At 46.1% G+C, this 71052-nt stretch overlaps 1 protein-coding gene across 3 annotated transcripts; it reads left to right on the top strand.

Moving 5' to 3' along the window:
• The first annotated feature begins 16655 nt into the window (after window positions 1-16655).
• On the top strand, window positions 16656-69724 carry ENTPD7 (ectonucleoside triphosphate diphosphohydrolase 7). 3 transcript variants are annotated; one of them, XM_062214552.1, is made up of 13 exons: window positions 16656-16772; window positions 17077-17178; window positions 18171-18353; window positions 35446-35651; window positions 35877-36027; window positions 42467-42570; window positions 46374-46430; window positions 46564-46697; window positions 56172-56338; window positions 59209-59533; window positions 63682-63767; window positions 65617-65778; window positions 67422-69724. In XM_062214552.1, exons 2-13 carry the CDS (start codon window positions 17171-17173, stop codon window positions 67651-67653), a joined length of 1815 nt encoding a protein of 604 aa, XP_062070536.1. In that variant the 5' UTR covers window positions 16656-16772; window positions 17077-17170; the 3' UTR covers window positions 67654-69724. The 3 variants fall into 3 exon arrangements, with proteins under 3 accessions (XP_062070536.1, XP_062070538.1, XP_062070537.1); XM_062214553.1 differs by lacking the exon at window positions 16656-16772 and adding an exon at window positions 16828-16930; XM_062214554.1 differs by lacking the exons at window positions 35446-35651; window positions 35877-36027.
• The last annotated feature ends 1328 nt before the right edge of the window (window positions 69725-71052 follow it).

The following is a 71052-nucleotide window of genomic DNA, read 5'->3' as shown; positions in this document are numbered from 1 at the left end:
GGATAAATTGTGTGTGTGTGTGTGTATGAAATGAATATTATTTAGCCACAGAAAGGAATGAAGTACTGACACATGTGAATGAACCTTGAAAACCTCAAGAGAAGGCAGCCAAATTCATACAGTTACATGTGACTCTGCTTATGTGAAATATCTGGTAGAGGTATATCTATAGACCCAGAATGCATATTGGTGGTCCAGAGATAATATGGACTGAGGAGTGGGAATAACTGCTTAATCAGTATGGGGTTTCCTTTTGTAGAGATGAAATGTGTTGCAAGTTGGTAGCAGTAATGGTTGCACAACATTATGAATGTACTCAGTGCCACTAACATGTCCAATTTAAGCTGGTTATATTATGCGAATTTCACCTCAATTAAAAAATGAAAAGATTGACTAGTACCCAGAAATGAGCTGAATATCCTTTCAAATGCCTCTGTAACTCAAAGAACAGCTCTAAGCCAGTCATTTTATCACTCCTGGGTTGCCTTGCATCAGTCTTCAAGAATGATCTGCAAGGTGATCGCGAAGACTTCTTTTTGATTGATGAAAATGTTTAAGAAGTATATTGTGGGCCGTTGCCGCGGCTCACTAGGCTAATCCTCCGCCTTGCGGCGCCGGCACACCAGGTTCTAGTCCCGGACGAGGCGCCGGATTCTGTCCCGGTTGCCCCTCTTCCAGGCCAGCTGTCTGCTGTGGCCCAGGAGTGCAGTGGAGGATGGCCCAAGTGCCTGGGCCCTGCACCGCATGGGAGACCAGGATAAGCACCTGGCTCCTGCCATCGGATCAGCGCGGCGCGCCGGCCACAGTGCACCAGCCGCGGCAGCCATTGGAGGGTGAACCAATGGCAAAGGAAGACCTTTCTCTCTGTCTCTCTCTCTCACTATCCACTCTGCCTGTCCAAAAAAAAAAAAAAAAAAAGTATATTGTGGTGATGGTTGTACAACCCTTGTCTATATCAAAGCCCATTAAACTAGGTGAATTTTATGATATGTGAATTACATTTCAATAAAGCTTTTTTTTTTTTTAAGTGAAGATCTAATTGGAATACATTGACAGTATCTTTTGGAACTTTAACTTTATTATCTTTTAAGAAATAAATTGTTTCTTTGCAAGTCTTTTTAGGGGGGATGGTTACTGCAGTCATACTGTAACCCTTTTTTAAAAGTTTCTCTGAAATGAACTTTTTAAAAAAAATTATTCAAGAGGCAGAGAGATAAAACGAGAGAGACAGAGACAGAGAGACACAGTGAGCTCCCATCCAGTGGTTCACTTCCCAAATGCTCAGAATGGCCAGGGCTGGGCTAAGTCAAATATTGGAACCCAATCCAAGTCTCCCTCATGGGTGGCAGGAGCCCAGTTACTTGAGCCACCACCTGCTGCCTCCCGAAGTCTGCATTAGCAGAAAGCTGGACTCAGGAGCTAGAGCCAGGAATCAAATCCAGGCATTCTGGTATGGGACACAGGACTGGTGTCTTAAGGCTTGACAAAGAAAGCTACCAATTTTGATCTAAGAAATAGATTTCATATCACTTAGGGCTCACAGACAAAAATCTAGGAAAATTATTTCAGCTTCACTGTTCTTGTCACGTAGGGAGTTTCAGTTCATTTCATAACCATTCTTAACATATAGTTAGGGGGAAATTAGATGATTTAGTAAATCCATAGTCATTTAGGCACAAAGCTTCTCACTGCCACTTTTATTCTGTTGATTTATTCATTTCTGTAATAGTCATATTATCTTGATGAAACCTGTTAATTCTACAAATAGTGCCCCAAAATAATTTTTTATACCTATTTGTAAGATTTGTACCTATGGGCCGGTGCCGTGGCTTAACAGGCTAATCCTCCGCCTTGCGGCGCCGGCACACCGGGTTCTAGTCCTGGGTGGGGTGCCGGATTCTATCCCGGTTGCCCCTCTTCCAGGCCAGCTCTCTGCTATGGCCCAGGAAGGCAGTGGAGGATGGCCCAAGTGCTTGGGCCCTGCACCCGCACGGGAGACCAGGAGAAGCACCTGGCTCCTGGCTTCAGATCAGCATGATGCGCCGGCCGCAGCGGCCATTGGAGGGTGAACCAACGGCAGAAAGGAAGACCTTTCTCTCTGTCTCTTTCTCACTATCCACTCTGCCTGTCAAAAAAAAAAAAAAAAGATTTGTACCTACTAGTCACGTAATAGTATCTCCTCTTTTTTCTTTTCACCAAGAAGATAAAACTGCTCTCTTAAAAGTTATGTACCTAGCAAGACAAAATGTCTCCAAAATACAGTATAGGATAAACTTCCCATTTCACTGAGAATTCATTACTCCTCAGATGTTGTTGTGTTCTGTTAAATTATAACATTTAATTTCAAGCTTATGAGTTAAGTATTGAATTTATAACTCAGTAGATAATATTATTATAATACTAATTTCTTCACATCTGTAATCTCTTCTTAGCATTTTAAAATGACCTAAATTATTGAAATTGGACTTTGTTCACAGTCAACAAGAAAAATCATGAAATGAACAGATTCCAATTTTATGGGGTTTGTAACCTAAATTTCATTTGATTTTAGCTCCAAAATCAAAATGCTTTTAAATGAAACAGTAACAAGAACAATTAATCATCACTTGACAAATTTTGATAAAAAAATTATTTTCAAAGATTTATTTACTCATTTGAAAGACAGGCTTACAGAAAAAGAGGGAGAGACAGACAGATAGATCTTCCATCTGCTGGTTCGCTCCCCACATGGCTGTCATGGCTGGGGCTGGAACAAGCAAAAGGCAGGATCCAGGAACTCCATCAGGGTCTCTCAAGTGGGTGGCAGGGGCCTAAGCACTTGGGCCATTTTCCCTTGCCTTTCCAGGCACATTAGCAGGGAGCTGGATTAGAAATCAAGTGGCCAGGACTCAAGTTGGTGCTCATATGGGATGTCAGCATTGCAGGCAGCAGCTTAACCAACTGCACCACAATGCTGTCCCCTGGTAAAATCTTTTGGGTGATATTTCCAGAGATAAAGTGGCTATTCCAATGCATTTGTATTGTTCTAACAGAAGAATTGAGTGAACAGATTTGGCAAAACTCCATCCATTTACTTATTTGTGTCAAAAGTCTCCTTGGTATTCACAGCTATAATTAAAAAAAAAAAAAGTTGAAATAGAACTCTATTTTGCTTTAACAAAAAACAACAGTCACCTAATGGTCCATGATATAATTTATAATGTTTCAAAAATCTCATCCATCTATTAAGAGTGTGGTTCACTAAAATTTTACTTTTTATATAGATAATTATTCGTCAAAGTCTTAATTTGATTTTGATGAATAGTTATCTTAGTTATATTATCTTCATAACCATTATTTTCATGATCTCCCTAACTTGACTGTTCTACCAGCATATGCCTCAGGCATTCTCTTTTTATAGAGCTTACAATGTTGTAGTTTTGCATGTTTTTTAAAGTTACTTCATTAAGATTGATATCACCAATAGCAAGTCCCATCAGGGACAGGAACATCTCTCTCTTTTTTTTTTTTTTGACAGGCAGAGTTAAACAGTGAGAGAGAGACAGAGAGAAAAGTCTTCCTTCCGTTGGCTCACCCCCCGAATGGCTGCTATGGCCGGTGCACTGCACTGATCCAAAGCCAGGAGCCAGGTGTTTCCTCCTGGTCTCCCATGCAGGTGCAGGGCCCAAGCATTTGGGCCATCCTCCACTGCCTTCCTGGGCCACAGCAGAGAGCTGGACTGGAAGAGGAACAACTGGCACCCCAACCAGGACTAGAACCCAGAGTACCGGCACCGCAGGTGGAGGATTAGCCTAGTGAGCCATGGTGCTGGCCTGAGAGGAACATCTTTTTTAAAAAAATGTTTATTTATTTATGTTTATCTACTTGAAATGCAGAGTGATAGAGAGAGAATCTTCCATCTATTGGTTCACTCTTCAAATGCCTGCAACAGGCAAGTTTGGGCCAGGCCAAAACAAAAAGCCTGGAATTCCATAAAGGTCTCCCACCTGGGTGATCAGGATCAAAGCACTCGAGTCATCATCTGTTGTCTCCCAGGATGTATTAGCAAGAAGCTGGGTCAGAGTGGAGGAGCCAGAGCTCAAACCAGGAACTCCAATATAAGCTGAGGGTGTCCAAGCCTAACTTTTTGTACCAGGACATCCATTCGAGAACATCTTTCTTACTTATTTTCCCCCTTGCACTATTTTATCCTCAGAATAGCATAGAACTTGATACATTGTAAATCCTCAGAGGAATTTTTTTGTGTTAATAAATAATGAATGAAACACTCATGGAACCCGAGTCTGAGCTGCTCTCTCCCCTTAGATGGTGGCAATGACTGGTCCAATGAGCTCCATTTTCCATTCCCTCCCCCCAATCCCATCCTAACCTTCCTAGATGTCCTGCAGTAGTAACCAGGAACACCACCCAGAAGAAAGCAGGGAGCAAAACTCATCCTTTTTCTAATGTTGGCCTTAATTCTGGGAAGTTCTCTTGAAATTAATAGGCCCAACAGTAAGTTCAGGAGGTAGTATTAGAACTAGAGCCCTGCCCTACCACTGCTCTGTGAGAGTTTATTAAAAAGTAGAGACACTACAAATCCATTTTTTCCCCTTTTCTTACCCATGGTTCTCAGAGCACCCTTGTGATTTGTAAACCTGTAAATATCTAGACCCTTTCCTAGATCTGACCTAACAAATCATACATCTAGGGGTGAGGAATGGGAATGTACAATCTTCTTTTTAAAAATTTATTTATTTGAAAGGCAGAGTTGTAGAGAGAAAAGGAGGCAGAGAGAATCTTCCATCTACTGGTTCACTTCCCAAATGGCAGCAATGGCTAAAGTCAGGAGGCTGAAACTCCATGCAGGTCTGGCACATGGATGGCAGGTGATCAAGTACTTGGACCATCTTCCACTGCTTTGCCAGGCATATCAGCAGAGGGAGCTGGATCTTGTGGAGCAGCTGGGTCTCAAACTGGTGCCCATATGGGAAGCTGGTGTGGCAGGTAGCAGCTTAACCTGCTGTGTATTTTACACACAAGTCATCCTAAATAGATGATCCACAAACCACAGTTTGAGAAATACTGCTTTGTTGTCACCATACCAGATCTAAACACCTGGTTTGGCTATGACTCAGCAGGGCCAGCAAAGCTCAGTGGTGTTAGCCAATTCACTTAGTTTTTCCAACAGCATGTTCAAGGTCTGAACTAGGTGCTGAGGATACAAGGATGAGCAAATCTACACAACCCCTTGTGGAGTTGAGAGTCTGCTGGGGAAGACAGGCACCAACCAGACTCACAAAAGTAAGATTACAACTAAAGTGGTGGTGGTGGGGTGTTGGGGGCAGCTCTGTGGCATAGCTAATAAAACTGCCACCTGCAGTGCCGGCATCCCATATGGGCATCGGAAGATCCCACTACTCCATTTCCCATCCAGCTCTCTGCTATGGCTTGGGAAAGAGTAGAAGATGGCCCAAGTCCTTGTGTCCTACACCCGGGTGGGACACCTGAAGAAACTCCTGGCTCCTGGCTTTGGATCAGCCCAGTTCCAGCTGTTCCAGTCATTTGGGGAATGAACAACCAGGGAATGGAAGATTCTCTCTCTCTCTCTCTCTCTCTCTCTCTGTAACTCTGCCTTTCAAATAAATAAATATTAAAAGTTAAAAAAAAGCCGGCGCCGCGGCTCACTAGGCTAATCCTCCGCCTTGCGGCACCAGCACACCGGGTTCTAGTCCCGGTCGGGGCACCGATCCTGTCCCGGTTGCCCCTCTTCCAGGCCAGCTCTCTGCTGTGGCCAGGGAGTGCAGTGGAGGATGGCCCAAGTGCTTGGGCCCTGCACCCCATGGGAGACCAGGAGAGGCACCTGGCTCCTGCCATCGGATCAGCGTGGTGCGCCGGCCGCAGCGCGCCTACCGCGGCGGCCATTGGAGGGTGAACCAACGGCAAAAAGGAAGACCTTTCTCTCTGTCTCTCTCTCACTGTCCACTCTGCCTGTCAAAAAAAAAAAAAAAAGTTAAAAAATTTGAATGGGATGTTTTAAAAATATTACAGCTGGGGGCTGGCGCCACGGCTCACTAGGCTAATCCTCCACCTTGCGGCGCCGGTACACCGGGTTCTAGTCCCGGTCGGGGCACAAATCCTGTCCTGGCTGCCCCTCTTCCAGGCCAGCTCTCTGCTGTGGCCAGGGAGTGCAGTGGAGGATGGCCCAAGTGCTTGGGCCCTGCACCCCATGGGAGACCAGGAGAAGCGCCTGGCTCCTGCCATCGGATCAGCGCGGTGCGCCGGCCGCAGTGCACCGACCGCTGCGGCCATTGGAGGGTGAACCAACGGCAAAGGAAGACCTTTCTCTCTGTCTCTCTCTCTCACTGTCCACTCTGCCTGTCAAAAAAAAAAAAAAATTACAGCTGGGATGTGTGTAAGGAAGAAAGGCACATAAATGTAGTACATGATAAACTGACATTCATTGTTAAGGGGATGTAGTCTTGGAATTTATGTCATTCAGAGAAATTGGCATTTGAAATAAGATCTTAGAGATAAAAAGGGTTAATTAGGTTATGTCAGATAGAGGGGAGGTAGAAGGGATAAGAGAGGCAGAATTTTCTGGACAAAAAGAACATTTTCTTGCAAAAGACCTGTGATGAGAGGATAAGATCAGTGTTTAGGGGGCCACGAGAAGTGTAATTTGTGGTGAGTCCTAGGAAGTAGGTAGAACCAAACCATGAGAGGCTTTGAAAATAATGTTTAGGGGATCAGTTCATATCTTAGGAACAATGGGATCCCATTGTGGAATTTTAAGTTGGAGTTGGATAACATAGTCACTTTTTCATTTTGAAAAGGTCATTTTGGTTGATGTGGGAAAAGAATGAGGGCAGCATTTCTAGAAGTTGGTTGGTTATTCTGAAATAAGGATGTTACATAAGGAATGAACTCTAAGGAACACAATTTCCTCAAGGTCAAACAGCTGGTAAGTGGTAAAGCCAGGCTTTAAACACAGATCTGCCTGACTTCAGAGAATAGACTGTTAAATATACTGTCTACTGCCTCTCTAATCAAAATAATAAATCCCCAAAATGAAGTTAGTCGAAATAAGGTTTTTTGTGTTTTTTTTGTTTGTTTGTTTGTTTGTTTGTTTTGTTTCGTTTTTGTTTTTGTTTTTTAAAGAAGAAACAGAAAACTTTATCCCTGACTCATCCCACCCTTGCCACCTTGTGGCCCTGCCTTCTTCTCCAGGCAGCTGAAGTTCCTTTCACTGACCTATTTTTGTAAAATGGTAATAGTAATAAATAAGATATCATTGGATTGAGGATTCGATTTTAAAAGGAATATTAAGTGATTAGTATACTATTAGGCATGTAGTTAGAACTCAACAAATGCCGATTGTTATTATTATTACTTATTTTTCATTTATAAGTATCCATCCACCATCACAGAAATCAACAGTTGTCTAACACCTGATCAAGAAACCCAGATGTCCACCACTAGTCCTAACCTTTTGCTTGTTTACACAATCAACTTGTTGCTAAACTGCAGCACCAAATGTAGGATAGCTCACAAATAAACCTCCTTTTCTCATAATAACATCCTTATTTTGGGCCCACTGTCAAATGTGATTTAATTATTGTTAGAACTTTGCATTGTGAAAAGAAGACTATATCCTTAAGTAGAATGGCTAGAATAACAAAGCTTTCCTTGAATGTAATGGTCTGTTGTCTTGACATACAAAGAAGATAAGCTATCTGCAGGGGACTGAAGTTTGAGTTATTTACTTAAGTAGATATGATGTATCTACTTATCTACTCTGTGGTACTGAGTTCTTTTTTATATTTATTTTATTTTATTTATTTGACAGATAGAGTTAGACAGAGAGAGAGAGAGAGACAGAGAGAAAGGTCTTCCTTCCTTTGGTTCACCCCCCAAATGGCCGCCACGGCCAGAGCTACGCCAATCTGAAGACAGGAGCCAGGTACTTCTTCCTGTCTCCGATTAGGATGCAGGCACCCAAGCAGTTGAGCCATCCTCCACTGCCTTCCCGGGCCACAGCAGAGAGCTGGCCTGGAAGAGGAGCAACTGGGACTATGGGATGCCGGCTCCTCAGGCGGAGGATTAACCAAGTGAGCCATGTTGCCAGCCCCCTGAGTTCTTTATAAATACAGGATGCATTATCAATGGAGGCAGCAAACATTGACAATAATGATAGCATCATCACTAACAGAATCTGTAAGCCTTAGTCCCTGTTGTTGTCTGTGTGTGTGATTTTCCTGGCTGATCTTCAGGTCCTATTCAGAATTTTTTTTTTTTTACTACATTTTATTACAGGCACTTTCCTGACCCTGTTACCTGATTTGCCCTATGCAGTACTCATTTCTACATTACCACCTTTTAATCTGCCAGCTCATTCTCTTTATACCTTTATTTTTCTTTCTTTTGCAGATTACTCATTATAGACTAGTATATGAAAGCTCAGGCAGTCACATCAGCTGTACCAAAAGGCAATCAAATGTTTTAAAGTGAAAAACTATCTTCACAGTGACAAAGGGACAGAAAATCACCTTTGTGTTTTAATTCACTCACCTCAAGAGTTACTTACTGGGCTCTTGTTATCTATGTGCCCACAACTGTACTAAGGGGTTGAGAAGGATGAAGAAGCACAGAGAGTGCATGATTTGGCTCATAAGTTAATGGTACTAAGAGGATGTGAACTTAATTCAATTATGGTGTTTAGGAGCTGGTCCTAGTGGGAAGTCCTTAGGTTATTAGAAGTATACCCTTGGAAGGTGGTTTTCAAAAGAAGGTTCATATAAAACCTGAGTTGGGCCCAGCTGCTCTTTATGCTTCCTGACTCACCATGTGAGCCTCTACAAGTGTTCTGCCCTACTCATCTACCACTCATCAGAAACCAAACAACGGGAACACGCAACTTTGGACTTGAACCTCCAGAACTATGAGCCAAATAAACCTTGTTCCTTCATAAGTAGCTTGTCTCAAGTGTTTTCTTGTAAAAATGAACGCTAATACAAGTTGTGACATGACCTTTTCTCGAGTTAAAGGTTCATGGTGATTAGTATTCAGAACAGATGACTAGGGGCAAGGGTAGAAACATAAACACCTGTCCACAGGCTGCTATGATAGTTGTGACAGTTTGAACCAGAATGGCAGCAATGAGGCTAGTGAGAAATGGTTGGATTCTGGATACATTTTAAAGATCATGCCAACAGGTTTTGCTGATGGATTGGACTTAGGACATAAAAGGAAGAGAAGAATTAAGGATAACTCCAAGAGTTGGGTCTCAGCATCTGGGAGAATAGAGTGTTTTTACCCCATTCTCCAACAGTGTATTCTCAAACATGTTAGTCTTTGCCAGCCTGGTAGTTGAAAATGGTATCGAGTATAGGTTTCCCCCTACATTTTAATTGTGAAAATTGCCAAACATACAAAAATGGGAAGAAAGTACCCATCGCATGTTGATTTAAATAATAAGAGATTTATTAACTCAAATAATTGAATGTCCAGAGATAGAGTGGGTTTGGTTTGATTCAGTGGCTTAACCATGTCAATAAAAATCTGGTGGTTGGAGTAACTAGAGGAAAAAGGGAGGGAAATTTTCCCCTCCTATGCTGTCTAATAAAAGCAAATACATTTTTTTATTTGCCCCAGAAAACAGATCTCCATCTGGAACTGGGATATGTGCCCACTCCTGAGATAATAGCTGTGACCAAGGGATGATGGGATTTTGCCTATTTCCTTGGGTTCAGTTTGCATGTCCCACTCTAAGAGCTAGGAGAGGAATCAGAATCCTCAAGTGACGTGCACTACACATAAAGAAGGTTGCAAATAAAATAGAGATGGGTATCAAGAGAAGGCAGTACATGTCTTTACCATGCCTCTGTTCCAGGAACTATGAGCATTTTAGAGTTTGTCACACTGAATCCCCACCCCAACCTCCCTGGGCCTGCTCTCTTCAAGGAGGGGTCTTTCACTTCTAATGTCTTGTGGCATTGATTTCCTGCATTTGTCAAATATTTGATCATCCTAGTTTTAATTTTCTTCCTACAGTTGCCCTTATTTATTTTTGCACTGCTACACTTTTATTGCTTTAAATAGTGCAACATGGGCTATGGTGTTATTAGATTTTATTGAAGGTTTGAGATCATGGAGAGGATTATAACATAGTACAGAACTCAAAAAACTGGATACTACATGCCAATGTCATTATCCCACCTTCCTTGCTGACCATGGTGATTTTAAAAATATATCTGCAAATTGTTTGATACTTCTCCCTTTACAGGGTGTAGCCTAATTCCCTTCTATTGGACCTGTGCTGGGAGTTAGTGACTCACTTTTAACAAATACTACACGGCAGAAGTAAGATTTCTGAGGTGAGATCATAAAAAAGCTAGAGCTTCTACCTGGCTGGCTCCCTTTATTGGATCACTCTGGGAGAAAGCAGCTGGCATGTCATGGAGACACTCAAGCAGCCCTGGGAGGGTCTCCTGTGAAAAGGACCTGATGCCTCCCCCAACAGCCAGAATTAACTTGCCAACCATGCCACTATTCCATCTTGGAAGCATAGCCTGTGGTCGCAGCTAAGACGTCAGGGGGCTATAATCCCAGTTGACACCCTTTCTTCCTTCCTTCCTTCCTTCCTTCCTTCCTTCCTTCCTTCCTTTCTTTCTTTCTTTCTTTCTTTCTTTCTTTCTTTCTTTTTAAGATTTATTTTTTTTAGTTACAGGGGGAGAGAGAGAGAGAGGAAGAGAGATAGCTTCCATCTTTCATCTGCTGGTTCATACCCCAAATGGCTGCAGTGGCCAGGGCTGGACCAGGCTGAAGCCAGGAGTCAGGAGCTCCATCTGGATTTCTCATGTAGGTGGCAGGGACCCACACACATTAGCAGGGAGCTGGATTGAAAGTGGAATAGCTGGGACACCTATGGAATGCCAGCATAGTAGGTGGTGGTTTAACCCACTGTGCCACAACAACTATCCCTCTTTTCAATTGAAATTAAATTTACTTATTTGAAGGGATGGGGGAAAGAGAGATCCAGATCTTCCATCCGCTGGTTCACTCCCCAAATGCCAGGCTGAAGCAGGAGCCAGGAACTACATTTGGGTCTCCCACATGGGTGTCAGGGGCCAAAGTACCTGACCTACTACTATCATCTGCTGCCCCCCAGGATGCACATAAGCAGGAAGCTGGATCAGAAGCAGTGAGGGGACTCAGTGCCAGACACTCCTAAGGGGAGGTGGGTGTCCCATGCTGTGCCTTAAGTGGTTGGACCACAATGCCTGTCCCAAGGTATCACATTCCTTCAAAAAAAAAAAACAAACAAACATTGTATTTATTTGAGAGGTAGAGTTTCAGAGAGAGGGAGAGACAGAAAGGTCTTCTATCTGCAGGTTCACTCCCCAAATGGCTGCAAGAGCCAGATGCTGAGCTGATCCAAAGCCAGGAACTAGGAGCTCCTTCCGGGTCTTCCATGCAGGTGCAGGGACCGAAGCACTTGGGCCATCCTTCGCTGGTTTCCCAAGCCATAGCAGAGAGCTGGATCAGAAGAGGAGCAGCTGGGACTAGAACCGGCACCCATATGGAATGCTGGCACCACAGGTGGAGACTCAGCCCGCTACACCACAGCACTGAACCATATTCTTCCCTCCCCTCCCCTCCTCTTCTCTTCTCTAATATTTATTTATTTGAAAGCTAGAGCCACAAAGAGAGAGAGGTCTTCCATCCACTGGTTCACTCCCCAAATGGTCGCAAGGCCGCAGCTGTGCCGATCTGAAGCCAGGAGACAGGAGCTTCCTCTTGGTGCAGGGGTCCAAGGACTTGGGCCATCCTCCACTGCTTTCCCAGGCCACAGCAGAGAGATAGATTGGAAATGGAGCAGCCGGGACTCAAACCAGCGCCCACATGGGAAGCTGGCACTGCAGGTGGCAGCTTCACCTGCTATGCTACGGCGCTGGCCCTTGGACTATATTCTTAAGATTATTTCTGGAGGCAGAAAAGGGGGCCTTTCCTTTATCATTATGTATGCTTTGTGGACTTACAGGAGGGCACTTCAAAAAGTTTGTGGAAAATGGGCCGGCGCCGTGGCTTAACACTAATCCTCCGCCTTGCGGCGCCGGCACACCGGGTTCTAGTCCCGGTTGGGGAGCAGGATTCTATCCCGGTTGCCCCTCTTCCTGCCCAGCTCTCTGCTATGGCCGGGGAAGGCAGTGGAGGATGGCTCAAGTCCTTGGGCCCTGCACCCGCATGGGAGACCAGGAGAAGCACCTGGCTCCTGCCATCGGATCAGCGCGGTGCGCCGGCCGCAGCAGCCATTGGAGGGTGAACCAACAGCAAAAAGGAAGACCTTTCTCTCTGTCTCTCTCTCTCACTATCCACTCTGCCTGTCAAAAAAAAAAAAAAAAAGTTTGTGGAAAATGGAATGAAAAGATAATGCACATTTTGCATGAAGCTTTTGAAACCCCCACTTGTGTCTCTTTTTAAGAGGAAGAAACCTTTCCCAGAAACGTCTTCCCTCCTGCCTGCCATTCCCCTCAACAACGGACTTCTCTTCAATATCATTGGCTAAAACAGTTATATACTCATGTTTACACCAATATTTTATAAGGCTATGGGCACCCCTGTGTTGATTTACACAAATCACAGTTTACTCCCTGGGGCTGGGGTCAGAAGCCTGTATTCTTCAAACACATGGTCAAGCCCTGGAGTGTGGCTACTCAACAAGTTAACAAAATGGGAGAGTACTGGCTTTTTGGTAGGCAGTCAGCAGAACCTGCTACACCGTACCAAGGAAATTTGGACTAAATCCCATTGGGATGTGAAACCACTGAGGGAATTTTAAACCAGGATGTAGTACGACTAGGTTTCACAGTGATATGGGAATGGAAGGACACCCAGGAGGGGCTTGGGTCTGAAAGCAGGGCCATCAGCTGGACGGTTTGTACAAACATTTGGGAGAGAACTTTAAGGCACTTGAATTTAGAATTCCCAGGGACAAATTGGATGGAAACAGAAAAAGAAAATAGAATGAAGAGATTCTGGAATGACTTCCTCACAGGTTTATGCTTGGGTGAATCACAGGGTATTTTGTCAGATGAGGAAAAGGATGGAGGAGATTTGGATGGATGAGAATGGAGAGACAATAAACCTGGTTTTGGACAAAGAAGTACCTTCAAGACACAGGAAGACAGATAAGTAAACTTAGAAGGAAGAGTGCAGGCCACATTAGAGGTTACGACAGGATGGGATGTTGAAGGAAGGTGAATGCAAAAGGGGCAGTGACATGAAGCATTCAGCTGACATCTTGTATGGGGTTAGTTTGAGTGATTCTGCTCAGGGCCTGGTATCAAGCACATCTTGAGAAAATTGGCAGGGCCAGCGCTGTGGCATAGCAGGTGAGACTACCGCCTGCAGTGCTGGCATCCCATATGGGTGCCGGTCCAAGTCCTGGCTGCTCCACTTCCAATCCAACTCTGCTATGGCCTGGGAAAGCTGTGGAAGATGGCCCAAGTCCTTGGGCCCCTTCACCCAGAAGAAGCTGCTGGCTCCTGGCTTTGAATTGGTGCAGCTCTGGCCATTGCAACCATCTGGGGAGTGAACCAGTGGATGGAAGACCTCTCTCTCTCTCTCTCTCTCTCTCTCTCTCCCTCTCTCTCTCCCCCTGCCTCTGCTCTCAGTAACTCTGCCTTTCAAATAAATAAATAAATAAAAATTGGAAGTGCAGTTGCAGACAGCCTTTAAAGAGCAGTTAAAAACCTGTTTTGAAATATGGGTTTCTATAACTTGTTTCAACATGTTGAGTTGCAGTAAATGAAATAGAGAAATGGTCTCAACCTTTTTAATTTGGTCCGCTGACTGGAAACCTCAGAGCTCAGCCCTGTGAACTGTTAATCAGATAAAGATCGAAGGTTTTTGTAAAAACTCATGCTTAACAAATGCCTGAGGGTATATGGAGTTATTACAGGAAGTATTGTCCAAGCCAGATTGTTAAAGTTTTACGAAGAAAATGTAATGAGAAAGTGTTGGCATTAAAATATAGGTTTCGGTTCTGTTTTTATGACAGTGATTACATTTACATGTCCTGAATGTAAATTAGAGGGTGTTTCAAGGTACCTTGGAATTTTAACTTAATATGATTCATAAATCATATGAAATAAGCATTGTTTAAAAAACAAGAATTCTATTTCTATTCAAAAGCACCTGTTTTGTGCACTGGAGTTTGAACTATACATAGGTTACAAGTTAGAACTCAAAGAAGGCAACTTTCAGGAATTTTAAAAAATATTTTGGGGCTGGCACTTAGGGGGTGGCTTAGTGTTGTCGTTGATTTCTCCACAATGTAGCAGTGGGTTCGTTTCTGAGAAGAGCAGCGTGGTGGGGGCAAGAGGCGCGGAGTCAACACACAGACCCCGGGAGTCCGGTGAGAGCAGGCTTGAGGCGAGCAGCCTGCAGACTCGTTTATTACAGTTGGTACAACAGCCTATATAGCCAAGACCAGCCAATCTGGTCAAGGGGCGGTCCATACCCCAACCAATCACAGCCTGTTGCCAGGCAGTTTCCACAGCCATCCAATCACAGCCTGTCACCAGGCAGTTTCAAATCCATCCAATCACAGCCTGTCGCCAGGCAGTTTCCAGAGCCATCCAATCACAGCCTGTCGCCAGGCAGTTTCAAAGCCATTCCTGACTAACTGACGCTCGCTTGCCAGTGGCCACCTTGGCATGGCCTTCTCATTCCACTACAGCTTAGCGGGTAAAGCAGCTGCCTACAGTGCTGGCATCCCATATTGGTGCTGGTTCAAGTCCCGGCTGCTCCACTTCCGATCCAGCTCTCTGTTGTGGCTTAGGAAAGCAGCAGAAGATGGCCCAAGTGCTTGGGCCCCTGCACCCCTGTGGGAGACCCAGAAGAAGCTCCTGGCTTCTGACTTCAGATAGGTGCAGCTCTGACCATTGAGGCCAACTGGGGAGTGAACCAGAGGATGGAAGACCTCTCTCTCAGCCTCCCCTTCTCTCTCTGTGTAACTCTTTCAAATAAATAAATAAATAAACCCTTATTGATACAAATTTGTAGTTAATTCCAACTCTGTGCAACTACTCAATGTGGATTCTGGGTACCCAGATAAAACATAACACTTGAAGCAGAGTGGGGATTGGTGGGGGGAACCTTAAGAACTCAGAATTAAAGAAGAAAGGCAAGTTAGAAAGCCCAACCAGGTTGGGAGACAAATAAAAGGGAAAAAAACAACAGCCAGGAGCAACTGAACATGCAAACCACGGCCAGATCTTCTAGACAATTGAACTCCGACCCACAACCTTTACAGCAGTCATCCAAGACACAGAGGACCGCGGCCAGCCACTGGCAGTCTCCCTCCAGCCTTTGCCTTCTCCTCCCTTAAGCTTCGGAGCTACTGGAGACAGCCTGATCGGATCTGCTCGCTGAACCTCTCTCCTAAGATGTCTGCTTCTGGTTCGCTGGCCTCCAGCTTCCCCTTGTTGACACTCTCAAGTCAGAGCATAAACAGATTTTTTATTTAAAAAATTTTTTTTAACTATTAAACTTTCCCGATCCCCTGAGAGCCCTTGGGTCTCTGCAAATGCAAATGACATCGACTGCCTCCCTCATTTATAGCAAGCTTTGAATAAGCAAACACCTCCTCATTTGGGTGGTCTTCCTGTCAAGCTTTCCCTTACTCATCCCGGATTATCGGATTTTACTTGCCAGCGTTCGGCGTGTGTGGAGGCAGACAGTCTCCGCCTCCAAGGACATGCTGTCTAGTGGGACAGTCGCCTCCTTGTCACTAAGATTCGGGGCGGTGAGGCCAAGGGCACGCACAGGGGAGCTGCAGGTCGAGCACGGCTCTTGAGGAAGAGGGCCCTAGGGCCGAGCCGGTCTTGCTCAGAGGCAGGCGGGGAAGGTAACTCAAGGCCCCGGGTGGCAGACGGAAGCCACCGGGGTGCGTTGCTGGCGCAGGGACGCGGGGAAGACGTGGAGGGGGCGGGTCGCGGGCGGTGGACTCTGTGCCGTCCTGGGGGCTCCCTCGTGGGCACGGCAGGCGTGGGCACCATTAAGGAGCCGTGGCCTCCGTCCGTGGGGCCAGCGACACTCAGGTTGGACACCCACGACAGACATTCGTTGGATGCTGACTGAACGCGTGCACGCGCTTTGCTGTACACGTCCCCGTGGGCGAGGCGTCTGTTTTTCCGCACGGGAGAAGACAGCGAGGCTGGGGCCTCAGGGAGGGCGACGTGGGAGGTACGAGGTGGCCCAACTGCCATTCTGCGGGTGGGCACGAACCTCCAAGAGGCTGTGGGCAGGGAACGCATTTCTGTGGCGAGCACCCCGAGCTCGGAGCCCGCGGAGCGGCGCGGCCCCGGCAGCCGCAGCGCAGAGGGCAGCCGGCAGGGAATTCGCGCCACCGTGCGGGCGGCCGGCGCGCGGCCGCGAAGCCCGTCTCAGCCCGCCCGCCCCTCTAGGCAGGGCCTCGGCACCACGGCTTTCCGATTGGGCGAGCCCTGAAACCCCGGGGCGGGCATTAGAGGCCAAGTGCTCTTAACGATTGGCCATCGCGACGGACGGACGTGCTGCCGGCCGAGCTGGTTCGCCCGCGGGGCTGCTGCGTGGCGGGGCGGACCTCTCTGGCGAGTGCCTTGTCAGTCATTGGCTCCGTTCGGTTTCCTTGGGGACGTGGCGGCGCCGCCGGCTCGGGCCCTCCTTCCGGCTGGGATGCAGGCGGTGGGGAGAATCTCTGCACCAAATGGAGCGGTGCGGACTGTGCCGGCGGGCCGCTTGATCCCGTGAGTGCGATCGCGGGAGGGTGGCGGGGACCAGGAGGAACGGGGAGAGGGAGCAGGGACACACACACCCCCACGCCCCGCGCGCGCCATCCCGAGGACCGGCCGGCTCCTGGAGGATAGAGCTGGCCACGAGCTCGCCCCGCTCCCAAGATGCCTGGGTATGGGTCTCTGGGCCTGAGGAGCGAGAGCGGGTGGATCCGGAGTGGGAGCCCGGGGAGCGAGTGGCTGCCGTGGAATTCTCGCGGAGGGCTGGTCTCGTGGGCACTGGTGGAGCTAAGTCTGAAACCCAGCCAACTCTCTGCAGGCTGCAGACTTAGGAGATGCCGGGGACAAGGAGGCCACCTTCTCAGGGCAAAGGGAAAAGGAGGTGACAGGCATTGAGACGGCTGAAGGGACCCATGGCTAGGTAAGGCTTCCTGCACTTTCCCGGGCTGGGGGCCCTGCGGGCAAGTCGGAGATCGACAGGTGAGATTTGCCCAGGGGTGCACCTGCACTTTGCATCCTGGTCGGGTGGATGCACAGGTGATCAAAGTTGTGGTCTTTTGAGGGCAGCCAGTGATCCCCAGGGTGGTGGAGTGAGTCGGCTCGTTCAGCTCTGCAAAACGCGGGGTTGTAGTTTTCAGATTTCCACCTGAGTGAAGCTAGGTTCGCCCTCAAGAATGTTAAACAAGGAGGGCTTTTGTTTCTTCGGTTCTGTCCTGAACTTTAAAAGCAGATGGACTGAGGTGCTTTTGAATCAATATAGGAAGTGAAGTTTGCGGCTGCTCACACGTACTCTGAAGCTTTTAGGGAATATGGGTGTGAGTCTGTGTGCACAGCTGTCCAAGGGGGAGGAACTGGAGGTACGGTACACTTAACCAAGGGAATGGCGACGCTCAGGCACAGTGCCATGGAAAGCACACGGATATTTACGTCGGAAACTGGGTAGCAGTGGTTATTCTGAGAGAGCTGAAGTCAGGACAAAAGGTTGACTTGTCACTGCATATCCTTTTAAACGGATTTTTTCTTTTAAAAAGCACATTCGTATTAGAAGATTCTAAAGCATCAGCTGAGTGAGTGTTCTGACTCTCCAGTCTCTATCCCAGCACTTCTGCTGGGACTGCTACAGCCGCGGGATTCTCCAGGTTCCCTCGGGTGATATGTTCTTTTCATTAGCATGAAATAAATTCTTTGAATTGCACTCAGAAGTGCGGTTTGGAAGAAGAGCAGACGCAGCTTTTTCTGATTTATACAGTAGAAGCGTCAGGAGCAATATAGATCCTTTTCTCAAATTCAAGACTGAAAGAACACTTAGACTTTTGTTGGCTCGCATTTTTGCCTTTATGAGGAGGTCTTTTGTGCAACGTAAAAGCCAGCTGTGGAGACTTTGCAGCCTCACTGCTGTCTGTGTCATTTCAGGATCAGTTTTTCCTTCCTCTGCCCAGCCTCCTGGTACTTCACTGTGCCCACGGTGAGCCCCTTTCTCCGTCAGCGGGTAGCGCTGCTGGGGCTCTTCTGCATATCCTGTCTCCTCCTACTTATGTTCATCATGGACTTTCGACACTGGGGTGCTTCATTACCACGGGACAGGCAATATGAGAGGTGAGTCAGCTTTAATCACGTTGATCAGCTTTGGCACTGAAGTTGTAAATATGTTGATAAACTGTTTAACTTTTGATCCTTTTGGGGGATACTCTACTTTTATGAGTAAACTTGCATGCTGTTTCTGACAGAATGAAGATCTCAGTCCCCATTGTGAGGATGTGCAGTTTGACTCAGGAATGCACATACTGCATTTTAACCGTGAAAGGCGCCTTCTGTTCCCTTGTTTGGGTGGACCGAGACTTTTTGGGTGTATAATGTTTAGGATTGCTATATAGTCTTAATGAATTGTCCCCTTTGTCAATGGTAAATGATTCTCTTTGTCCTTTATTTTATTCTTTGCTCTGAAATATACTAGTCTGATCTTAAGATAGCAGTTTCGGGGGCTGGTGCTTTGGCATAGTGGGCTAAGCACCGTCTGTGACATTGGCATCCATTATGAGTGCTGGTATGAGTCTCAGCCGCTCCATTTCCCATCTAGCTCTCTGCTAATTCACCTGGGAAGGCAGTGGAAGGACTCCTGGCTTCGGCCTGAGTGAACCAGCATATGGAATATCGTTCTCTCTCTCTAACTCTGCATTTCAAACAAATAATATAAAAAAAGCAGTGTCAGTTTTCTTGCTTTTTAAATTTATTTGACAGGTAGAGTTATAGACAGTGAGAGAGAGACAGAGAGAAAGGTCTTCCTTCTGTTGCTTCATCCCCCAAATGGCCACTACGGTCAGAACTGTGCCAATCTGAAGATTTATAAAATATTTAAACAAGGATTTAAAAAAAGGTAAAAGATTTATGTATTTGAAAGGCAGAGTTAGAGGGAGAGACAGAGAGATCTTCCATCTTCCATCTACTGGTTCACTCCCCAAATGGCCGCACGGTCAGAACTGTGTTGATCTGAAGCTAGGAATTTCTGTGTCTCCCACATGGTTGCAGGGCCCCAAGGACTTGGGTCTTCTTCCCATTGTCTTTATGTTTAAAGTGGACTTTTTCTAGGCAGTGTTTAGGTGAGTTTTGCTTTTTATCCAGTCTGACAATTTGTGCTTTTTATTTTATTTTCTGTATTTTTCCTTCCCTAAAACTCATTGTTTTGAGTTGAATTCTGTGCCTAGCTTCTGCCTCCGGCCCCAGCTCAGCCCTTGTCATTGCAGGCATTTGGGAAGTGAACCAGTCAAGAACTCTGTTTTTCTGTCTCTCAAATAAGTAAAATAAAAAAAAAAAATCAAATAATAGTAATAAAGTAGTGGGACCAGCACTGTGGCACAGCAGGTTAAGCCATTGTCTGCGGTGCCGGCATCCCATGTGGGCAACTGTTTGAGTCCCAACTGCTCCGCTTCTCTCTAGCTCCCTGCTAATGAGCCTGGAAAAGCAGCAGAAGATGATCCAAGTGCTTGGACCCCTGGCATCCATGTGGGAGACCCGGACGAAGCTTGTGTCTCCTGCTTCAGTCTGGCCCAGCTCTGGCCATTGCAGCCATTTGGGTAGTGAACCAGTGGATGGAAGATCCCTCTCTCTCCCCACTCCCTGTCTGTCTGTCTCTCTCTCTCTCTCTCTCTAACTCTGCCTTTCAAATAAATGCATAAGTGCATAAAATAAGGGTTGGGGCCCTGCAACCATGTAGGAGACACAGAAGTTCCTGGCTTCAAGTGAAACTAATTGGAATGTTTCCATGGAGAGATGACCTTAACTTGAGTGATAACAACAACGATGGAGAGAAGTAAAAGTATTTGAGTGGTATTTGGGAGGCAGAGTAACCAGATGGTTCTCGTTTACTCTGTACCCCAATTGGCTAGATCCGATTAATAATGGTTAGGTTGACATGAAGGAACTTTGTGGGTGAGACTCCAGTGGAAAGATTGTCGTCAAAGGAGGAGGTACTTTTCTCTGAAGGGAGGAGAGAACTTCCACTTTGCTTATAGCCTTGTCTAAATACTGACGGAGTTTGTGGATTCAAAAGGCTTCCATTTCCTGGGCAGCTTATGTCAAGGTGATCACTGACGTCATACATAAAAGTGTTATTTGTTAAATTAACAACAGGAGTCACTGTGCACTAACTTCCCACGCAGGACCTCTGTTCTCAAAGAGTTGCATTATGAAAGTTAACAGTAAAACTTGTTCTCAAAGATTTATTTCATTTTAGTGTATTAAGTGGAGGACATTCTTATGTCTCATAAGTTTTAGTTACGCCTAAGTGTCCAACTCCATTGCTTGTTTTCTTAGGTGCTTCTTTAATTAATGATAAAACTTGTTCTCAAAGAAAAAAAATACTGGTTAGGTTGAATTAATTGAAACAATTCCTGTATATCTATGGAACACATAGACCATGTACCATTGTGATGACTGTCCCAACATCCTGATGCCCTGTAATAATGCTCTGACTGAGCAGCCAGCAGCCACCTACCCTAGAGCTCACTGTTACTCAGTGAAAGGTTATGCACATATTGCCACAAATTATCATATATCATTTATCTTCACTCCTGACAGCCTCCAGGAGTCATGGAGGAAGAAAACATTTGCTGCAAGCTTGCTGTGCTCTAGGCACTGGGGTACAAAGATCAATACAGCGTGGCTCCTGGAGTCATGGAGTTTGTCATCTAGTCAGGGAGACCAAGAAGAAGGAATAATTATTTCCCAGTGAAAAAACAGTTTAGTTCAGCTATGTAGAATCAAGATCAAAGACTCAGCAACTGTACACAGTTAAGAATCAGGAACAGAGGATCAGAAATTAATCAGAAGAGGCCCATGAGTAACTGCATTTGCTGTCACTAAGTTCGTATCCGAAAAGTACATGTACTTCACTGACAAGATCGGCTGTCACATAAGGCCTGTTTGCTGTTATTTTACACGCTGCTGTGATTAGCACATTCTCTCTTGTCTCGACCCAGCAGAATGCTGGTGCTGGTGGGATGGGTTGTGTCAGTAGATGTGGGCACACTGATGACAATGATCATAGTATCTGGGATCCTGACAGTGAGGAGAGAAGAAATTTATTAAAAATAGACTCATGGAACTAAAATTTATACAGATTATTTTTATACTGACCAATAGCTCTGTGATTTTGTTAAAACTTTTATTACACAGTGTAATAGTTTGTTAATGATGACTTTAAATCAGTGATTTTTCAACCTGTCTGTCTGTATCACTTGGAGATCCTTTAAAAAATGCAAATACTGGCCAGCGCCACAGCTCAATAGGCTAATCCTCCGCCTGTGGCACCAGCACCCCAGGTTCTAGTCCCGGTCGGGGCTCCGGATTCTGTCCCTGTCGCTCCTCTTCCAGGCCAGCTCTCTGCTGTGGCCCGGGAGTGCAGTGGAGGATGGCCCAAGTGCTTGGGCCCTGCACCCGCATGGGAGACCAGGAGAAGCACCTGGCTCCTGGCTTCGGATCACCGTGGTGCGCCGGCCGCAGCGGCTACTGGGGAGTGAACCAACGGCAAAAGGAAAACCTTTCTCTCTGTCTCTCTCTCTCTCTGTCCACTCTGCCTGTCAAAAAAAAAAAAAAAAAGAAAAAAGCAAATACTTGGGGCTGTCCTGGAGGTGATTCTAGCATGCAGCCTGGACTGAGAGCCATTGCTGTGTGGCTCAGTTATACGTAGTTACTTGTGAAGGTATTGTGGTGTAGAGGAAAGAGGATTGATTTTAGAGTTAATCAGACCTAGGTATTTGCTAATTGGGTGATCTTTGGGCAGGTTTCTTGGGTCCTGAAATTTTATTTTCTTTGTGTATAAGTGGGGTTAAAAATAGATGCCTTGCAGTCTTATATTTGAATGACAACACTAAAGCACGTAAGACTGCCAGGTGCTTTGATTGACTGACCAAGTGTTAATATTATTATTTGAAATAATCTTGATTGTTCTGTGCAATGAAGATAATGGGCAGCATTATCTCCATTTAAAATTTTGCTTCCATAATTTCTTTTTTGTGGCAACTGCACTGATGAGCGTAAGCTGATGATAAAATGATAAAGCAAATAATTAGGAATTGATGGGAACATTTATCACCTTTAGTTCAACAGCTTTAAAAATGTTTTTCCTAAAGATTTACCTATTTATTTGAAAGTCAAAGCTACAGAGACAAGAGACCAAGAGAGATCTCGTCCATCTGCTGGTTCACTCCTCTAATAGACACCGTGGCCAATACTGGGGTAGGCTGAAAGCCAGGAGCTCTATCTGGGTCTCCCACATGGGTGCAAGGGCCCAGGGACTTGCGTCATCCTCTGCTGCCTTCCCCGGAGCATTGGCAGGGAGTTGGATTGAAAGTGGAACAGCCAGGATACGAACTCTCACCCATATGAGATGGCGTGTTGTGAGCGATGACTTAACCTGTTATGCTGCAATGCTGGACCCAAAAAATGTCTTTTGTAGCTATTGAAAAATGGTGCTTTCATGTTTCTCCGTCATCTGGAAATAGTCAGATATTCTGTGTCAGCAATTTGTGCAGTACCAGTTTTCCTTAAAGCAAGGTGAAAAGAGGTGTTATTTTGATTAGAATAAAGGTGATAAATTTGGTAGGTCTGTAGATGAAATTAAGGGTTCTTATATATAGCAGTTCAGAGATTTTTGCTGGTGAAATTGAAGGCATTGATTTACTTACCTGATCTTAATGGTGTCTATAGTGTTGATAAGCAGGGCTCAAAATTATAAATGTTCCAGACAACTCAGATTGATCTGGTTAGGAGTTTAGCAATAACCATACAGAATGCTTTTCTGGGCATGTGTTGGTATCATCAGTCATGCAGAACTATTTAACTATAATGTCATTATGTTTGTTTCTGGGTCTTAAAAGAGTCAAAGAATATAATGGTACTCAGCAAACAGCTGGTAGCCCCATACTAAGAGGAGGCACTTTAATTGACTTTTGACACATCACTCAGTTCCATCTGAACTCTAAAAGTGGTATAATTCATGTTGATTCTGTAAGTTAGGTCAGTTGCAGATCTAATGCTGTTAACATTTTCAAGATAATGGAAGTGAAAAGACATTGTCTTCCACTTCTACCTTAGGTGATGTATTTGTGGCTCACAAACTTTCTTTTCATTGATTTAGCAATGACTAGAGGGAAATCATGTTTCTCAGGATGTATGTGTGAGTATTTATGATATAGAAGTGAATATGTGTGGTGGAGAATCAGACCTCTTTTGGGAAGGCGGATATGAGGAATTCTGAAGCTTTGGAACTTTTCCCTTGGGCTTTAGGTCCTCTTTAGAGATTGGCTTAGCGCAGCATTAGCAAAGCCAGAGGGTGCAGCAATGCACTTAATTGACCATGATGATTAAAGCCAACACTGCAGATTATAAATGAAAAAGTCCAGAAAAGGACCAGTGATCCTCTCATGTTGTGAGCCTAAGGAGAGGAAGACTTTCAGGCTGTTGAAACGGCAAGATGCCTGATTAGGTTATAAGATGTCAGAGTTCCAGAACAAGTTAATATTGTCACTTCCCACAGGGGAAAACTATTCATCAGTTACTCATTTGTATGCAAAATAAGAAAAATGGAGACTTTCTGTTGCCTATAGTGATTGATCAACAACTGAGCTGGAAAGTGCAATAAAAGTGCCATCTGGTCCTACCTTCCTTGTGGGTCTAATGTCAGTTAAAATGTTTTGCCAGTGCACACATGGAAACTTCTAAGGGAAGCAATTTAATTGAACCAAAATTAGAGCTGGAAAATTGCCCATTCTGGCAGGAATCAGAGAAGATAACATGATACTTCGGAAGGCAATTGAAACTTTCTAAGAGACCCTTGATTTTTTTTAAAGATTTATTTTATTTATATGAAAGAGTTAGAGGAGAGAGAGAGAGGTATATTCCATCTGCTGATTCACTCCCCAAATGGCTCCAAATGATTGCAATGGTCAGGACTGGGCAGGTCTGAAGCCAGGAGTCAGGAGTTTCTTCCGGTCTCCCACGTGAATGCAGGGGCCCAAGGACTTGGACCATCTTCCACTACTTTCCTAGGTACGTTAGCAGGGAGCTGGATCAGAAATAGAGCAGATGGGACTTGAACCGGTTCCCATATGGGATGCTGGCACCATAGGTGGTGGCTTTACCCATTATGCTACAGTGCCGGCCTCTGAAACCAATTAATTTTTAAGATAGCCATATCAAAATATGGGGAAATGATTATTTTTTATAAAAGATTTATTTATTTATTTATTTTTAATTTTTTTTTTTAAATTTTTATTTTTGACAGGCAGAGTGGACAGTGAGAGACAGAGACAGAGAGAAAGGTCTTCCTTTTGCCGTTGGTTCACCCTCCAATGGCCGCCGCGGTAGCGCGCTGCGGCCGGCGCACCGCGCTGATCCGATGGCAGGAGCTAGGTGTTTATCCTGGTCTCCCATGGGGTGCAGGGCCCAAGGGCTTGGGCCATCCTCCACTGCACTCCCTGGCCACAGCAGAGAGCTGGCCTGGAAGAGGGGCAACCGGGACAGGATTTGTGCCCCGACCGGGACTAGAACCCGGTGTGCCGGCGCCGCAAGGCGGAGGATTAGCCTATTGAGCCGCGGCGCCGGCCAGATTTATTTATTTATATGAAAGTCAGAATTACAGAGAAGAGGCAGAGAAAAAGAGAGAGAGAGATCTTCCATCCACTAGTTCACTCCTCAAATGGCTGCAACACCAGTCAGACTGGGCAGGTCTGAAGCCATGAGCCAGGAGATTCTTCCAGGTCTCCCATGTGGATGCAGGGGCTCAAGCACTTGGCCAACTTTCGCTGCTTTCCTAGGTACATTATTAGGGAGCTGGATCGGAAGTGGGGCAGCTGGGATTCATACAGGTGCCTGTATGGGATGCCTGCACTGCAAGCAGTGGCTTTACCCGTATTGCCATAGCACTGGCCCCAAGAAATTATTAATAAACCAACAGCTCTACACAAAAGTTTATGGAAAAATGGAATTAAAATATAAGTTTGTGGCCGGCGCCGTGGCTCAACAGGCTAATCCTCTGCCTTGCGGCGCCGGCACACCGGGTTCTAGTCCCGGTTGGGACGCCGGATTCTATCCCGGTTGCCCCTCTTCCAGGCCAGCTCTCTGCTGTGGAGGATGGCCCAAGTGCTTGGGCCCCGCACCCGCATGGGAGACCAGGAGAAGCACCTGGCTCTTGGCTTCGGATCAGCGCGGTGCACCAGCCGCAGTGGCCATTGGAGGGTGAACCAACGGCAAAAAGGAAGACCTTTCTCTCTGTCTCTCTCTCACTGTCCACTCTGCCTGTCTATATATATATATATATATATATATATATATATATATAAAAGTTTGTTTTAGTGCAAAAATATTGAAATCCGTGAATACAGGGTCTTCAAGTTCCTGGTAAATAAGTGTTATAAGGAAGGATGACTGGATTTAAAAAGATTTTGCACTTCTGGTGCTATGGCACAGTGGGTTAAGCTAGCATCTGCAGTTTTGGCTTCCCATATGGGCGCTGGTTCAAGTCCGGGCTGTTCCACTTGTGATTCAGCTCCTTGCTAATGCACCTGGGAGAGCAGTGGAGGAGGATGGTCCCTAGTCCTTGGGCCCCTGTACCCAAATGGGAGACACAGAAGAAGCTCTGGTTCCTAGCTTCAGTTTGGTTTCTGGCTTGTAGACACCTGGGGAGTGAACCAGTGGATGAAAGATTTCTCTCTGTCTCTCTTCTGTCACTGTAACTCTGACTTTAAAAAAAAGAAAAAATCGGGCCGGCGCCGTGGCTTAACAGGCTAATCCTCCACCTTGCGGCGCCAGCACACTGGGTTCTAGTCCCGGTTGGGGCGCCGGATTCTATCCCGGTTGCCCCTCTTCCAGGCCAGCTCTCTGCTGTGGCCCAGGAAGGCAGTGGAGGATGGCCCAAGTGCTTGGGCCCTGCACCCCATGGGAGACCAGGAGAAGCACCTGGCTCCTGCCTTCAGATCAGCAAGATGCGCCGGCCGCAGTGGCCATTGGAGGGTGAACCAGCAGCAAAAAGGAAGACCTTTCTCTCTGTCTCTCTCTCTCACTATCCACTCTGCCTGTCAAAAAAAAAAAAAAAAAAAAAACTTAAAAAAAAACACTGATGAATCCTTTAAAATATATTTTTTGCACTAAAATAGACCAGTTTTTAATTCTATTTTCCATGAATTTTTTTGAAGAACCCTTATCTGGTGTGAGCTTTGGTACTGTATTCATCAGCTTTTCTTCACTGTAATGAAATATCTGAGGCATTCATTTTACGAAGAGAAAATATGTAGTTAGCTCGCAGTTTTGAAGTTTCAAGTCCAAGATCAAGGGCTCCATTGTTTTGGCATCTGGCGAGGGTAGCAAATGGCAATGGTAGAGTGAGTACAGAGGGTGGATCACATGGATAGCTAGAAAGCAGAGGGAGCTGCTAGGCCCAACTCTGGCTTCATTTTTTTTTTTTTAATTTATTTATGTATTTATGTGAAAAGCAGAGTGACAGGGAGAGGGAGAGCCAGGGAGAGAGAGATCTTCCATCTGCTGGTTTACTCCCCAGATGCCTGCAACGGGCAGGCCAAAGCCAAGAGTTAGGAACTCCATCCTGGTCTCCAACATGGATGGTAGGGACCCAAGTACTTGGGCTATCTACTGTTGCTTTCCCAGGTGTATTAGTGGGAAGCTGGATAGGAAGTGGAGCAGCCAAGCACATTGATATGGGATGCTGGCATTGCAAGTGATGGCCCAATTTGCTGTACCACAACAATCCTCCCTACCCTCGAGGCTTTTGTAACAACCTGCTGTGGAAACTACCTTCCAAAGGCATGCTCCCAGTGACCTAAGGAGCTCCCACTCCAGGGGCTGGCACATGTAGCTGGTAGAGTCGCCATCTGCAGTGCTGGCATCCCATATGGGCGCCATATGGGTTCGAGTCCTGGCTGTTCCACTTCCAATCTAGCTCCCTGCTATGGCCTGGGAAAGCAGTAGAAGATGGCCCAAGTCCTTGGGCCCCTGCACCCACGTGGGAGACCTGGAAGAATCTCCTGGCTCCTGGCTTCGGATTGGTGCAGCTCTGGCTGCTGTGGCCAATTGGGAAGTGAATTGGAAAAACCTCCCTCTCCCTCTCCCTCTCCCTCTCCCTCTCCCTCTCCCTCTCCCTCTCCCTCCCCCTCTCTCCCTCTCCCTCTCCCCCTCCCCCTCCCCCTCCCCCTCTCCCCCTCTCCCCCTCTTCCCCTCCCCCTCTCCCTCTCTCCCTCTCCCCCTCTCCCCCTCCCCCTCTCCCTCTCTCCCTCTCCCCCTCTCTCCCTCTCTCTCCCTCCTCCTCCCCCTCCCCCTCCCCCTCTCCCTCTGCCTCTGCCTCTGCCTCTTCTTCTCTTTCTGTGTAACTCTGACTTACAAATAAATAATTTTTTTAAAAAAAAGGACCTCCCACTTCAAAACATGGTAATTGGTAAGGTCGCACCCTCTTGGCGTTAATAATGACTTTGGGATTTAAAGTTCTGTTTGAGTTCAAACCATTGCAAAGACCAAATCACTTGGCACTGTTTATAGGGAATAATAACACTTCACATTCTAGGACAGAAGCATGAATTCTTTTTAAATTGTAGATATTACGAGTCAGCATTGTTGAGTAGAGACTATGTTTAAATTTTTTTTAAAATTTATTTTTCTAAAGAAGATATATTTATTTGAAAGGCAGTTAGAGAGAGAGAGAGAGAGAGGAAGGAAACTTCCATCCACTGGTTCAATCCCAAAATGACTGCAAATGTGGGGGCTGGGCAAGGCTGAAGCCAGGAGCTTCTTCGAGTCTCCCATGTGGGTGCAGGGGCCCAAGAACTTGGACTATTCTCTGCTGCTTTCCCAGGTGCAGTAGCAGGGAGCTGGATTGGAAACGGAGCAGCCTGAACTCAAACCAGCACCCATATGGGATGCCAGCACTGCAGGCAGTGGCTTAACCTTTGGTACAACACTGACCCCAACTTTTTAAATTTTTAACATTTTATTTATTTTTATTTTATTTGAGAAGCAAAGAGATCAATCTTCCATCTGCTGGTTCATTCTCCAAATGCCTTCAGTCGGGGGTAGGCCAGGTGGAAGTAAGGAGCCAAGAGCTCCATCCATGTTTCCCACGAGGCGGGCAGGGCACCAAGTACTTAAATCGTCATCATCTGCCTTCCCAGGGTCCTGGTTTGGTAGGAAACTGGATTGAAAGTGGAGCTGGGACTCAAACCAGGCAGTCTGATAAGTGCTGTGGGCACCAGAAGCAGCATCTTAACCACTGCTCCGTACACCCACCCCGTGTGAGCTCTGAGAACTGGGGAGCAATGTCAGAGGAACAGGTAGAAAAGCTGATGGGTGTTAGAGCAATGGCTTTCAAAATGTTTACTGACCCTTGGGATTCCTGAGATCTTTCAGGGAGTCTGTGAAGCCAAAACTGTTTTCATAACAATGCTAAGATATATTTGTTTTTTTAAAGATCATGTTTAATAACACATATCATAAAGTTTCTTTGTGTGTGTGTGTGTGTGTGTAAGAAATGCATAGGAGAGTGAGGGCCCTATCTTAAAGAGAGAAATCTGGGTTCATACCGAGTATCAGGAGCCAGCCATGTGGAGGAGCATGTAGGCTAGGAAGTATGAGGCGGGTGGCCCGAAGGCCATGCCCCCTTCAGGTGCAGGGGCAGCATAGGCACACAAAGGCAAAAGGCCTAAAAGGAAAAGGGCTGAGCCTACTGTGTTGCAGGCTGCTAAGCCACTTTCAAAGGGGAGTGGTTAATTAATCTGATTGGCCGGTGGGCACACAGGTGTGATCAGGTAGGGTCATGAGGTCACACAGGGGTGTGGTGAAGGCGTGGTCTCCTAGCTCACAAACCTAATCAATTTTATCCTGTATGCCTGTCTACATCATTCCCTGCTCAGAGACTCCATTCCCTTAATCCTAGGGGATGTTGAAGGGCGTAGACTCGTTCATCTTCTATGGCTGCTTCCTGCTTATGAGGGGCGTAGTGCAGGTCCTGCCTGTCCGGGGTCTGGAATATCATAGAGTTTCTCAGCTGCTTCTCAGAGTACAGTCCGGTGGCATTAGGTTTATTTACTTTGCTGGATCAGTTCTCCGGAACAGATCCTGCAGCTTTGAAACTCTCTACTCATTAAAGGACTCTCCTTTACTCTGTCCCCAGGCAGCAGCCCCAGGTAACCGTCACTCTGCTCTCTGATCCTGTGAATTTGACTGCTTTAGGCACCTCTCAGAAGTGTAATCAACAAGAATTTGTCTTTTACGACTGGTTTATTTCACTTAGTAGGATGTCCTTGGGGTTTGTCCATGTTGCAGCCTGTGGCAGCTTCTGCTTCATTTTAAGGCTGGATAGTGTTCCGTTACATGTGTACACCACGCTTTATTTATCCATCCATCCATTCAGTGATGGGCATCTGGGGTGCTTGCTCCTTTTGACTGATGTGATGCTGTTTGCCTTTTTCACCGAGTTGACATTTGCTCAGATGGTACAAAAGCAGTGCTGGTGCCTTGGCATAAGTCAGGCTAGGGGCACCAGATTGGCCAGGTGGTTTCTATATTCTTTATCCCCACACAATTGCAATGAAAGAAAATCTAGTTTCACTTATGAAGTGTGAAGTAGGCATTATTATTATTATATTTTTTTTGGACAGGCTGAGTTAGATAGAGACCGAGAGAAAGGTCTTCCTTCCTTTGGGTCACCCTCCAAATGGCCACTACGGCCGGCGCTGCCCCAATCCGAAGCCAGGAGCCAGGTGCTTCCTCCTGGTCTCCCATGCGAGTGCAGGGTCCAAGCACTTGGGCCATCTTCCACTGCCCTCCGGGCTACAGCAGAGAGCTGGTCTGGAAGAGGGGCAACCAGGACAGAATCCGGCACCCCAACTGGGACTAGAACCCGGGGTGCCGGTGCCGCAAGCGGAGGATTAGCCAAGTGAGCCGCAGCACTGGCCAAAGTAGGCATTATTCTAAATACTGAAGTTGTCTCAAGGAAAAGGACTAGGGAGATTGAGTTGTGAGATAAACCTAGTTACTTTTGTCATGGACCTCTATTTTTACTTGAAGAATAACTGCCAGAAAAACTGTGATTTTCATGCTTAGGTAGTTCATTGGCTCTTTCTTGAAAATGAATGAAATAAATTTGTTATATAAGGGAAAACAACTGTCACTGTTTATTGCTGGTGATAAAATATGAACTTCCAGGGGCAGGTGTTTGCTGTAGTGGGGTGGTTGTATGCCATAACATAGTGCCTGGGTTCGAGTCCTGGCTCCCCTCCCAATTCCAGCTTTGTGCTATTATGCAGCCTGGGAGGTAGCAGAGACTGGCTTAAGTACTTGGGTTCTTGCTACCCACGTGGGAGACCCAAACTGAGTTCTGGGCTCCCTGCTTCGGCCTGGCTGAGCCCCAGCTGTTGTGGGTATTTGAGGAGTGAACCAGCAGATGGGGAATCTCTATCTATCTGTCTCTCTGACTTTCAAATATATAAACAAATGAAAAAAAAAAAGGCTATGTAAAAATTGGAATTTTAGAAAACCCTATCTGCCATTGAGAATTTGATAGCTTCCTAACACTTAAAAGACTATGAGACAGATTGGTGGTGGTATTAATGAATGTATTTTTAAAATTAATTTATTTTCATTTTCTTTGAAAGAGAGGCAGAGAAAAAGAGAGAGATGTTCCATTCACTGGTTCACTCCCCAGTGCCTGTAACTGCTGAGGCTGGGCTAGGAGTCTGGAACTCAATCCAGATCTCCCACATGGGTAGCAGAGACCCAAGTGCTGCAGCCATCTTCTGTTGTTCCTGCCCCTGCTCCCACCAAGGGTGCACTTTAGCAGGAAGCTGGAGTCTAAAAAAGAGCCTCAACTCAAACCAGACACTCCAACATGGGATCCCATGTGGCATATTAACCTGCGCCAAATGCCTACTCTGAATATGCACACACATAGACACACATAATTACAGAGGGAAATGTGTCATTGTCAGGCAGATTTGCATAACCCAGTGAACCAGTATTTTCTAACATGATTTTTTTCAAGAATATCCACAATGATCTGAAAGTGCTGTTAACATATATCCTTCTTTGCCAACATTTGTGTGAGGCTGGATTATTACAGAAATACTTCAGCCAAAACAATGCATGTAAGAGACTGAATATGGAAGCAAATAGGAGATGACTTCAGTCTGCAGTAGTGGTGACTTCTGTTAATTTTGATACTATAGAGATTTGCAAAACTATAAAACTTTTTTTTGTTTTAGAACCTATAGTTATTTTCATAAATATGTGTTAATATGAATTTGTTTCATCTAAATGAATTAGTAAATATTTAACATTTTTATCTTATATTCCAATGTAGTAATTATAGGTAGATGCTACACATGCACACAAAAGCTCTTTGAGGTTCAGTCATTTTTAAGATTTTAATTTTTAAAAAGAAATTTTTTTTGACAGGTAGAGTTAGACAGTGAGAGAGAGGGAGACAGAGAGAAAGATCTTCCTTCCGTTGGTTCACCCCCCAAATGGCCACTACGGCCGGCGTGCTGTGCCGATCCGAAGCCAGGAGCCAGGTGCTTCCTCCTGGTCTCCCATGTGGGTGCAGGGCCCAAGCACTTGGGCCATCCACCACTGCCTTCCCGGGCCACAGCAGAGAGCTGGACTGGAATAGGAGCAAGCGGGACAGAATCCGGCACCCCATCCAGGACTAGAACCCAGGGTGCTGGCACCGCAGGCGGAGGATTAGCCTAGTGAGCCGTGGCACCGTCCATTTTTAAGATTTTAAAGAAGGGACTAGCACTGTGGTATAGTGGGTAAAGGTGCCTCCTGTGATGCCAGCATCCCTTCCAGTTCATCCCATCTGGTTCAAGTCCCGGCTGCTCTACTTCCAATTCAACTCCTTGCTAATGTACCTGGGAAAGCAGCAGAAGATGGCCCAAGTCCTTTGGTCCCTGCATCCACCTGGGAGACCTGGAAGAAGTTCCTGTCTAATGGCTTCAGACCAGCTCAGCTCCAGCTGTTGCAACCATTTAGGGAGTGAACCAGTGGATGGAATCACCTCTCTGTCTTTCTAACTCTGCCTTTCAAGTAAAATAAGTAAATCTTAAAACAAAAAAAACAAAAAAAAAATATTTTAAGGAGATTCTGAGGCCAAGAAGTTTGAAAACCAATGCAGTAGTGAACAGTTATTCATTAAGAAGATTGGGATGGGATTCAGAATCTTGTCTGAGGCGTGGAGAGGGGTTGGTTCTCAGAAAGGAGAGCAGAGAACATCCTGGGAAGCATGTGAAGTAGGAAAATTGCTGCTATGGGAAATGAAGTCACTTTGGGCTGGGTGGCTTATCTTGCCTTGTTCTTTTTTATCTGTGGCCTCTCATGAGGTCAGTATTTGCAAGAGTCCTGCAGTTTGAATCCAGACTTCTGCCCCACTGCCATGTGATAGATGTGAGCTGTTATGAGCTGATTGGTGGATTCTGAGCCCAGTTCAACCCAGTAACTCGATTAGAACAGGGAGGCCTGTGGTGAAAGGACACCTTTAGGACTAAAAATTCTCGTGTGCAACAGATGTTTGCCACCTGCTTCATTTCCTGCAACTCACTGCCATTACAAATCTAGAAAAAAACTCCTATCTGACCCCTACCCATTATCCCTCGTAGGGTACATATTCTTTCCTGTGCTTATTTCACAGATAAGGAAACAGCCTGGGAAAGGCACACACAAAGGAAATGATGAAGTTCAGACTCAGACCTTTGTGTGCTTCATGGTAACACCTTTGCTGATTTCGTCTCCCCGCTGTCAGCCAGATAGCTTGGAATACAATAGGAAAAACATCCCAGCAGAAAATACTGATGTCCTAGGGCTTAGAAGCACTCTCCCTTCTCTCACTTTTTTGAAATAGTCTAATAGTTTATTTATTTATTTAAAAGATGAATTTGAAAGGCAGAGTTACAGAGATGAAGAGGCAGAGACAGAGAAAGTCTTCCATCCACTGGTTCATTCCCCAAATGGCCACAATGGCCAGGGCTGGGCCCTACCAAAGCCAGGAGCTGGGAGCTTCATCTGGGTTTCCCACGTGGGTGTAGAGGCCCAAGCAGCACTTGGGACATCCTCTTGCTTTCTTAGGCTCATTAGCAGGGAGCTGGGTTGGAAGTAGAGCAGCTGGGACTTGAACTGGCGCCCATAAGGGATGCTGGCACTACAGGTTGTGACTTAACCTGCTATGCCACAGCTCCAGCCCCAATAATTTATTTTTAAGATTGGGTGGTTGGGGACAGCATTGTGGTACAGTGGGTTAAGGCACTCCAGTTTGAGTCTTCTCCACTTCTGATCCAGCTTCCTGCTAATGTGCCTGGAAAAGCAGAGGAAGATGGTCCAACTGCCTGGATCCCTGACACCCAGATAGGAGATCCAGATGGAATTCCTGGCTCCTGACTTTGGCTTGGCCCAATCCATTGCAGCCATTCTTGCTCTTTCTGTCTTTCAAGTATATAAATAGATCTAAAAAATAAATAAAATTGGGTGGCAGATACACAGGCATTTGTTTTTATTACTTATTTATTTATTTATTTTTTTTGACAGGCAGAGTGGACCGTGAGAGAGAGAGACAGAGAGAAAGGTCTTCCTTTTGCCGTTGGTTCACCCTCCAATGGCTGCCGCGGCTGGCTCGCTGTGGCCGGCACACCGCACTGATCTGAAGGCAGGAGTCAGGTGCTTCTCCTAGTCTCCCATGGGGTGCAGGGCCCAAGGACTTGGGCCATCCTCCACTGCACTCCCAGGCCATAGCAGAGAGCTGGCCTGGAAGAGGGGCAACCGGGACAGAATCCGGCGCCCCGACCAGGACTAGAACCTGGTGTGCCGGCGCCGCAAGGCGGAGGATTAGCCTGTTGAGCTGCGGCGCCGGCCACCTTTTTTTTTTTTTTTTTTTTTTAAGATTTTATTTATTTATGTGAGAGGTAGAGTTACTGACAGTGAGAGAGAGAGAGAGACAGAGAGAAAGGTCTTCCATCCACTGGTTCACTTTCCAAATGGCCATGATTGTCTGGGGCTTGGCCGATCCAAAGCCAGGAGCCAGGAGCTTTTTCCGAGTCTCCCACATGGCAGGGGTCCAAGCGACTGGGCCATCTTCCACTGCTTTCCCAGGCCACAGCAGAGAGCCAGGGACTAAAACTGGCACCCATATGGGATGCTGGCATCACAGGCAGAGGATTAACCTACTGCACCACAGTGCTGGTCCCCTTTATTATTATTTTGTATACTCCATACATATTTTATAAGTATTCTTTTCATATCTACAGCAAAGAATATTATTGTTGTGAAATACATTTTTATTAATTCAATTCTAGCATTATATGTAAAGCAAAGAACAAATGCCAAAAATCCAGTGAAAAATATTACTACCCAGACATATTACTTAAATGATAATCATTTCACAGTATTCTGTATGCTTATATACGAAGGACAGATAGAAATGAATAATATTGTCTCAGTTGCTTAATGTGCACAATAAGCCACCCAAAAGCTTGCTATAACAGCAAACAAAAATAATTTTTCAGGTCTCTAAGTTCTTTAATGCTTGTTAAAAGGTTTGCTACCCAGCCTGTTTCAAATCTGCTCCCCAACATGGGGACACCTTTTTATTTTTTTATTTTAAAGTCAGAGTTACAGAGGCAGAGAGAGAGAGAGAAAAAAAGAGAGAGAGAGAGAGATCAATCGATCGATCTTCCATCTACTGGTCCAGTCCCCAAATAGCTACAATGGCTGGGGCTGGGCCAGGCTGAAGCCAGGAACCAGGAGCTTCTTCCAGGTCTCCCACGTGGGTGCAGTGGCCCATGTAAATACAAGTAGGCCATCTTCTGTTACTTTCCCAGGCACATTAGCAGGGAGTGGGATCAGCAGTGGAGCAGCTGAGACTTGAACCAACACCTATATGACTGCAGGCAGAGGCTTAAACTTCTACGCCACAGTGCTGACCCTGGAGACACTTTTTAGTTACCTAATTTTTGTGACCCATAGGAAAGCAAACCAGCCATTGCCTCATACGGGTCAGCAAACATGGGCAGCGTTGTTCCATTCCTTTATTAGGGTTTGTTGTCCCATGTGTGTGGCGCATGTGGGCACTTAATGAAGACCCATTAAATGAGGTCAGTGGTGGGCCTGGCTGCTTGGCACTGATTGCTCTTCCTGCCTGTTGTAGGTATTTGGCCCGAGTCGGGGAGCTTGAAGCTACTGACACCGAAGACCCAAATCTGAGCTATGGACTTGTTGTGGACTGTGGCAGCAGTGGCTCCCGCATTTTTGTTTATTTCTGGCCAAGACATAACGGGAACCCTCATGACTTGCTGGACATCAAACAGATGAGAGACCGCAACAGCCAACCAGTGGTTAAAAAAATCAAGCCAGGTACTGTGGAAATATATTTTTGTCAATCTTGTTTATCGAGGCATCAGAGAGGAAAGAAGAGAAGGGATAGAAAAATGCTACCCTTATTTTTGAGAGGGGAAGAGATACTGTCACCCCCTCCTGTCAGGTAAATAAATGTTTAAGATCTGCAACATCTTACAGGGTATCCATTCTCTGAGACTTACGGAATCCACTTTTTAAAGAAACTGCTTTACTTTACCTCAGGAATCTCTGCCATGGCAGACACTCCAGAGCATGCCAGCGATTACCTGCGGCCTCTGCTGAGCTTTGCGGCTGCTCATGTGCCTGTGAAGAAGCACAAGGAGACCCCGCTGTACATCCTCTGCACCGCGGGCATGAGGCTGCTCCCGGAGAGGTGAGATGCCAACAGGCGGCGCCAGAGTAGAACGGCCAGGTCCAGGCGTCATCCCCCGCGGGCCCCTGTCTGCACAAGGGATGCGGGTACCCCTCAGCAAGGTCACAGGTGGCACCAGAACGCTTCCTGCTCAGAGGCAGAGCCGAGTCAACGCTGAACCCAGCCGTGGCACCATCGCTTGTTCACTCCTTCGTGTCGTTTGCTTCTTTGGGATAAATATCTATCTGAGGCGGCAGAGTGATTCTTCGTTTGGATTGAGGGTTGGGAGTGGTGATTGAGGATTGGATGACGGTACTAAGTTTGGATCTTGAGGCACCTAGAAGAACATAATTGAGGAAGGGCAGGAGGAGGGTCACGGGAGGAACTGCATATGGTGGAGCAGGAAGGAGAGCTCTGGTGGGAACACTGCTTCCCTGTGACTCGGCCTGGGTCCCTCTGTGGGCTCCTGCAAAGCTCAGTCTCCGTTGCTTTCTCAGCCCCCATCCGTCAGTGGGCTCTGGCACTTCAGCCTGACGTTTTGCCACCTGACCCCTCTTCTCCCATTAGAATAGAAGGAGGACCAGGAAGAGGAGGTTTTCCTTGGATCCGACCCCCCCTTGTTTGTGATTTCTCCCCTTTGAACTTCCTCGTGCCTTCACGCTTACGTGCCTGGGATGAAAGTGAGCTCCCTGAACTTTTGAAAAAGAATGTGATTTTATTGTGGTAACAGTAACACTATATCTTGAGAGCTACCCTCTTAACAGAATTTCCAGAGTATACTACATGCTGTTGACAGTGTATATAACATTGTATAGAAGAACTCTAGAGCTTATCATCTTGCTTAGGTGAAACTTTATGCCCATTTATTTCCCTTAGCACAATGTTGTCAAGGTTCACGTGTATTGTCACATATTGCAGGATCTTCCTTTTCAAAAGCTGAACAGTGTTCCGTTGCATGTGTACACATTATCCATTCATCTGTGGGTGGACATTCATATTATTTCTACTACTTGGCTATTGTGAATTATGCTGCTGTGAACATAGGAGCGCTAGTATCTAACTGAGATCCTCATTTCAAATTTTTTGGATAAATACCCAGAAGTGGGATTGTTGGATCACGTGATAGTTCTGTTTTCATGTTTTGGAGTCACTCCCACACTGTTTTCCATAGCTGCTGCACCATCTTGCATTCCCACCAACAGTGTGCAAGGGGTCCAGTTTCTCCACATCCTCACCAACACTTGTTGACAGGTATGAGGTGATATCTCATTCTGATTTTGATGACTGATGACTCGTAATCTTGAGCATTTTTTTCATATGTCTGTTGGCCATTTGTATGTCTTTAGAGAAATGTCTACTCAAGTTCACTGGCCATTTTTAAATTAAGATATTGGGTTTTTTTTACAATTGAGTTACAGGAGTTTCTTAGATGTTTTGAAGATTAACCTCTTATCAGCTTTATTGTCTGTAAACATTTTTTCCCATTCTATAACATCCCTTTTTAATTTACTGATGGTTTCCTTTGCTGTGCAGAAACTTTTTAGTTTGATATGGTCCCGCTTATTTTAGTTGTCTGCACTGTTGCTGTCATGTCAGTGAGATCATCAGCAGCCTTAACTTTAGAATCTCCATCCTCCTGCCATGTTCATAATCTCAGAGGCATCAGGTCTTTTTTAAAATGTTTATTTCATTTGAAAGGCAGAGTTGCAGAAAGGAGGGGTGGGGGGAGACTGAGACCTGACACCTGACACCTGTTGGTTCACTCCCCAAGTGATTGCAATGGCTGGGGCTGGCCCAGGCGCAGGCCAAAGCCAGAAGCATAGAACTCTGCCAGGTCATGCACATGGGTTGCAGGGGCCCAGGTACTTGGGCCATCTTCCCCTGCTTTCCCAGGCACAATAGCAGGGAGCTGGATCAGAAGTGGAGCAGTCAGGACTCAAACCAACCCTCGTATGTGATGCTGGCATTGCAAGGTAGCCACTTACCCAGTGTGCCACAATACCGGCCTCCAGGTCTTTTCTTTTTAGCTTAAGTATTGTCTTTGATAAATACATGTGGCCTTTCTTTCCTCAAAGCAATAACAACAAAAACCTCAAACATATACTTAGGGCTCCCTGCTGCTTACACCACACATACTGGATAAAATAACATATATCAATGTCTTTCTGTGGATTTCTTTCCTTCTGTTTAGACACACAGTTGCTGTGGAGAAGCAGATTATTTATATAGCCAGTTGTCAACATGAGAGGTCTTCTAGTTATTTCCTCATCCATCTTGGTCTTTTAAAAAAAAAAATGTTCTGTTTTTATCTACTTTTAAAACCAAACTTTAATTATAGCTGCAACCTTAGGTCACTAAAGGAAATCTTGAAAGTAAACAAAGCATAACACTTTACAGTCCTACTACCCCGTCAGCATCATTTCTTTTTGCTGCATTCCTTTCTCTCTGCACATCTATGTGTGATTTCTACAAAATTGTAGCTACACTACACATGCAATTTAGAATTTTTATTTTGGACATAAGTAATAGTCACATCATTCAGAAACTGAGGGAACCCTGGAAAGAGGGTAGATGATAATCGAGGGATGCCAGATCACGGAGTCTGAGCGGCCTGCAGTCTTAGAACCAAGGGAAGGGAGGGCTATGGAGAAAAGCTGATGCGGGGCTCGGGAAGGCAGAGACGGCAGCAGGGTGGTCAGAGGAAGCTGGCTGGTGGTTTGGCCACCTCTCGTTGGTCTGGAGCAAAGGAGACGATGACCTCATCCCTGGCACTGCTCAGCATTGCCCCTGTTTGTCACAGAAGTTTCTAGCCCAAGAAAAGCTGCTGAGTAGTCACATTCCATTGGTCTAAGATGTTAGCTGTCAGTGTGGAAGCTCTGAATATTAAGAATTTTTAAAGAGATTTGCCGTTTCTTCTCTTTTAATTTGTTTTCTGATCACCTATCTTGATAATGTGTGTCTCCGTCCTGGGCTTGTGAAATTGTTGCTGCCTCTGAGGCCGAGCTAGTTGTTGACATAACAGTAACTATCACTGTGAGAACCTGTTTTGTAGAATGAATGCTTCTGCTTTATTAGTTTCTGTGATTCAAAATGAGGTCGAATCCCCTGGAGTATATTTTAAGTATTAGCACTTGGTTTTATTTCTTTGCCAGAGGACTGGACTAACAGAATTTTTTCATATTCATTTTTTTTGGTAGTGAAAATTCTCTTTAAAAATTAAAAAAGTAATACAAGACTGTACTTAAATTAAAAACATGTTTGGGGAGGGGCAGTGTTGTGGCACAGTGGGCAAAACTGCCACTTGGGACACCTGCATCCCACATTGTGCTGGTTTGAGTCTTGGGTACTCTGCTTCAGATCCAACTTCCTGCCTATGCACCCAGGAAAGCAGCAGATGATGGCCCAAGTACTTGGGTTCCTGCCACCCATGTGGGAAACCCCAATGGAGATCTGGGCTTCTACCTGACCCAGCCCTGCTCATTGCAGGCATTTGAGAAGTAAGCCAGTGGGTGGAAGATCTCTCTTCTCTCTGTGTGTTTTCCTCTCTCTTTATCATTCTGCATTTCAAATAAACAAACTTTTTTAATTAAAAAAAAAAAAAAAGGATCACTGCAAAACTAAAAAATTCAGTATATGGGCCGGCGCCGTGGCTCAGTAGGCTAATCCTCCGCCTTGCAGCACCGGCACACCGGGTTCTAGTCCCGGTCGGGACACCGATCCTGTCCCGGTTGCCCCTCTTCCAGGCCAGCTCTCTGCTGTGGCCAGGGAGTGCAGTGGAGGATGGCCCAAGTCCTTGGGTCCTGCACCCCATGGGAGACCAGGAGAAGCACCTGGCTCCTGCCATCGGAACAGCGCGGTGCGCCGGCCGCAGCGCGCCTACCGCGGCGGGCATTGGAGGGTGAACCAATGGCAAAAAGGAAGACCTTTCTCTCTGTCTCCCTCTACTGTCCACTGCCTGTCAAAAATTTAAAAAAAAAAAAAAAAGATATACATATATACATACATATAAAAACATTGGGTCTGTGTTTAGCCTAAGGTTCTAAGTGGTTGAGACACCACCTGGGACACCCGTGGGGTTGAGTCCTGGCTCTGCTTCCGATTCCAGCTTCCTGCTGATGCACACCCTGGGAGGCAGCAAGTGATGGCTCCAGTAGCTGAGTCCCTGTCACCCATGTGGGAGCTTGGATTGAGTTGTTAGTTCTCACCTTCATTTTGGCCCAGCCCTGGCTGTTGGCGCTGTTTCATTAGTGAACCAGCAGATGGGAGATTTCTCTATTTATTTATCAAATTAAATAAATAAATAGATGAGAAAGGCTGATAATTGAAAAACTTTATTATCAGACATTTCTAGCATATATTAAGGTAGAGGGGCTGGTGCTGTGGTGTAACAGGTACAGCTGCTGCCTGCAGTGCCCACATCCCACATGGGCACGGGTTTGAGTCCTGGCTGCCCCACTTTTGATCCAGCTCTCTGCTATGGCCTGGGAAAGCAGTAGAATATGACCCAAGTCCTTGGGCCTCTGCACCTGTGTGGGAGACCTGGAAGAAGCTCCTGGCTTCTGGCTTCTGGCTCCTGGCTCCTGGCTTCACCTGGCTTCAGGTCAGCTCAGCTCTGGCTGTTGTAGCCATCTAAGGAGTGAACCAGCAGATGGAAGGCCTCTCTCTCTGTCTCTCCCTCTCTGTGCCTTAAACTCTACCTCTCAAATAATCTTTTTTTTTAAAAAAGAGTAGAGGGTACCAGTGTTGTGGCATAGCAAATAAAGCTGATGCCTGGTGACACAGGCATCCCATATGGGCACCAGTAGGAGTCCCAGCTGCTCCACTTCTGATCCAGCTCCCTGCTAATGGGTCTGGGAAAGTAGTGGAAGATGGCCCAGGCCCATGCACCCACGTGGGATATCTGGATGAAGCTCCTGGCTCCTGGCTTCAGCCTGGCCCAGCCCTGGCCATTGCAGCCATTTAGGGAGTAAACGAACAGATGGAAGATCTCTCTCTCTCTCTGCATCTGCCTCTGCCTCTCCATCTCTGTGACTCTTTCAAATAAATAAATCTTAAAAGTAGGGAGAGCAGTATAGTGAGCCCCCATTTACCCATGACCCTGCTGAAACAGTTACTAACATCTGGCCATCAAATGTTTTCTTTTCTTTTTTTTAAGATTTTGTTTATTTGAGAGATAGTTACAGACATAGAGAGGGTGAGACAGGCAGAAAAGTCTTCCATCTGCTGGTTTGTTCTCCAAATGGCTGCAATGGCCAGAGGTGGGCCAATATAAAGCCAGGAGCCAGGAGCTTCTTCCAGGTCTCCCACATGGGTGCAGGGGCCCAAGCACTTGGGCCATCCTCCACTGCTTTCCCAGGTCATAGCAGAGAGCTGGACTGGAAGAGGAGCAACCGGGACAGAACCAGCGCCTCAACTGGGACTAGAACCTGGAGTGCCGGCGCCGCAGGCGGAGGATTAGCCTGGTGAGTTGCAGCACCCGGCTGAAGCTGCTTCACTTCTAATCTGGCTCTCTGCTGTGGCCTGGGATAGCAGTAGAGGATGGCCCAAGGCCTTGGGTCCCTGCAGCTGCATGGGAGACCTGGAAAAAACTCCTGGCTCCTGCCTTCGGAACAGGGCAGCTCTGGCTGCAGCTGCCATCTGGTGAGTGAACCAGTGGATGGAAGAACTCTCTCTCGCGCTCTGCCTCTGCCTCTCTGTAACTCTACCTCTCAAATAAATAAGTAATTCTTTTTTTTTTTTTTTAAGAAATGTAGAAAAGAAGATGACAAAGTTAATTATTGGTTTTCATGAAGAATTCTGTAAAATCCTGTGACACTAGCAGGACTTCTTGGGTGGGAACGTGAAGCATTGTTTCCAGTTTATGCCCAGATCTCAGGATGAGGTTGTGTTCCTTATTTTAACAGCTTTCTTTCACAGCAGTTAGGAATAATGTAACTGCATCTATTTTATAGATTGTGAAACTATGCTGTAATGTCCTGTGGCTTATTCATCCTCAGTGGTGAAAGACGTAGGGCCATAGTCTCATCTCTTAATACTGTTTGAATTATAACATTATATAAGAGACAAGAGTTACTACTGCCGTCTTGCCTTTTGTGTGGGAGGCTATACTTCGGAGGGTATTTAAACATGTTGCATGGCTCTCTTTCTGTCTCTTGTCTCTCAGTCTTTCAAATAAATAACTTAAAAAAAGAAGATTAGATCGTCTATTTCTTCTAGTTGAGGTCTACAGAAGGGAAATGATTGACCTTTTGTCTTGCACTTTTTCACTACTAATGTTACCATTTTGGTCTTTATATTCTGTTTCTTTGAAATTTAAAGAGGTATCAGAACGAAGAAGGGCTCAACAAGTGGGTGGTGTGGGTGAACGGTGATGTCATTGCAAGGCTAAGGGAAGCGACAAGTTGAGCAGTTTGTAAGAGAGATTGTGATTAATTTTTGAACTTTTTGTTCTCTCTTGCAGGAAGCAGTTGGCTATCTTGGGTGACCTAGTGAAAGATTTACCACTGGAGTTTGACTTCCTCTTTTCTCAGTCTCAGGCAGAAGTGATCTCTGGGAAGCAGGAAGGTACTGGGCCTCTAGGGGCAACTGACCTCTCAGCCAGCCGTTGCATAACTCCTCTAATGGGTGTTCAGGGTTATTTTAAATGTCTGATTTTTATCTTTGTGCCAGTAACTTTATTGACCTTGTTATACAATTTTATTATTTGCATATTCTACATCAGTATCTTAAAATGCTGTTTCTATAAATCACAAATTTATATGTTTTAACTTAGTACAAAGCAATATGTGTATAAGCCTGTGTTATTGTTTAATGATGATTCCAAATGGATCTTTGGTTAGCTAACTCTACTTTTTAAAACATACATAGTTTTAGGAGTTGCCCCAAGTTTTCCAAATTCAACTGTAAAGTGAATATTTAAATTAAAGTAAAGGGAAAGTTTAATTGGAGGGAACGATCAGGATGAGTTATTTTGTTATGAGTTTTTTCTTTATTGTAATTACTGTACAGCATTGGTACTTCCCTAAAAGCTTACACTGTTAGGTTTGTACTTTTGAGGTGGCGTTAAATATGTGTCCTTATGCAACCCAAATGTGGCCTCTATGACAAATTATGTTTCTGTTTCTTAAAGAGAAGGAAGGGTGGGCATTTGGCACAGTGGTTAAGATGCTGCTTGGGACGCCCACATCCGTATTGGAGCACCTGGGTTTGAGTTCCCGATCTGCTTCCGAGTCCAGCTTCCTGCTAACGCTTACCCACGAGGCGGCAGGTGACTGCGCAGGACTCAGGTCCTTGCCGCCCACGTGCGAGGTCTGGATTGAGTTCTAGGCACCTGTCTGGATTGGTTCAGCCCTGGTTGTTGCATGGCATTTGACAAGTAAATCAATAGATCTTTTTGCTCTCTTTCTGTCTCTTGTCTCTCAGTCTTTCAAATAAATAACTTTAAAAAAAAGAGAAGTAGCCAGTGCCGCGGCTCACTAGGCTAATCCTCCGCCTTGCGGCGCCGGCACACCGGGTTCTAGTCCCGGTCGGGGCGCCGGATTCTGTCCCGGTTGCCCCTCTTCCAGGCCAGCTCTCTGCTATGGCCAGGGAGTGCAGTGGAGGATGGCCCAAGTGCTTGGGCCCTGCACCCCATGGGAGACCAAGAGAAGCACCTGGCTCCTGCCATTGGATCAGCGCGGTGCGCCGGCCGCAGTGCGCCAACCGCGGTGGCCATTGGAGGGTGAACCAACGGCAAAAAGGAAGACCTTTCTCTCTGTCTCTCTCTCACTGTCCACTCTGCCTGTCAAAAAAAAAAAAGAAGTAGATATTACATTTCTTCTAGTTGAAGTCTACAGAAGGGAAATGATTGAACTTTTATCTTGTATTTTTTCACTACTAATGTTTCCATTTGTTTTTTGTGTTTTTTTTAGATTTTTTATTTTTATTTTTATTTATTTTATAGGTAGAGTCACAGACAGTGAGAGAGATACAGAGAGAAAGGTCTTCCCTCCATTGGTTCACTCTCCAAATGGCTGCAATGGCTGGAGCTGTGCCGATCTGAAGCCAGGAGCCAGGAGTTTCTTCCTGGTCTCCCATGTGGGTACAGGGGCCCAAGCAGTTGGGCCATCCTCCACTGCTATCCCAGGCCACAGCAGAGAGCTGGACTGGAAGAGGAGCTACCGGGACTAGAACAGGCGCCCATATGGGATACCGGCGCCGCAGGCAGAGGATTAACCTAGCGCGCCACAGCGCCGGCCCCTCCATTTTGTTCTTATATTCTCTTTCTTTGCAAGAATTTCTGTTCTTGCATTCATTGAAGATTGTACATATTCTTGGTTAGGTAACTATTTTAATATCTTCGGTAATTCCAATCTATGTATCATTTCCGGGTTGGCACCTTTTGGCAGTCTTTTCTCTCATAAGATGATAGTTTCCTGGTTCTTTGTATGCCAAATAATTTTATTTTGTATCCTGGACATTTTGAATATTCCCTTATGAACCTCTGAGTCCTATTTCAGTCATGATGAGGAAAACATTGATTTTGTTTGTTTGTTTTAAAGGCAGTTAATCTGGTTAGGATCATGCCTCAAGTTCGGACCTGCCTTCTGTGGGCTGTGATTCTGTTAGTTCATTTTTCAAAGATTGCACATTACTATTGGATTTGTCCCGTCGTGTCAGTCAGTGGACAGTCTGGAGTCTGGGCAGTGGTCCTGCCCTTAGTTCAGTTCTCAGAGTCTTTGGTTTATTGTTTAGGGTCAGATGCAAGCACATTTAGCTCGGAGGTCCAGGGGTCCATACGCAACTGTACTCTCTCTCATGGTCCTCCAGTTAGAAAACCAGGCTTTAGTTTGTCCACTCTGCCGCTCACTTCCTGTGATTGCATCTGCACCCAGCACCAGGTGGTAGGAAGACAGGGAGAAGAATGTGCAGTTTGAGTGCACTCCTGACACTTGAGCTACAGCTCTTCTGGTCAGAGGAACAGTCACATCCTCTAGAATTCCAGCTACCTGCCAGACTTCATCTCTGGTGCAAGGATGCCTGGGGTAGCAGAGGATATAAGATTTCAGAAAGAAAGGGGCAACATAAAAGCAGAGCGATTTTTCTATTCCCTCTCTGAATCTTTGGAGTCCCTCTCTCTGCCCCTTGGGCCAGGAAGCAAGATCTTGTAGTTCTTTCTGTCCACAACTGGTGCTCATTTTCATGTTTCAAGCTGCCCTTGAGTCCAGGCCAAGCAGTATCTAAGGAGGAAAAAAAAAAAGCGACACTCACTGATGGTTTGGTGATATTTATATTTTGATCTCTTTCCCACATCACTCACTTTCAGAGTTCTCAGAAAGCTGCTCTGTGCATCTGTCAAGTTGATATTTGCATTCAGTGGGGGACAGCTTGAGGTGTGCTTATTTCCTCCATCTTGCCCTGAATGAGAATTCCAAGATTGACATTTTTTAACATTTTTTTCAAAAGAATTATTTATTTATCTGAAAGAGTTACACACAGAGAGAAGTAGAGGTAGAGAGAGAGAAAGAGAGAGAGAGAGAGAGAGGTCTTCAATCCTGCTGGTCCATTCTGCAATTGGCCACAATGGCTGTAGCTGTGCCAATCCAAAGACAGGAGCCAGGGGATTCTTCCAGGTCTCCCATGTAGGTGCAAGGTCCCAAACACTTGGGCCATCTTCTACTGCTTTCCCAGGCCATAACAGAGAGCTGGATTGGAAGTGGAGCAGCTGGGACTCGAACCGGCGCCCATATGGGATGCTGTCACTGCAAGCAGCGGCCTTATCCGCCACGCCACAGTGCTGGTCCAACATTTTTTTTTTTTTTTTTTTGACAGGCAGAGTGGGTAGAGAGAGACAGAGAGAAAGGTCTTCCTTTTTGCTGTTGGTTCACCCTCCAATGGCCGCTGTGGCCGGTGCATCACGCTGATCCGAAGCCAGGAGCCAGGTGCTTCTCCTGGTCTCCCATGCGGGTGCAGGGCCCAAGCACTTGGGCCATCCTCCACTGCCTTCCCGGGCCATAGCAGAGAGCTGGCCTGGAAGAGGGGCAACCAGGATAGGATCCGGCACCCCAACCGGGACTAGAACCCGGTGTGCCGGCGCTGCAAGGCGGAGGATTAGCCTGTTAAGCCATGGCGCCAGCCTGGCCCAACATTTTTTAACACATATTTTTGCAATTAATCTGTATTCATTGCAGGAACTTGGGAAGATGTAAATAATTATAAAAGAGAGGAAAATCACAAGATGAAATATTTTAAATCTATACACTGAGATTGTAGAATAAAATACTACAGTTACTTTTATCCAAGAAAAGGAAGGAACAGTTATAGGGAGAGGTGTATACCTGATATAGTAATAGGGAATTAATAATAAAGTATTTTATATTTTTGCTTAGGGGTTTATGCGTGGATTGGAATCAATTTTGTTTTGGGAAGATTTGACCATGAGGATGGTGAGTAATAATGTCTTCTTATGTCAGTTCTTTAAGTGCCGAAGGTTTAAGTTTTAACCCATCAGTAGTGTGTAAGTGCTAATTTTCAGTTGTCTTTTCTTTTTTTGAAGATTTATTTATTTGTTCCTTTCAGAATCAGAGGCTGAGACTTCCCAGGAGTTGGCAGCAGGGCGCAGAAGGACAGTAGGGATACTGGATATGGGAGGGGCCTCTCTCCAGATTGCTTACGAAGTTCCTACCTCAACCTCTGTCCTTCCTCCAAAACAGGTATTTATGTTTTGTGGAAATTCAGTTGCTAGGTATGCCAGTCTTTGAGAAGGAAAGAACACTATCTTTGGACCAACCTGCCTTGGTCCAAATAACTGTTCCTTTACTTTCTAGCTTGTGTTGTGTGGAGTGGGTTACCTCTCTAAGCCCCAGTTTCCTCATGTGTGAGAAAGGAAAAATAATAGTATTTACCTTCATTGTGCAAATGAAATAGTATAGCATGTGTAAAACATTTAGCAAATGCCTAACATGTGACAAGTCTTTGGGAGATCTTAGTAGTTAGGATTAGTACTGTGTATCTCCTAAGGTGAGGATTAAGCATGTATGCACAAACCCTGCAATGTGGTATTTGATACACACCTCTTGTTCAGTGAATGTTTTTCCCTTTCTCTTTACTGATGATTCCATCCCTCTGCTGGTTTTTTTTTTTTTTTTTTAAAGTGGTGAAAAAACACATTTAGAATTAGCCTGCTCAGTTTAGATGATCCCAGTTTTGTCAGGAACATCCAAAGCATCGTAATCAGGAGCCATTTGAACACACGCCTTCTTCTCTCCGTCGAGCCTGACCAGGGTGTTGACCTTGGCTACTTCAGTGTCAGAATATCCTTCGCAGTGTGTTGGATCTGGTGCTTGTTGGCCTTGACATCCACAAGGGACACAAGTATGTTGCTGTCCTCTGTGTTCTTCATAGCAGACTCAGTGGCCAGGGGGAACTTGATGGTGGCACAGTGGTCAAGCTTGTTTCCCCTGGGGGTGCCCTTCCCAGGATATTTGGGCTGCCGCTGGAGACGTAGTTCCTTGGGCCGCCAGAACATGGAGATGTGTGGATCTTCGTGTGTGTGTGTGTGTGTGTGTGGACGCCTTTCAGCATGGGCTTCTTGGCCTTCAAAGCCTTTGCTTTGCTTTAGGATGGGGAGGAGCTTCCTTCTTCACCTTCAACACCATCTTGGTGAAAAGCTCCTCTACTTCTAATATTCCTTACTCTATCAGAATGTGAAGAATGTATTTTGAGGGAAAAGTTCCATCACAGAGAATGGAGAGAAATAGACACTTTTTAGCCCCTATTAATGTGCAAGGAATAAGGGGTGTTAGCCACACTGTCATAATCTATCAGTGGAGTCAGTGGTAAAAGGCAGATCATGACAGTGCTGTAATCTGGTCTGAAGCAGGGCTTGCATCCTCGGCACTCTTCATGTTTGGGCCTGGATAATTCTTTGTTGTAGGTGACTGTCCCATGTGTCGTCTGATGTTAGCAGCATCCCTGGCCTCTACCAGATGCCAGTAACAATCCTCACTCCTAGTTTTGATAATCAAAAGTGTCACCAGGGAATGCTGAATGTCCACTTTGGGACGAGAGTGAAAATCATCCCTGGTTGACCACTCTGGTATAAACAGGGTTGTGACAATTTGGTTGGATCCTGACAGGGTTGACCACATTTGCAAAAGCTTAAATGAGAGCCGTGCTGGCTTCACGGAAGGTAACGTATTTGCCTGGGCCTTGAATGCTAGCAGCTTTACATAGTGGAGGTTGAGAACTGTGTGTATGGAGGCACAGCGAAAGCAGTAAAGAGCCCAGACCCTCCTGGGACTGTTGAACAGCCTGCTGCAGTGTAAGATTCTCAGGTGTGGTGATGGATAAGGCTGGGAAGATAAGGTGGAGTTAGACCATGAGGAGCCTTGAGTGCCATGCTAAGAAATTGGCTTTTGTAGATGGTGGGGAACCAGCAGAGGTTTCTGAGTAGGGCAATCACATGGGCTTCAGTTTCATCATCTGTAAAGCATTAAACTCTGAAGGCTCTCCCCAGCTCTGAATTTTATGACTGTGTTAACTGTGTGACTATGATTCGATCTGTTTTTTTTTTGGAAAATAATTTGGGTGTCATTAGGAGAAAGAAATACAGGTCAGGGACTCTTGAACAAGAAATGATAAGGGATTGAACTCTACAGTGTTAAGTGGAAATGGAAGGGAGCAGACTTCCAGTGGTATTTTGGAGTGATGGATAGAAGTGGTGTGGCTAGGGCAGGGAGGGATGGCCAGGGATGCTGAGTGTCCCGCCTGCATAACAAGCAGGGTGAGAAGCCCAATCATGTAGAAAAGGCCCACAGTAGAAAGGGCGATGATACGGTACTGAGCGTTTCGGTGTGTCTGTGTGCACTTGAGTTCTGAAGTCCTGAGACCGAGTTCCATGTTGGGTTATACTGCATTTGTAACAGCCTAGGGTCATACATGTCAAAAGACCCACAGGACTGCTGGAGACGAGTCTGGCAGTTTGGAGTGAGACTGGGGATTTGTGGACCTAACTAGCTTGTGTGACAGACTAGCCTGTGTCGGTAAGTATGTATTCAGCAGGTAAAATGATGGCATGGTTCTGATGCTAAGAAATAGGAATCTCACAGAGGCTTAAGATCTTAAATGATTTTTTGTGTGTATATTTTAGAAAACAACAGTGATACAGAAAGTATACTTGTGAGCAACAAATTCAGTCCACCAGATACTTCAAAAACTTTTAGGAAGGTGGAATGAAAAAAGTTTATTTTGGTGCAAAATTTTTGTAATCGTGTATAGTTTTTTCATAATATGGAATTTCCATTAACCTTTGTAATAACTCTTGTATAGATAGCAAAGCAATGATTGTTTTTGTCTTTTTTTTTTTTTTTAAAGCAATGAATCTTAAAGATGGATCTTAGTTTTAGTAAAAGAAAAAAAGGAAATGAAACATATCATGGACTTCAGAAAGCTCATGGAAAATGGAATTAAGTTTGGGTGAAAAAGATTTTGAAATTCACACTTTTTTTTTAAAGATTTATTTTATTTATTTAAAAGACAGAGTTACAGAGAGAGGTAGAGCCAGAGAGAGAGAGAGGTCTTCCATTCTTCTGGCTCACTCCCCAAATGACCACAACAGCCGGAGCTGAGCCAATCCGAAGCTAGGAGCCGGGAGCTTCTTCTGGGTCTCCCATGTGGGTGCAGGGGCCCAAACACTTGGGCCATCCTCCACTGCTTTCCTAGGCCATAGCAGAGAGCTGGATCAGAAGTGGAGCAGCTGCAACTCGAGCCAGTGCCCATAAGGGATGCAAATGTTGTAGGCTGGGTTTTTTTTTTTTTTTTGGACAGGCAGAGTGGATAGTGAGAGAGAGACAGAGAGAAAGGTCTTCCTTTTTCCCATTGGTTCACCCTCCAATGGCCACTGCGGCCGGCGCATTGTGCTGAAGCCAGGAGCCAGGTGCTTCTCCCGGTCTCCCATGCAGGTGCAGGGCCCAAGGACTTGGGCCATCCTCCACTGCCTTCCGGGCCACAGCAGAGAGCTGGCCTGGAAGAGGGGCAACTGGGATAGAATCCGGCACCCCAACCGGGACTAGAACCCGGTGTGCCGGCGCCGCAAGGCGGAGGATTAGCCTGTTAAGCCACGGCACCGGCCTGTAGGCTGAGGTTTTAACCCACTGCGCCACAGCACCAGCCTCCCCACGTATTTTTTATATGAATTTTCCATTAACTTTTTGAAGTACGCTTGTACGAAGACATTTTTTAAAGCTAAATATTCCTACTTCTTTTTTTTTTTTTTTTTTTTTTCTTTTTGACAGGCAGAGTGGATAGTGAGAGAGAGAAAGACAGAGAGAAAGGACTTCCTTTGCCGTTGGTTCACCCTCCGTGGCCAGCGCTGATCTGAAGGCAGGAGCCAGGTGCTTATCCTGGTCTCCCATGCGGGTGCAGGGACCCAAGGACTTGAGCCATCCTCCACTGCACTCCCAGGCCACAGCAGAAAGCTGGCCTGGAAGAGGGGCAACCGGGACAGAATCCGGTGCCCCAACCGGGACTAGAACCCTGTGTGCTGGCGCCGCAAGGTGGAGGATTAGCCTATTGAGCCACAGCACCGGCCCAAAGCTAAATATTCCTAACAAAGTTTTACAGTCACAAAGTTGCTCAACCACTGCTATCAAGTTTCACAGCTTACTCTTCCTCCCTCCCTCCCTCTGCCTCTCATTCCTCCCTTCCTTCCTCCTCTTCCCTTTCCCCATCTTTCCCTTTCTATTCCCTCTTTCACAACTTCATTGCTTATTTGTTTAAGGTTTTATTTATTTATTTGAGAGAGTCACAGACAGAGAGAGGGAAACACATAGGGAAAGGTCTTCCATCTAATGGTTCACTCCTCAAGTGGACACAACAGCAGGGGCTGGGCTAATCTGAAGCCAGGAGCCAGGAGCTTCTTCCGGGTCTCCCGTGTGGGTGCGGGAGCCTAAACACTTGGGCCATCTTCTGCTGCTTTCCCAGACCATTAGCAGAGAGCTGGATCAGAAAAGGAGCAGCCGGGACACAAACCATCACCCATATGGGATGTCGGCACCACAGGTGGAGGCTTAGCCTACTGTGCCACATCACAGATCTCACAACTTTATATTTTTATTTTTTTGAAGATTTATTTATTATTTGAGAGGTAAAGTTACAGATAGAGAGAAAGAGAGACAGAGAGAGATCTTCCATCCGCTGGTTCACTCCCCAAATGGCCGCAACGGCCAGAGATGAGCTAATCTAAAGCTAGGAGCTTCTTCTGGGTCTCCCATGTGGGTGCAGGAGCCCACAGACTTGGGCCATCTTCTACTGCTTTCTCAGCCCATAATAGAGTGGGATTGGAAGTGGAGTAGCCGGGACTTGAACCAGCGCCTATATGGGATGTTGGCACTGCAGGGAGTTGCTTTCCCTGCTATGCCACAGCACTGGCCCCCTCCCCCGCCACAACTTTTAAATATATTTCATTAACTTAAGGGCCAAACAAGGAGGCATTTGTTCAGTTAAGAAAGGTACTTCCAGATCAGTGCTGTGGCATAGTGGGTTAAGCCACTGCCTATGACGGTGGCATCCCATATGGGTGCCAGTTCATGTCCTGGCTGCTCTACTTCCAATCCAACTCTCTCCTAATGGCCTGGGAGAGCAGCAGGTGATTGGCCCAAGTATTTGGGCCCCTGACACCCATGTAGGAGCCCTGAATGATGCTCCTGGCTTTGGTTTGACCCTGCTCTGGCCGTTGTGACCATCTGGAGAGTGAACCAGCATATAGATTTCTCTCTGTCTCTATCTCTCTCTGTAATTCTTTCAAATAAGTAAATAAATAAATCTTAAAGAAAAAGTTACTGCAGTGAAGATAATTTGTCACAGTGCTGTCGAGTGATTCCAGTCACAGGATTTGAGGATGGAAAGGATAATCTTTGGATGATACAGCATAGGACACTTGTTCATTGACTTCAAAGGGACCCTCCACGCACGTGGATGAACGAAGGCAAGAGCACAGGACTGTGGTGTGAGCTGTGTGGCTGCCGAGAGCTTAGCCTGGCGGGCAGTGGTAAATCAGAGGCAGGGACTGAGTCCAGCCACCCCTTGACTCCTCTAAACCATCGACACCAATACACCCCAGGTTGGTTTCAAGTGTGGAGGTGATTTTTCTGATCTTATAGTATGAGGAACCAGGCTCAGAGAGGACAGAGAGGACCACAGTTTGATTCTATACATTCTTGGCTTAGCAACTCATGAAGTTCTGAGTTAAAACCTGAGATTTCAGGAGATTGGCTTTAGAAGATATTGTCACCAGTTCAGAGTAAATGAAAACCCAACTCCTTTGAAATGAGACAGTATCTCCCTATGTGTCCCAGTCCTTCCAGTCACAGGGGTTGTTTTTGCTTTTTTTTTTTGGTTTGTTTGTTTGCTTTGAAGATAATCTTCCCTTTTAGTTGTAGTTTTTAAAACTTCTACCTGTAAAAGAAACTGCCTCACTACAGGAACGCTGCTCTTCCATGCTCCTGCCCAGCCCTCGCTCTCCGTCTTTCCCCTGACCACCCTGCCCTCTGCCCAGCACCCAAAAGCAGGGATCCGGTGGTGGAGGTGATGAGCAGTGCGGTACCAGTCCGACTGTCTGTTCCCATGAGGTGGCTCTGGAGAAGGCTGCGAAGATGCAGGGATCTGGGACACTGATGGGAGAGTGGATTCCCGGTTTCCTGTCGCCCTCCTCAAGTGGAGTCTGAGTGTGGGAGGCCCCCAGGCAGGTTTCCAAGACCTTATCATCATCTGATCAAGGCATCATGGGTTCCTCAGTGTGGGCTCCTTTGAGGGCGTGGGATTGGGCTCCTTGTGGTGGGAACGGGCACTCCCAGGTTGAATCAACCTTCCTGTGATTCCCCAGCTCCACAGGAGTCTAAGATATGGGATTCAGACAGAGTCAGACTTCTGTTTCCTCTCCTGCCTGGGGCCGTCCGGCATTTCTGCCTGCCTCCCAGCCTGAGGGAAGGCATGTAAGGAAGACCATCTGCATGAACTCTGTGGCCACTTCGTTGCTCACCACTTTCCCAGCATCCGTAGTTGGCTTCACCTTTTTTCCTCAGCTCTGGGCCGGAAGCTCCCACTGCCCTCTGCATGCCCCCAGTGGCCAAATGGCAAACAGACATTTTCTGCCGATCCGGATGGTGGGTACCCTTGTCCGCCTTATGCAGCCTCACCATTATGCCCCAGCTGCCTTTGGTGTCCAGTTTGGCTGCTGGTGCCTTGGGAGCCATGTCCATCAAAGTCTTCTTCTTTTTTTTTTTTTTTGTCAGGCAGAGTGGATAGTGAGAGAGAGAGACAGAGACAGAGAGAAAGGTCTTCCTTTTTGCCGTTGGTTCACCCTCCAATGGCTGCCACAGCCAGCGCATCTCGCTGATCCGAAGCCAGGAGCCAGGTGCTTCTCCTGGTCTCCCATGCGGGTGCAGGGCCCAAGCACTTGGGCCATCCTCCACTGCCTTCCCGGGCCATAGCAGAGAGCTGGCCTGGAAGAGGGGCAACTGGGATAGAATCCGGCGCCCCAACCGGGACTAGAACCCGGTGTGCCGGCGCTGCAAGGCGGAGGATTAGCCTGTTAAGCCACGGCGCCGGCCCATCAAAGTCTTCTAGAACTTTTTCATCACCATTCAGAAGAATCCTTTATTCATTAGCACTTCCTTTCCATTCTCCCCTCTGCCAGCCCTGACAGCCTCTAGTCTACTTTCTGTTTTCACTGAATTTGTCTGTGTTTAAATGGAGTCATACAACTTGTAGCCTTTTGTGTCTGCTTTTTTCATTTAGCAAAGTGCTTTCAAGATTCACCTATGTTGCAGCATGTGTCACTACTTCATCCCTTTTTATGTCTTGAGTAACAGCCCATTGTGCGGCCTTGCCACGTTTTGTTTATCTGTTCACCTGTGGACATCTGGAGTGTTTCCACTTTTGAGCTATTATGCATGATATTGCTATGAAAATTCACTTACACACTTTTGTTAGATACACGTTTTCAGATCTTCTGGGTGTACCCCTGGAACTGGATGTATTGGGTACAGTACAAATTAAAAATAAATATAATCCAGGCCAGCGCCACGGCTCACTAGGCTAATCCTCCGCCTGCGGCGCCGGCACCCCAAGTTCTAGTCCCGGTTGGGGCGCCAGTTCTGTCCTGGTTGCTCCTCTTCCAGTCCAGTTCTTGCTGTGGCCCGGGAAGGCAGTGGAGGATGGCCCAAGTGCTTGGGCCCTGCACCCGTGTGGGAGACCAGGAAGAAGCAACTGGCTGCTGGCTCCTGGCTTCGGATTAGCGCAGTGTGCCCGCCGTGGCGGCCATTTGGGGGGTGAATCCCAAAGGAAAACCTTTCTTTCTGTCTCTCTTTCTCACTGTCTAACTTTGCCTATATATATATATATAACCAAGCAGTTATCTCCTTCTGGCAACAATGCATGTAAACAGAAACTACATGTTAAGCTCACTAGAATGGTTGACTGTGTCAGTGAATGGGAATGGGAGTGGGCTTGGGGGACAAAACAAGGAAATAAAATATGAAACAAGAGATGCTTTGCCAAGATGACATGCCATGAACTAAGGACTGTCATGGGCGATCCCAGCTGGCAGGTGGCAGGAAGCCCAAGCATATTTCTCCCTACCCATGCCTTCTGCCAATCAGGTAAACTGTTCCCAGGTGTGGCCCAGGCCCACCTGGAAAGCTACCTTGGCTACGTGACCTTCAAGCTGATTGAAGAGGCATATTGGCACCAGTGTCGGTCTGTTCTAATGTTAGTGTTCCCCAGAGTTAGTTATGCCCCTTCTCCCTGCCCTTTAAAAGTATACGTGGCTGTGAATAAAGTCCAACATGCTCACCGAAACTTATCTCCGGTGCTCCTTGTGGGAAGGACACTGTCCCAGACGGTGTGGCTTTGCAGGACAAGCCGCAGACTATCATTAATTGAACCTTTGCACCTGAGGTTTAAGAAAAGAACAAAAGAGCACCTTTTATAGGGGCTGGCACTGTGGCATAGCGGGTAAAGCTGGTGCCTACAGTGCCAGCATCACATATGGGCGCCAGTTCGAGTCCTGGTTGCTCCACTTCTAATTCCACTCTCTGGGAAAGCAGTAGAAGATGGCCCAAGTCCTTGGGCTCCAGCAGCTGTCAGGGAGACCCAAAAGAAACTCCTGGTTCCTGGCTTTGGATCAGCGTAGCTCCGGCCATTGCAGCCATCTGGGGAGTGAACCACAGATGGAAGACCTCTTTCTCTCTCTCTTTGCCCCTGCCTCTCTGTAACTCTGCCTTTCAAATAAATAATCTTAAAAAAAAAAAAAAAGCACCTTTTTATTGGAGGTAAAATAAAATTGAACTTTCTCTGTCCCAAATCTTTTATAAGGAATTTGAGGGCTTCCTAAATAGTTTAGAAAAGATTATAAAGAAAATATCATGATGAGCCCCTAAATTCCTTAAATTTATTTCTGTAGTAAAGGATAGTTTCCTATTTATAAAAATAACACATTCCCGGCCGGCGCCGTGGCTCAACAGGCTAATCCTCCACCTTGTGGCGCCGGCACACCAGGTTTTAGTCCCAGTTGGGTGCCAGATTCTGTCCCGGTTGCCCCTCTTCCAGGCCAGCTCTCTGCTGTGGCCAGGGAGTGCAGTGGAGGATGGCCCAAGTCCTTGGGCCCTGCACCCCATGGGAGACCAGGAGAAGCACCTGGCTCCTTGCCTTCGGATCAGCACGGTGTGCCGGCCGCAGCGTGCTGGCCGCGGTGGCCATTGGAGGGTGAACCAATGGCAAAGGAAGACCTTTATCTCTGTCTCTCTCTCTCACTGTCCACTCTGCCTGTGAAAAAAATAAAAAAAAAAAAAAAGTAAAAAAAAAAAAAATTCCCATTGTGGAGAATGGCAAACACAGCAATGTACCAGCAAGCAAATAATATCATCTAATAACTCTACCTCCTATTTAACTAGGGATAGTGACTCAGTCTCTAATTTGGTATTTAGTCTAATTTATACTTTTTTTGGCTTAGTCTTGTCATTTTATATCTTTGTTTGAAGTAATGCTATGAGGAAGAAAGAATGATACAAGCTATTTTAACAAGTAGTCACACAAATTGAAGCCTGGTGTATTTGCAGTACTATTGCTTTCTAGAAATTAATCAAAAGTAAAATTCCTTTTGTTTTCCTCTTACCATTGCATTATAGGAAGAAGCTGCCAAGATCCTGCTGGCTGAGTTCAACCTTGGCTGTGATGTGCAACACACCGAACATGTGTACAGGGTTTATGTCACCACCTTTCTGGGTTTTGGAGGCAACTTTGCCCGGCAGCGCTATGAAGAGCTTGTGCTGAATGAAACTCTTAACAAAAACAGGTGCGTTTGATCTGGGACCTGGATTTCTGAGCTAGAATGTCGTCAGTTGTTAGTTACTACACTTGATCTTAGCCAAAAGGTGGAGAAGTGATATGTCCTCAGGTATTAGGAAGAAATACCAGCATTTCTATCCAACTGAGACAGATACATTATGGCTTTCTCCTTTCTGACCTCCCCTACCGAGAGGTAGTACGTGCTGAAGACTCTGTTTCATCAGTAAAGACTCTCTTTCAGCAGTTACTCTCAATCTGAGTAAGGGTACCTTCTGACCTTTCTGGTTATGCTTCATAAAAAAGTGTAGCTTATTGGAATATCTCTTGCTGTGCCCCACATTCAAACATGACATCATGGAATAGGTGGGGCCAATTAGATTGCTTGTTTAAAATGTTTAGTGTAGCTACTAGCAGCTCCTTTTGCATGGAAGCGTTCATTGAATTATTTTGGAGTTGCACCTTATGTGAAAGTTAGGTTCTGTAGTGTGTGTAAAAGATAAAAACTATGTGTAGTTATAATTAAAATCTCGGCCGGCGCCGCGGCTCACTTGGCTAATCCTTTGCCTGTGGTGCTGACACCCCTGGTTGGGGCACCGGATTCTGTCCCGGTTGCTCCTATTTCAGTCCAGCTCTCTGCTGTGGCCTGGGAGTGCAGTGGAGGATGGCCCAAGTGCTTGGGTCCCTGTACCCGCATGGGAGACCAGGAGGAAGCACCTGGCTCCTGGCTTTGGATTGGCGCAGTGCGCCTGCCATGGTGGCCATTTGGGGAGTGAACCAACAAAAGAAGGAAGACCTTTCTCTCTGTCTCTCTCTCTCACTAACTCTGCCTGTCCAAAAAAAAAAAAAAATTAAAATCTCTCATTAGGTCCAGAAGAGTCAGTTTTCCTTCGAGCATTGGACAGATCACTGAATCTTCATCTGAGTACCAAAATAAGAAATTAGACCACAATGTATGATTGTGGGTTTATTGTTTTTTGTTTTGTTTCTATATTTTATTTTATTTTGTCACTGTGCACATGGAGGGAAGGCATAATGGACAGAAGAGTTCCTGTCCACCATAAAATTACTTATATTAATTTATTTAGCTAGAAACACCAGCTTGAAGAGGTACAGGCATACTCCATTTCTAATAATTTCTCCACAGCAATCAGTTGTCTTACGTTTAGAGTATGATAAAGAAAATTTGTGGGGGCCGGCGCCGTGGCTCACTTGGTTAATCCTCCGCCTGGGTGCCAGCATCCCACATGGGCGCCAGGTTCTAGTCTCAGTTGCTCCTCTTCTAGTCCAGCTCTCTGCTGTGGCCCGGGAAGGCAGTGGAGGATGGCCCAAGTGCTTGGGCCCTGCACCCTCATAGGAGACCAGGAGGAAGCACCTGGCTCCTGGCTTCAGATTGGCATAGCGCCAGCCGTAGCGGCCATTTGGGGGGTGAACCAACGGACAAGGAAAACCTTTCTCTCTGTCTCTCCCTCTCACTGTCTAACTCTATCTGTCAAATAAATTAAAAAAGAAAAAGAAAAGAGAAAATTTGTCTTGTGGCCTTTTTGTTTGTGTAAGTCTCAGTCACTAAGAGCTCAAGGTGTACTAGAGAATCCTGGTACCGCGGATGATGGCTGCATTCAGAGGAAGCAGTAGTGTGCTTGCGTCCTGCAGGTGTTCCTAACTCCATAGAGGCATTGCTTGGATTGAGCACCCCGGTGGCTTCTGCTGGCTTTCTGGCATTTGAAGACCATCTGTTCGGAAAGTGTCACATCTTTCTATTTTTTTCCTTTTTCGTCAGCTGCTGTGCTTTCCTTTCGGTTGCAAGCTGTCCTGAGTTCTTTCTGTCTGCTGTTCTCTGCTGCTTCACATCTTCTTGCCAGGCTGTGTCACCTCCTTCCCAGGCACTGGTATTTTCCTGCCAAGTGTCCAAGTCATCTGTGTATTCCCGGAGATTGATGAGCTAATGGCATATCGTGTGTAGCTGCCAGTCTGCTGGAGAGACCTGTGCTGCCTGGCTGGCAAAACTTCATGGCTCTCTTCTGAAATATAATTGTGACAGTTTTCCTTAGAGTTGGAGACATGTCTATGAAATAGATTCCCATTGTTCAGAGCACATCCTCGTTCCCGTCTTCAGTGATTACCCTTGTGAGCGCATCTTTATCCCAGCAGGTCCACTCTTCGCCACATGTATGTTGTGGAACTGATGAATTATGAATTGCAGTTGGCAGAGTTATTTGGTCTCCTTTCATTTCTGTCCTTGGCCAGAGGTGCACATCAGCCTCCTTAAGGAGAACCCATTTGCTAGGCAAGGACAGACTTGAAGTAACTGGAACTGCAATGGCTGTGATGGGAAAACCCTCCCTCTCCTCCCCACTTAGGTTTCCCATTCTGCAGGTTCTTCTTGGAGCTGGTGCTTCACCGGATCTGTGCCAGCACTGCTCATTCAGAGCCAGGCCCATGCTCTGTCACTGTTGCCAGCCATTGCTGCCATGTGCTACCATCGTGGTCTCCTTAGGAAACCTCTTCCAGCCCTTTCTGCTTTACCTCCTGCCTGTTGTATTTTTAAACCTGAGACTCACATTCAGCATGGCCAGGGCATGTGGGAATGAAGACAAGATGGAGAACAGCTGGTTCTCCAGTCTCACTCTACACTGGGAAGCATACACGTTGATACAAAGTTGAGCAAAGTTGATCACAGCCTTGTTTCTTTCTTTTCTTCCCTGCCAGATGAACTGGCGTCAGTTACATGTGCAGGTGACGTCACTGCATAGTAATACTCCACCCCGTCCTTGGAGGGAAGTCGTGAAGAGTAGTGACAAGCCATCTGTGAAGCACACTGTATTTCTTAGATGAGGTTGAGTACAGTGGTGACATGTTTTGTTTTGGTCATTGTGGCAGATTACTGGGCCAGAAGACAGGTCTGAGCCCTGACAATCCATTCCTGGACCCCTGCCTGCCCGTGGGACTCACAGACGTGCTGGAGAGGAATGGCCACATCCTGCATATTCGAGGAAAAGGGGACTGGGCGACTTGTGGGGCACTGCTGCGGCCCCTGCTGGCTCGCTCCAACACCAGCCATGCCTCCCTGAATGGCATCTACCAGTCGCCAATCGACTTCAACAACAGCGAGTTCTATGGCTTCTCGGAGTTCTTCTACTGTACAGAGGATGTGTTGCGCATCGGTGGCCACTACCACGGGCCAACATTTGCCAAGGCTGCTCAGGTAAATGATGGTAAAGATGACTCATGCTGGCCGCGCCCCCTCGTGCCAGGCACAGAAAAGGCTGTTTGCATGCATGATCTTAGTTGATTCTTTGCAGGGGCCCTCTGTGTCTTCAAGGTGAGGAATGTCCCACGCTGTACTGCCTTCTCGCTGTTAAGCTTTCTGTGGGTGTCATATCACCCAAATTATCACCCAAGCATAAAATTGTTGTGACAGCTAATGGTTTTCCTCTAACAGTCTTGCTTAATGTGCATGGCCAAAAACTGTCATTTTCAGGTATTTTTCTCTTTGCTGGGTGTACTCAGTTTTTATGTGCTTTGGGAGATAAAACTGTCATACAGGTGAGCAAGAATATTTTATTTCTCTTGGTTTGAGCTATTACACCAGAGTGATATGGGGTCACTTGGAATATTAGAAAGGTATTGTGAAAAGTAGTGATTGTGGAAGTATTGCTCAAATTTAAAATTAGGAAGGAGTTAAAAATTCACTTTGAGCACATACAGCGTTTAAGTATCTTATAAACTTAAATCATTGGTTGCCTGGTAAAAATTTAGCCACTTTCTATAGTTCCCTGAATTCATTTGGTCTTCTTTAGTTTTTTTTCCTTCAAGATTTATTTTTTATTTTTAAAAGTCAGAGTTACAGAGACAGAGGGAGAGATAGGAAGAGTGACATATCTTCCATCCTCTGATTCACTTCCTGGATGGCTTCAGTGACCAGGGCTGAGCCAGGAGCCAGGAGTTTCATCTGGGTCTCCCTGGTGGGTTTCAGGGGTCTAGGTACTTGGGCCATTTTCCACAGCTTTTCCAGGCCATTAACAGGGAGCTGGATTGGAAGTGGACCAACCAGTACTTGAACTGGTGCCTATATGGGATGCTGGTGTGGCAGGTGGTGGCTTTACCTGCTATGTCACAATGCCAGCCCCTCTTTGAGTTTTTGTATAACTCTCTGATCTCTTTCATCAGAGAAGCTTCAGTGAAGAGTCTGTCCTCTTGTATTTCTATTCTTTCATTTTTTTTTTTTGACAGGCAGAGTGGATAGTGAGAGACAGAGAGAAAAGTCTTCCTTTTTGCCGTTGGTTCACCCTCCAATGGCCGCTGCGGCCAGTGCATCGTGCCGATCCGAAGCCAGGAGCCAGGCGCTTCTCCTGGTCTCCCATGCGGGTGCAGGGCCCAAGCACTTGGGCCATCCTCCACTGCCTTCCCGGGCCATAGCAGAGAGCTGGCCTGGAAGAGGGGCAACCGGGATAGAATCCGGCGCCCCAACCGGGACTAGAACCCGGTGTTCCGGCGCCGCAAGGTGGAGGATTAGCCTGTTAAGCCACGGCGCCGGCCCTTTCATTTCTTTCTTAAAACCCTCTAGGGTTCTCTTGGTCTAAGACTTTCAGTAGAGTAATATTTGCAATACCTGTACTATTCTGTGCTGAAAACATATTGTGGAACACCTGGTATACGTTTGCTCTTTCCTTTCCAAATTCCCTCTTTATTTCCTTTCCTTTCTAGAGCCCAGGGCTCCCTGTCAGTGTCCATGACCCAAGTCTTGCTCTTCTCTCAAAACAGCTTCAAATTCTATTGCCTTGAACACTAAAGGGCTCAAGTTATTGCTTGCCCAAGTTGCTAGTGACTTAGTAAGTTCAGTTCTTACCAGGTAAAAGAGATGGCTCTGTTCCCTTAGTGTTTTCTATTCTGACTCAGCTGCTGTCCGCCCAGCACCACCTTTCCTTGCCATCCTAGCCAGAATTACAGCCCTCCCCATGCTACCTGTTGCCTCTCCCCACTTTATTTTTCCTCTGAGCATTACATCACTTTGTGTATCTAAAATATACATATATGTGTGTGTGTACATACGGACATGTGTATGTTTGTGTATTATCTGTCCCCAGTAGGCTGTAAGCCTCATGAGGTTGGGATTTTATCTTTTTAATCCAGTGCTTGATCCTCTGGCACTTAGAATACACTTGGCACAAGGCAGATATTCAGTAAATGTTAGGTCTCTGAACAAAGCGAAAGAAATGATTCTTTTGTTGAGAATTACAACATGGAGGCACACCAGTGATAGTGCTGGTTTCTAACAGCTCTATCTGCTCATATCAGTCCTATGTGGATTAGAAAGAAGCTCTCTTTGGCTTTTTGTTTTGTTTTGTTTTGTTTTTTTGACAGGCAGAGTGGACAGTGAGAGAGAGAGACAGAGAGAAAGGTCTTCCTTGTCTGTTGGTTCACCCTCCAATGGCCGCTACGGCCGGCGCACTGCGTCCAGCGTACCATGCTGATCCGAAGCCAGGAGCCAGGTGTTTCCTCCTGGTCTCCCATGCGAGTGCAGGGCCCAAGGACCTGGGCCATCCTCCACTGCACACCCAGGCCACAGCAGAGAGCTGGACAGGAAGAGGAGCGACCAGGACAGAATCTAGCGCCCCGACCGGGACTAGAACCTGATGTGCCAGCGCTGCAGGTGTAGGATTAGCCTATTGAGCCGTAGCACCGGCCCTCTCTTAGGCTTTTTTTAAAAAAGATTTTTATTTGTTTGACAGGCAGAGTTAGAGGGACAGAGAGCACTTCATCTGCTGGTTCATTCCCCAGATGGCCTCAATGGCCAGGACTGGGCCAGGCCGAAGCCAGGAGCCAGGTGCTTCTTTTGAGTCTCCTGTGCAGGGCCCCAAGCAGTTGGGCCATCCTATACTGCTTTCCCAGGCACATTAGCAGGAGGCTGGATCGGAAGTGGAGCAGTCAGGGCTTGAACTGTCACCCAAGTAGAATGCCAGCATTGCAGGTGGTGACATAACCTTCTGTGCTACAATCCTGGCCCCTCTTTTTGGCTTTTTCTTAGTTTTTTAAATTATTATTTGAAAGGCAGAGAGAAAAGAGGGAGAGAGAAAAAGAGAGAGAGAGCAAGCAAGACAGCGAGACGGCAAGACAGCGCCATGCAAGCAAGCATGAGCACACGTGTGCTGTTCCCCATCCACAGGTTCAGATCCCAGATGCCTGCAGTCCCGGGGTGGGCTGAGCCAAAGCCTGTAGGTGGTAGGGGCTCAGTTACTTGAGCCGTCCCTGCTGCTTCCCAGGATCTGCATTAGCAGGAAGCTGGAGTCAGGAGCCAGAGGCAGACATTGAACCCAGGTACTCTGATACCCAATAAGGGCTGTGTGTTTCCTACCAGCATCCTAATGGCTAGGCCAAATACCTGCCCCCTCCTAGGCTTTTGATACTGCTCTTCCTAGTCCTGACCTTAACCTCTGCAGCCTCAGGGGCTCAGGAGCTAGCTTGGCTGGTCTTGTGCAAGATGTGGAGGCAATGGGAGTAGAGAGGGGTCCAACACTCTGCAGAGAATGAATGTGCCATTTCTGTTTTCTTCCTAAGCTGATAGGCCACAGTTCACTTTAGAAATGCAATAGCCAGGGCTGGTGCTACTGCACAGTAAGTTAAAGCCCTGGCCTACGGCTCCGGTATCCCATATGGGTGCGGGTTCAAGTCCCGGTTGCTCCAGTTCCCTGCTGATGTGCCTGGGAAAGCAGTGGAAGATGGCCCAAGTGCTTTGGACCCTGCATCTACATGGGAGACCCAGAAGCTCCTGGCTCCAGCCTAGCCCAGCCCTGGTCAGCAGATGGAAGACCTCTGTCTCTACCTCTCTCTGTAATTCTGCCTTTCAAATTTTTAAAATCAATCTTTTAAAACAAGAAAAAGGAGCCAGCGCCATGGCTCAATAGGCTAATCCTCCGCCTTGCGGCACCAGCACACCGGCACCTGCCTGGTCGGGGCACCGATTCTGTCCCGGTTGCCCCTCTTCCAGGCCAGCTCTCTGCTGTGGCCAGGGAGTGCAGTGGAGGATGGACCAAGTGCTTGGGCCCTGCACCCCATGGGAGACCAGGACAGGCACCTGGCTCCTGCCTTGGGATCAGCGCGGTGCACCGGCCGCAGCGCGCTGGCCGCGGTGGCCATTGGAGGGTGAACCAACGGCAAAGGAAGACCTTTCTCTCTGTCTCTCTCTCTTGCTGTCCACTCTGCCTGTCAAAAAATAAAAATAAAAAAATAAAATAAATTAAAAAAAAAAAAAAAAAAAACAAGAAAAAGGAAATGCAACAGCTGTGACTGTGGGGGAAGTTAGGGAGTTTGCCTCCAGTCTCATGTCGTGCCATTTCTCTGTGATCGCTCCAGGATTACTGTGGCATGGCATGGTCAGTTCTAACTCAGAGATTCAAGGATGGCCTCTTTTCATCCCATGCAGACGAGCATCGACTCAAGTAAGTAACTGTTCTTCCCCAGATGTAGCCCTAAAGTGTGCATGGATGGAGCATAACGGAGAGAGCAAGCACTTAGTGCCGCTTGGATTTAACGTGAAAGAGAATTTGATGATTTCAGGTTTTATCTGACAAGACAGGGGCCCAGCAGCCTCTTCTGGAGAAGCCAGGGGAACCAGTGGTTCCCAAAGAGAGTTCTCTGTGTGGTTGGATGCCAAAAGTGTTGGTCTTTTTAAAAACTAAACTTTTTTAAAAAAAGATTTATTTATTTATCTGAAAGGCAGAGTTACACAGAGGCAGAGAGAGAGAGAGAGTGACAAAGAGGTCTTCCATCTGCTGGTTCAAATGGCCACAACAGCTGGAGCTGGTCTGATCCAAAGCCAGGAGCCAGGAGCTTCTTCCAGGTCTCCCACGCAGGTGCAGGGGCCCAAGCACTTGGGCCATCTTTGCTTTCCCAGGCCATAGCAGAGAGATGGATTCAGTAGTAGAGCAGCTGGGACTTGAGCCAGCGCCCATATGGGATGCTGGCACCGCAGGCAGTGGCTTTACCTGCTACGCCACAGCGCTGGCCCCTAAACTTTTTCTTATAGAAAATGTCAAACATGCAGCAAAGTGGAAAGAGTAGTAACATACTGTCACTGCACCTCAACAGACCTCAACATTTTGTCACTTTAGTCCGCTGGTCCTCCTGTTCTCTAAATGTTTTAGTTTAAAATTTAAAAATAGACACACAGGACGGGACAGTGAACTCCTGTATGCCTCTGATAACAGTGACCAGTTCCTGGCCAGTCTCACGTTTGTTTCCCCCACTGTGCCCTCTGATCACAACTGGGTTATTTCTTTTTTTTTTTTTAAGATTTATTTATTTATTTGAAAGTCAGAGTTACAGAGAGATAGAGGCAGAGAGAGAGAGAGAGAGGTCTTCCATCCACTATTCAGTCCCCAGATGGCCACAATGGCCAGAGCTGAGCCGATCTGAAGCCAGGAGCCAGGAGTTTCTTCTGTGTCTCCTATGTGGGTGCAGGAGCCCAAGGACTTGGGCCATCTTCTACTGCTTTCCTAGGCCATAGCAGAGAACTGGATCAGAAGTGGAGCAGCCGGGACTTGAACTGGCATCCATATAGGATGCCAGCACAGCAGGTGGTGGCTTTAACCGCCTGCCAATGCGGTCCCTTGGTTATTTTATTTATTTATTTATTTTTTGACAGGCAGAGTGGACAGTGAGAGACAGAGACAGAGACAGAGAGAAAGGTCTTCCTTTTCCATTGGTTCACCCCGCAATGGCTGCTGCGGCCAGCGCACTGCGCTGATCCAAAGCCAGGATCCAGGTGCTTCTCCTGTTCTCCCATGCGGGTGCAGGGCCCAGGGACTTGGGCCATCCTCCACTGCACTCCCGGGCCACAGCAGAGAGCTGGCCTGGAAGAGGAGCAACCGGGACAGAATCCGGCGCCCCTACCGGGACTAGAACCCGGGGTGCTGGTGCTGCAGGTGGAGGATTAGACTATTGAGCCGCGGCGCCGGCCCAATCCCTGGGTTATTTCTAAGCCAATCCCAGACATCATATTATCAACACCTGCAAGAAATTTCACTGTGTTCTCAGATAGGGGCTCTAAAAAACAACAACAACAACAACAAAAAAAAGGATAAGGAATAAAAGAAAACACAATATTATCGCCTAAAAGTAGCCTTCACTTTTGTGGCAGATGGAGGAGAAAATGAGCTCCAATGTGGTTCCTCCTAGAGATGAGGAAGTGAAGTGGGGAGAGCAGGTGTTTAGACAGTGAGTGTTGCAAAGGAAGAGCATTGCAATTCCTTTTTTTTTTTTTAATGGAATTGATTTGTTGTCTCACAGATATCAGTGTTTTAAGTCAGCTTGGATGTACCAAGTCCTACATGAAGGATTCCACTTTCCTTATGACTACTCAAACCTGCGGACAGCTCAGCTGGTATATGACCGAGAGGTTCAGTGGACGCTGGGAGCCATTCTGTATAAAACCCGGTTCTTACCACTCAGGTAAAGTGAGACTGACCTAACAGAGGATGTTAGACACAGCCTCAGACTAGGTGCCTCAAGTGAAGCCCACCCCTACCCATGTTTGCTTCCACATGAGCCACTGTCACTCACGAGGCATGTTGAAACAGAAAGAGGGCTGAGAAGGCTTGGTCCGGAATCTGTTCCTCAGCTTTGCCATTTCAGAACCCAGCTATGTTTGTCCATCCACAGCAGATGCATCTTTAAGGATTAAGCTGTTACTAACTACTTCCAAGATGGTGCCTGACCAGCTAAAATGTCATTCTTAAGTTACCCGGGAAAATATATCTGACTAGAGAACTAGGCTGTCTGTTTTGAGCAGTCTTTCCGCATGGGTAGAGTCACTTCAGAAGTTTTATCAGTGGCCCGGCAGAGATTTTGATCGGCCCAAATCAGAATGAAGGACCTGAGACGCTTTCGGAGGAGATGGGGTCACCCAGCCCTGGTAGCTGGGTACAGTGCCTTGGTGTAGGATACTGGAGACAGTTGTTTGGGAACTCTTGCCCCTGCACTCTTTCTGACAAACCGAGATGAATTTTTAATCTTTGGTGCTTGTTCCTCCTCTAAACTCTCAGAAGCCAGGAAGGTGACGGAAGTGAGGGAAGTGGGCTGACTTGGCTGTGAGGTCCCAGCGAAGGGACTGGTTGACCTTCCAGCATTTTCCAGGTCTCATTTGTCCAGAGAAGCCAGAAATCTACATTGTAATTTACATGAAGTCTTCCATTTTGGGGGGAAAAAACTCTCCAGATCAAACAAAACAAAAATGAATCCAGTATCTAGACCACCACAGAGCAACTTCTGTTCTAGGCAGAGCACTGGATGACCGCGCTCTGGTTTATATGTCTTTTTTTTTTTTCTGAATTATAATATAATTGATCATGTGATAGATTCCTCTAAGATATATCCTAGATTCTAAGGGAACATAGCAACCTTTTAAAGAAATTAGACACATTCTTGATTGGATTGAGGGGATGCCCGAATTCTCATTAGTACTGCATTTACACACTGTATTTTATGTTTTGTATTACAGATGACCAAGCTTGTGTTTCTGTTAATTTTTTGGCTTCAGTTTCTTTTTCTTTTTTTTTTTTTTTTAACAGGCAGAGTTAGACAGTGAGAGAGAGAGACAGAGAGAAAGGTCTTCCTTCTGTTGGCTCACCCCCCAAATGGCTGCTATGACCGGCACGCTGCGCCGATCTGAAGCCAGGAGCCAGGTGCTTCTCCTGGTCTCCCATGTGGGTGCAGGGCCCAAGCACTTGGGCCATCCTCCACTGCCCTCCTGGGCCACAGAAGAGAGTTGGACTGGAAGAGGAGCAACCAGGACAGAATCCAAGTGAGCCACGGCGCCGGCCTTGGCTTCAGTTTCTAAGGCCTTTCAGTTTTGTCCCAAGATTGTGGAGAGGGTGAGCCTGTGAGCCCATGAGGCTCTTTCTGTAGGCAGTGGAGAGTGGAGAATCAGCAGCCCTGGAGCTGGGGGTGTTCTTCAGCTTGGCCTGCTCTGTGTAGCTGACATCAGAGAATGTGAGGATGGAGTCCAGGCACCAATTTCTTGGGACCTGTGAAACCAGAGTAAACGGTGCTCTGTGAAACTAATGGTTCTTTCTGCCTTCAAACTCTTTCCCCAGGGATCTTCGGCAGGAAGGTGTCCGACAAGCCCATGGTAGCTGGTTCCGTCTTTCCTTTGTCTACAACCACTATCTCTTCTTTGCCTGTATCCTGGTGGTGCTACTGGCCATCATCCTGTACCTTCTGCGGCTACGCCGAATTCACCACCGGCAAACCCGAGCCTCAGCTCCACTGGACTTACTGTGGATCGAAGAGGTGGTGCCCATGATTGGGGGACAGGTGGGGCCGTGAGGCTGGAGCAGACCCAGAGAAACTCGAGTCCCCCGGACTTGCTGCTCATTGACTTCCTCCACTTCCTTGTGTTGGCCTCGGATGCTGCTTTGCTTGACCTTGAGGACGTTTTTCCTTGGAATTTCTACCTTAATTCCTTCTCAGTACCCAAGTCCTCTTCTCTGAGAGAAGCTGTAATTTAGTCTGTGAGGAACTAAATGATGAAAGATTGGTGCTAACAAAGGGGACCACATGTGGTCCACTGGAAGCAAGCATCTACCCCTCTACCTGAGAGGGCTGGGTTTCCCGGGGTTCTAGCCTTCCTTCCCCTTGCTGAAGCATGGAGTTTGGCATTGGGAGCCTGGGAGCTTCCAAGGGAGCTGGGAGCCTGGCTGAAACCAAACTTGGAGCATCTGACACAAAGCTGTGGAGCAAGTATAGTGGCTCCTTCTTTCTCTGTAACAGAGATATCAATTATGTGGAGATCCACAGTCTTTAATAGGGATCCAAGATCTTAGCAGTTCAGTGGACCAGATAGGAATTTCCAGGCAACCAGAATGACACGGCTTCCTTGCTCATTAGACAAAGAAGCCATGGTAGGTGTGATCTGAGATCCCTGATCAAGTGTTGCTAATGTTAGTAGATGACTTTAAAAGGTTAGAGCCCTTTCTAAATGAATGGCCCATTAAAGATTTTAAAATATTTTATCTGATGCCTGGTATGACCAGGATAGAACATTTCCATGTCTATGTGCCTCACAGGCTGTTTGAGCATTAACTTTGTTTTTTGGGCCTTAAGTGTGCTTTTAGGATGGAGAAACTGTGATGGCGACTGGGGATCTGGACTGGTCTGGTTTCAGGTCACTTCCCTAGGGCATTTTTTTTTTTTTTTTTTTGAGGCCCTGTACAGGAAGACAAAGAAAATTCAGTGCTAAGACCAATATGTAGCTTGAGAAGGGATGTATTTGGGTTTTGAAAGAAAGAAAGGATAGTTATCCGGAGAGTGAGAAAAGGCAATAAAATTAAAGTTCTCATTAATTTTTATTTTTGTGAAAGAGACATTTCTCAGTTTTGGGATGTCAGAAAGGGAGCAGATTCTAAACTTTGAAATAAATAGATGGATCTGTTAATAAGCCACCTGGAAACCTTCAGGACTTCTGTTAAAAGACTGCTCAGTCACAGGCAGCACTTGCATTGCTGAGGACAGAGGAAAAGCCATAGCAACCCCATTTTTATCCACTACCTTCAGGAGCTTTGCTTCTCCTCGACAGTTAGCCTTTAAACTGCACAGAGATTTCTTTGCATCAACGTCTGCCTTCCCTCATGGACCCTTCTTCATTGTTTACCCTTTTGTGAAAACAGTTTTGAATGCCCTGTCTACAAGTAAGCCTCCAGGGTTGAAGTGGCTTTCCTTTCTTTTTGTCACCTTTGCTTTCTAGGATGAAGTGAGTAGGGAAAAGGATCACTGATTTTAAAGAAAAGAAAGCAGATTCTTCAAAAATAAATTTCACACTTGGAGCAGAAAGGAATTAGATATAAAAAAGAAAAATTAAGATCCTCCTAGAAATAAACTATGATGAAAATGTACTGACCCTTGGTTGGTAGGTAAAAAGGTGACAGGTCTTAAATTGTTTTCAAATTGTATAAACATGGATTTAGCAAATGTTCTTACAGGTTCCTCTGGAAATAACTCTTACCTTTCACCAGGTCTTACATCACAGCAATTTCCTTTAATTTTTAAGACTCTGAAATTGCCTTGATTTCCTTTTATTCTTCTTGTCTTTGTGTCCTGTGAATGAGCCCTCGTCTGTGAATGCTGCTCAGAAATGATGTCACATGTTTTTGCCAGCCAGTGCCTACTCAGGTAATTTTTCCTTTTCCCCTTGCCTCGGTTTCCAATTGCTATTCCGAGTTTTCTTATGATGTCTAGTTGATGATCTAGTCAAGAGCTGCCTGGGCAGGCAACAGTGATCATATTTATGTGCTCAAAATGATATTGTAGCAGAGATGTAATGATTAGTCCAATTTGAAAGTTCTTATTAGTAAAATTATTCTTTGTCCTGGTTGTAATAATAATAGTGACTGTTTGTTAAGCACTTGTTATGTACTACTCTGTTAAGATTTTTATATGTATTATTTAATCACTATGACAACCTTTCAGATTGATACTACTATATTCTTTTTATAGTTGAGAATCTCAGGACACCTATGTCTATTATTTTTTCAATATAAATTTATTTCTTTTTCTTAATTTAGTTTCATTAGTCTTTGAGTTTTTTTTTTTTTTTTTTTTTTTTTGTGTGTGTGTGTGTGTGTTACCTCCTGTTTATTATTATTGTGAGATCTAGGCTTCTCTTTATTACCATGAGTAGGACCTCCCAGAGTTCCGTTGTATAAATACAAGGAAAGAGTTTCTCATAGCCCTCAGAACTGAGGTATTGATTCCTGTGCTTCTTCCATTGCTCTGAGTTAGTACATTTTAAATGAAATATTGCTAGCTAGGAACAGAAGCCTATTCTGCTTCTTCCTTGCTGAGGGCCAATTACTTACATATTCTCATATTGCTTCCTATTCATAATGAAATATTCCTGTCTCTAGGAGCACAGATCTATCTTGCCATACCCTTTACTCTTTTAGATTTTAAAGACTTCTATTTGCATTTTTCTACATTTTGAGTGGTCCGCCTGTGAAGATCATTATTTGGTGTCATAAAACACATTCTACTGATTCCTTTGATCTTACCAACCACTCCTTATAACAGCAACAGAGAACCTGGACTGTGTTAGTACATTTGTTATTACAGAGACAGGACAAGAATGGAGTCCATGGCTTACAGGAGTGATGCGTTATTAGTCTTTTGATGGTACAACCTATCCCTTTTCCCTGTATTACTGTTGACAGAACATAATGAAAATATGTATAACGCCCACTTGTGTGGCATTCCGTTCTTTTAAGTAGCTCTAAGTCAAATTATCCATCCTTCTTTCTTGTCCCTAGTTCCTTGAATTGAATTTCCTTTGAGGAATTTTGATCACTTATATCAATCTTGTATTTATTTTCTAAAGGTCACCCAAATTATTCTATCCCTCCATTTCTTTCCTTTAACTTCAGGCCTTAGACGGTGATGATTGAAATGTGGTTGACTGACAGTCTGCTGTGTAGTTGCCAGGCTGCTCCTTTTAGGCATTAACATTATCACATCAAAACAAAATAGCTTATACTTCTCACTGGTATTATCTAAACAGATGCTCCCCTCCCCATTTACCTGTTTCATGGTTTTGTGTCTTGGCTTTTGTCAGGGGTGAAAGACAGGTGGGTACATGATTTACACTGGACTTTACATACAGCAGGCTTGGATTCTAGTCCTGCCTCTGTCACTGAGTAGCTTTGTTGCCCAGGCAAGTCACTTGCCCTGTCTGGT

Source organism: Lepus europaeus, chromosome 17 (genome assembly GCF_033115175.1).
Source record: "Lepus europaeus isolate LE1 chromosome 17, mLepTim1.pri, whole genome shotgun sequence".
In the NCBI taxonomy this organism is placed as follows: domain Eukaryota; kingdom Metazoa; phylum Chordata; class Mammalia; order Lagomorpha; family Leporidae; genus Lepus; species Lepus europaeus.
Note: the sequence above shows the minus strand (reverse complement) of the source record. Positions and strands in the feature narration are given on the sequence as shown.

Excerpts from the sequence above, each read along its gene's own strand:
- ENTPD7 (XM_062214552.1), top strand. Across the intron at positions 35,652-35,876 it reads GGTTAAAAAAATCAAGCCAG|GAATCTCTGCCATGGCAGAC; the intron begins GTACTGTGGAAA and ends ACTTTACCTCAG. Across the intron at positions 65,779-67,421 it reads ACCCGGTTCTTACCACTCAG|GGATCTTCGGCAGGAAGGTG; the intron begins GTAAAGTGAGAC and ends CTCTTTCCCCAG.